Source organism: Triticum urartu, chromosome 3A, assembly GCF_056163025.1.
Source record: "Triticum urartu cultivar PI428250 chromosome 3A, HENAU_Tu73, whole genome shotgun sequence".
Classification (NCBI taxonomy): Eukaryota; Viridiplantae; Streptophyta; class Magnoliopsida; order Poales; family Poaceae; genus Triticum; species Triticum urartu.
The window spans coordinates 577626243-577698331 of NC_141875.1; the positions used below are offsets into that span (position 1 = coordinate 577626243).

Below are 72089 nucleotides of genomic sequence, written 5' to 3' on the forward strand. Positions count from 1 at the left end.
ATCAACATTGCAGGCAAGTTCACACTTTGATCATACCTTTTCTACAACCCATGTTTTATTGCATTAGATCAATCCTCACACATTGCATGATTAGGATCTAATTAAATTGAGGGATGGGAAGTAGATGAGGTAGTACCTATCACCTGTATTATTATGAAACCTTTGGGAGTTACTTCTACGTTTGCTTATTATGCCATGCTATGCTAGTAGACGTGGATTGGGTGAGTGATATCCATGACAGATGTGAGTTGATAATTTTAATGGTTTATCTAAGGTGGCAACTTAAACACACATCTGGGTGGATTGAGGCACCTGATGTCTATCAGGACTTGCCTGTTTTATTTTGGACCGCCACCCGGGCTCAAAGGGATCATAAGATCTTTCATGCTAGAAACTTCCGTGTGCAGCCACATGCTACTATGGGCTCTGGCGTAGTTGACTAAGTTGTGCGAACTCTTACGGGGTGGACTAGCAGATGTAGGGGTTGTAGGTGGTACGGTCTACCCCACAAGTAAGGTGCTAGCGCTTCTGAAAGACTATGTCTCGGTCATCCATTTCTCAAACACCATGTAGTGCGAGAAAACAAACGGAGGCGATCGAGTCATGTGGGGAAAAGTGCACAAACCTCTGCAGAGTGTACAAACTAATCATGATTAGCTGTGTCCCCGGTTATGGACAACTTGAGTATCTAGTTCTTGGATTATCCTGTTGATCTCATCACGTTACTTTAAATGAATATTGTTGGGTTTTAATTATTTTTAATTGGGATTGAGAATGCTGTCAACCATTCTCGATGTTTCACAACCACCATGATAGTTAAATAAATTTATTCCTTTGCAGTAGGGAAAAATTGGCTTTTCGCAAAACCTTATAACCATAGAGCTTTTCCACCAGCCAAATATGCATGTAGTGATAGCCATTGTTTATCATTCTCTATGGTGTGAATTTGCCAGTACATTCAATGTACTGACCCTCTGTGGCTGCAACGTCTCATGTTGCAGGAGTATCTTACGACGAGTAAGTGATACGTTAGGGTTACGATTTCTACACTCAACTTTGCCGTTGGTGTTGATGGGAATCCACAACCTTGTTGCTTCCGCTATATGGATTGAGGTAATAGTATTTACGTTACTTTATACATGTGATTTACCTCTGTTATAAATCCTTCGAGTACTGTGTGTGTCAGCATACTGATCCAGGGATGACACATAAGCACAGAGACTTGACCCATTCGGGTCGGGTCGCTACAAGATGGTATCAGAGCACATGTTGACTGTAGGACGTGACCCTAGAAAACTGGCAAGCCCATAGCAAAGATTTTTCTCTACAACTTTCCCTTTCAAAAAAGATCTTTTACCTCTCTTCTCTTCTGAGCTTATTCAAATATTCCCTTTAGTGAGACCATACCCCTTTCCCTTTTGACCACACGAAGATTCGACTGATGATACCACTCCAAGAAGTACAAGATATCGGACAACTAAGACCACTTCGGAATGAAGAGTATTTTCCATGCATCTGAATAGTGGAAACTACAGTGGTTGAAGACCGAAGACTAGGAGAATTTGAAGGCTCTGAAGATTTTCCAGATTTGTATGACCTAGGAATGCTACCCTTATGGAACTTGGCAGATTATGGAAGTTGTCAATACCCGAGATCAGGGTGTATCGGAGAAAGACTGAAACAAGGAGTATGAGAACTCGAAGTTTTGTTAAAGAAAACCCTAAGGAAGGGGATATCAATTATGGAAGATAGCTCATGGCAATGACAAGGGCAGAAACACGGTTATCCGTGATGTCATCACCCGATAATGCTATTGTCACCGTGATGAGTTAAGGATGCATTTCTTCAGAATGGATTGGATGGTAGAAGGCTGATGGAGCAACTCTCAGCAAGATGAAGTTTCAACCTTAACCGGTGTATCACCAGGATCTGGAGTAGTACATCAAGAAGTTAAGGTGGAGCTCCATGAAAGCATATTAGACAAGGAAGCATTTCGTGAAGAACTTAGGAACCAAAAGCTGAAAGTAGCCAAGATGGAGGAGCTACAACCTCGAGATACCGGAGAATTGTCAAAAACTAAAGGACAGTATGACCATGGTTCATGTGAAGGATGTTGAAACCCAGAAGTTTGGAATGCCACTCCAGAAATATTAAGGATGTCACGAGAGACTTCGCGTCAACAGAGATTGATCTGGCAAAAGAACTTGAGAAAGACAAGCATGATCGGAAGAAGCCATTGGAGGCATGAACAAGGCTTGAAGAGTTTGGAGACGTTGAAGATTTATTGACCTTTAGAAGACCAAACCCCTGTTATATACCTACGTTAGATGCGATGTTTGTGAGCTGTCATTTGTTTGTTGTTTTTCCGACAGCCACAATAAAATCTGTCTTTTCAAAACTGTTGTTTGCATTGTGTGTATCCCTCTCTATCTCTCTTATCTCACCCCAAACCCATGGACCCAATAGATGATGAAGGGAGATGAGCTTGTATTTTCTGGACCGATGAGTCAATTGGAGACAGACCGATGGATTCAGAACATGGAGGATCATATGGAGAACAACCCTATAGTCGGAAAGGATATGGCCCAGCATGCTCTTCAATGCTTTGAAAGAGGTGCTGCTACTTGGTGGAGGATGTACCAAACCATCAATGGATGGCAAGGAGTAACCACTTGGAAAGAATTTAAGTTGACCTTGCTAAAGTCTCAGTTTGTCTCCCAGAAGTTGAAGCCTTATGGAAAAGACATGAAGAAACCTTGTGCATGCAAGATTTGTGGAGAAATCGGACACAGCCGTAAAGAACACAAGGATGAATGCCCTAATTGTGAAGGAAGTCACCCAGTTGAAGAATGCCCCATTTTGCAGATTACTTGTTTCTTGTGTGAAGGGACTACCCACTATCCTGCTCAGTGTCACATTTACCCCATGGTACGAAGGACCGTACAACAGAATAAAGAAGTAATGAAAGGAGCCCTTATGGAAAGTTTAGAAGAACCTGTGATGAAGAAAGAGGTGGAGGACACACCCAAAGAAGAACCAATTAAACCCTACGCCAAGTCTTGCTATTCATGTGGAGAAGAAGGACACATCTCCCAGAATTGTATGAATGGGGATCTAGTAGAATTCCCGGCTGAGGAAGTAGAATATGACCCACAGGAAATAGAAGCCCTGATTGGAATGGAAAATTCCAGAAAGAAAAGTAGATTGGATTCCAGGAAGGATCTGAGTCATGTCACCTGTTATAGGTGCAAGGAGTCAGGGCACTACCTCAGAAATTGCCCAAAAAGGAAGCTAAGGACCCAAGTAGGCTATATAATTACAAGGAAACCTCGAATCTTCCCAGAAGTAATATGTTTCCGTTGTAATGAAGCAGGGCACTCTGCCAGAGATTGTCCGAAGGAGAAGGAGACTTGTGATAAGTAGTTGAGTTTGTAACAGAAGAAATATAGTCGTAGTAGTGAGGACATTTTTCCTTTATATTGAGGTGTTGAGTTGAGGCATGTAATGGAAAAATAGGAGATTGTAATAATTTGAGAATGAATAAAGTTAGCATCATTGGTACTGATATGGATTTTATAAGTTATTACTCTATGAAGAAGGATTTTGACCATTTTGAGGATAAGAGAAATATGGTCTATGGAAGATTTGTGCATTTTAAGGGTGGTAGTACCCTGTAATGGGTTTCGGACAAAAATGAATACGAGTTTTGTCTCGATATGTGTGATACCCCAAGAGTATGTGGGATGAAGTTGGAAACCGACAGTTGTTTGGACCAAAGGTGACCAAAGGAGTCAGAAGAGAATGTTAAGTTGATTCGAGATAGACTGAAGGTAGCTCAGTCCAGGCAGAAGAGTTATGTAGACTCAAAAACTCAAGGAGGTAGTCTATGAAATTGGAGACCGAGCATGTCTTCATGTGTTCCCTCTGCGAGGAGTTAAATGAATTGGAGTTAAAGTAAAAGTTAGCCCCGAGAATTGTAGGACCATACCGAGTTTTGGATCGTATGGGAGAAGTGGCCTACAAGTTGGAGTTACCCGAAGGACTGTCAGGAGTTCAAGATGTGTTTCATGTTTCTCAGTTGAAGAAGTGCCATGCAGAGATGGCCAATATTCCCCTGTAAGGACGCTTGACCCTGGAAAGGATAATGATGTGGAATATGGATTTCATAAGTATAAGTTTTTACCTCGGTATGTGGGAAATCCCACGAGGATGAAGAGATGAATTACTATTGGATATAAAGGAGGTATGATGTTGGTAATATGGAGCAATGGCAACCCCATGATGAGTCTGAGTAATCATGTCCTAGTTTGGTGCCAATAGACGGAAGGAAGACAGTACAATTGGATGGATTTAAGAATACTAGGAAGTTGGATGTTGGAATAACGATCAGTTGCCCGATGATAAGTTCAAGGACTACAAGTGATGAGATGGGCCATAACCCACAGGCCCAGGAGCTGCCAAGAAGCGAACACACTCTTGCTGAAGGAAAAACCCTGGAAGAGGATATGCCCTTATCGACAGACGATTTTATAGGAGTTTATGCAAAACCTGAGAGTTGTGAAGGAACGATAGATGTTTGTCTGGCTTGCAGAATCAATGGATTATTCCGAACTTGGTTCGTCGACGAGAGAAATTCTGCAATGCTTGTGAGGATGACCGAGTGTTAGAATGCGAGATTAGCTAAAACTGTATACAAGGTAATGATTTGGGTGCGGGATGGATTGATCACCATACCGACTTACTCTTATTATTCGCCTTGCTATATGGGATGGTAAATCTGAGTGACTTACCTATAGTAGAGAGACGACGATCAAAACCTTGTTAAACCTTAGAATGGTATAAGTATTTTTCCCTTGTACACGGCAGTTGTGCCAATCGTAGGATATACGGTGAGGATCAACCAAGACCCATTTCCTGCAGGAGAAACCATAAATTGTTGACCACCATGAGATATCGATAGTTGTTTAGTTTTGGCGCCAGACCCGTCAGCTAAGAAGACCCAGTCTCAGAATAACCTTACTAAGAGGAAATGACAGAAGAATTGAGTAAAAGGTTATGCCACTACCTGAAGAGCCTAGAGAAGGAATTATCCTTACGATCTGAGAAGACCGACACTGTCAAGAATAAGGATGGAGTATATGAGTTTCGATGGAGCTGTAACCATGCTTCTAAGGGTGGTAGCACCCCAGACACCGTGTGATGATCGATGGATTTTGAGAAGACCCCCAAACCCTAACCTTTTCTTGCTAGCCTCTCCGAATCTCGAGGACGAGATTCCTTTTAAGGGTGGTAGGTTTGTAACATCCCAAAATTCTAAATTTTGGAATGTTATAATAAATAGATAGATTTGATTGATTGTTTGATTGGTTGACTGAAAGTGAGTTAATTCGAAACTTTTGAAAGTTAAATGAGAGGGAATAAAAGGACTTTCCCAAACTTTCATATTTGCTTTCTGATCTCCATGAATTCAAATTCTTTTCAACACAAAACCCTAGAGAGAAGATGACATGACTTCTTCCAATTAAAAATGAAAAGGGTGTTTGAAAAATATTTGAATTCCATTGGGAAATATTTTCCGACTCTGAAACTTTATGCAACTCAATGATTTTCACGAGAGAAGATAAAATGACTTCTTCAAATTATATGAAATATGAGTTGGGAGTTTCAAAGAATTAAATTCAAAGTTCTTTTGAATTTATTTTTAAATTGGAATACATTATATCATCATGCATATCTTATTTTCTTGCTTTTTGGTCGATCCTAGAAATTTCACGCAACTCAAGGACCTTCGGAGAGAGTTGGAGATTTCATTATATCATCATCCAAGCCGCGCCTCACCCTGCGCCTCACCCCGCGCCTCTCACCCGCGCCGCGCCCTGCGTCACCCGCCGCCGCCGCGCCTTGCCTACACCGTCGCCGCCCCTCACCCACGCCACCGCCGCCGCCGCCCAACGCCGCCGCCGCCGGAGCCCCTCACCGGAGACCTCACCGGAGGTACCGCGCCGCGTCTCTTTTCTTTTCCTCGGATCGGTTTTCTTATAAATCGTTCCGATTCTTTTCTTCTCTTCTAATTCGTTTTCTTTCCGGTTCTTTTCTAAACCGTTCCGGTTTTCTAGATCGGTTTTTCGTTTCGGTTTTCTTCTCCGAAACCCTAGATCGGATTCGTTTCCTTTTCCGATTTAGTTGCCTTTGGACCGTTCGCCGGACCGTTCGTCCTAACGAACGTGATCACCGGATTCTTCTAGGTTAACGAACGTCCGTTCGTTTAACCGTTCTTCTTTTTCTTCTCGCCGAATTTATTCCGCGATCGCGATCTCAGATCCGATCTTCGTTCTAGTCTTTCTTCTCGCTCGTTTATCGGAATCAGGCGATTCAAGCGCCTGGAGTTTCGTTTCGAAACCGCCATTCCGTCTAATCAACTTAAACAAGTTTTTGCTACTGTAAAATTTTGACCTAGTTCAACTTGCTAGAACCGAGTTGTTCTTTCGCCGTTTGTTTTCGGTTTCTTTGTTCGGTTCCTTCTTTCTTTGCAACCGGAGTTCTTAAGTTGAACCTTCTGGTTCGTTCTCTCGTTCGAGTTTTACTTGTGCATTAGATGAGTACTTATTGTGTGGTTACTATTGTTTGCTTACGATAGATTGACCGGAGTGTGACGAGTAGATCTATCACGAGTTTTGAGTGCGAATCATCTTCATCAACATTGCAGGCAAGTTCACACTTTGATCATACCTTTTCTACAACCCATGCTTTATTGCATTAGATCAATCCTCACACATTGCATGATTAGGATCTAATTAAATTGAGGGATGGGAAGTAGATGAGGTAGGACCTATCACCTGTATTATTATGAAACCTTTGGGAGTTACTTCTACGTTTGCTTATTATGCCATGCTATGCTAGTAGACATGGATTGGGTGAGTGATATCCATGACAGATGTGAGTTGATAATTTTAATGGTTTATCTAAGGTGGCAACTTAAACACACATCTGGGTGGATTGAGGCACCTGATGTCTATCAGGACTTGCCTGTTTTATTTTGGACCGCCACCCAGGCTCAAAGGGATCATAAGATCTTTCATGCTAGAAACTTCCGTGTGCAGCCACATGCTACTATGGGCTCTGGCGTAGTTGACTAAGTTGTGCGAACTCTTACGGGGTGGACTAGCAGATGTAGGGGTTGTAGGTGGTACGGTCTACCCCACAAGTAAGGTGCTAGCGCTTCTGAAAGACTATGTCTCGGTCATCCGTTTCTCAAACACCATGTAGTGCGAGAAAACAAACGGAGGCGATCGAGTCATGTGGGGAAAAGTGCACAAACCTCTGCAGAGTGTACAAACTAATCATGATTAGCCGTGTCCCCGGTTATGGACAACTTGAGTATCTAGTTCTTGGATTATCCTGTTGATCTCATCACGTTACTTTAAATGAATATTGTTGGGTTTTAATTATTTTTAATTGGGATTGAGAATGCTGTCAACCATTCTCGATGTTTCACAACCACCATGATAGTTAAATAAATTTATTCCTTTGCAGTAGGGAAAAATTGGCTTTTCGCAAAACCTTATAACCATAGAGCTTTTCCACCAGCCAAATATGCATGTAGTGATAGCCATTGTTCATCATTCTCTATGGTGTGAATTTGCTAGTACATTCAATGTACTGACCCTCTGTGGCTGCAACGTCTCATGTTGCAGGAGTATCTTACGACGAGTAAGTGATACGTTAGGGTTACGATTTCTACACTCAACTTTGCCGTTGGTGTTGATGGGAATCCACAACCTTGTTGCTTCCGCTATATGGATTGAGGTAATAGTATTTACGTTACTTTATACATGTGATTTACCTCTGTTATAAATCCTTCGAGTACTGTGTGTGTCAGAATACTGATCCAGGGATGACACGTAAACACAGAGACTTGACCCATTCGGGTCGGGTCGCTACATACATCTCCAACGTATCTATAATTTTTTATTCTTCCATGCTATTATATTATCAACCTCGGATGTTTTATATGATTTTATATGCTATTTTATATGATTTTTGGGACTAACCTATTAACCTAGAGCCCTGTGCCAGTTTCTATTTTCCCTTGTTTTGAGTATCACAGAAAAGGAAAACCAAAAGGAGTCCAATTGACCTGAAATTTCACAGAGATCATTTTTGGACCAGAAGAAGCCCATGGAGTACCGGAGATGGGCCAGAAGAGTCCCGAGGCCACCACGAGGGTGGGGGGTGCGCCCTACCCCATGGGCGCGCCCCCCTACGTCGTGGCCGCCTCGAAGACCCCCCTGACATGTTTCCGATGCCAAAACCTCTTATATATACCCAAAATTCCAGAACAGAACCTAGATCGGGAGTTCCACCGCCGCAAGCCTCTGTAGCCACCGAAAACCAATCTAGACCCATTCTGGCACCCTGCTGGAGGGGGGAATCCCTCTCCGGTGGCAATCTTCATCATCCCGGCGCTCTCCATGGCGAGGAGGGAATAGTTCACCCTCGGGGCTGAGGGTATGTACCAATAGCTATGTGTTTGATCTCTCTCTCGTGTTCTTAATTCGGCACGATCTTGATGTATGGCGAGCTTTGCCATTATAGTTGGATCTTATGATGTTTCTCCCCCTCTACTCTCTTGTAATGGATTGAGTTTTCCCTTTGAAGTTATCTTATCGGATTGAGTCTTTAAGGATTTGAGAACACTTGATGTATGTCTTGCATGTGCTTATCTGTGGTGACAATGGGATATCACGTGATCCACTTGACGTATGTTTTAGTGATCAACTTGCGAGTTCCGTGACCTCATGAACTTATGCATAGGGGTTGGCACACTTTTTTGTCTTGACTCTCCGGTAGAAACTTTGGGGCACTCTTTGAAGTTCTTTGTGTTGGTTGAATAGATGAATCTGAGATTGTGTGATGAATATCATATAATAATACCCACGGATACTTGAGATGACATTGGAGTATCTAGGGTTATGGTTGATTTGTGTCTTAAGGTGCTATTCTAGTACGAACTCTAGGATAGATTGAACGGAAAGAATAGCTTCATGTCATTTTACTACGTATTTTTGAATAGATCGATCAGAGAGGATAACTTTGAGGTGGTTTCGTACCCTACAATAATCTCTTTGTTTGTTCTCCGCTATTAGTGACTTTGGAGTGACTCTTTGTTGCATGTTGAGTGATTGTTATATGATCCAATTATGTTATTATTGTTGAGAGAACTTGCACTAGTGAAAGTATGAACCCTAGGCCTTGTTTCCTAGCATTGCAATACCTTTTGTGCTCACTTTTATCATTAGTTACCTTGCTGTTTTTATATGTTCAGATTACAAAAATCTATATCTACCTTCCATATTGCACTTGTATCACCATCTCTTCGCCGAACTAGTGCACATATACAATTTACCATTGTATTGGGTGTGTTGGGGACACAAGAGACTCTTTGTTATTTGGTTGCAGGGTTGCTTGAGAGAGACCATCTTCATCCTACGCCTCCCATGGATTGATAAACCTTAGGTCATCCACTTGAGGGAAATTTGCTACTATCCTACAAACCTCTGCACTTGGAGGCCCAACAACGTCTACAAGAAGAAGGTTGTGTAGTAGACATCAAGCTCTTTTCTGACGCCGTTGCCGGGGAGGTTAGCGCTTGAAGGTATATCTTTAGATCTTGCAATCGAATCTTTTTGTTTCTTGTTTTATCACTAGTTTAGTCTATAAAAGAAAAACTACAAAAAAATGGAATTGAGGATACCTCAAATGCTTCATCTTTTTAATATATTTCATGAAAATAAGGATTCTGATAATTGTGCCAAAATGCTAGAAGAAGAATGCATTAAAATGTTTGGCACTAAATCTTTGAATGATGAGCATGATTGCAATGTTGTTAGTATGAATTCTTTGAATACCCATGATGCTAATGATATGCAAATCCACAAGCTTGGGGATGCTATGTTTATGAAGATGATATTTTTTGTCCCCCGAGTTTTGATGAGAAAATTTATCATGATGATAGTATGCCTCCTATTTATGATGATTATATGGATGAAAGTGGGTTTGGAAGAGTGTCAACTTTAGGAAGTAATGATCCCACTATTTTGGAGGATGTTGAATCTTATTGTGATAATTATAAAAGTGGATTTGGAGAGGTCATGACTTTATTTAGTAATGATTCCACTATTTCAGAAGAGGTTCCAATTGATTATGAGAACAAAGTTGCTATCTATAATGATTATTGTATTGACACGTATGCTATAGAGAATAATGATATTCCATGAAACTTTTCATCATGATTTTAACTTTCAATTGGATTATGCCTCACATGATAGTTATTTTGTTGAGTTTGCTCCCACTACTATTCATGAGAAGAAATTTGCTTATGTGGAAAGTAATAAAAATTCTATGCTTGTAGATCATGAAGAGAATGCTTTATGTGATGGTTATATTGTTGAATTCATTCATGATGCTACTGAAAATTATTATGAGAGAGGAACATATGCTTTTACATATTGCAATAATATCAAGTTTCCTCTCTATGTGTTGAAAATCTTGAAGCTATGCTTGTTTTACCTTCCTATGCAAGTTGATTCTTGTTCTCATAAGTTGTTTGCTCACAAAATCCCTATGCATAGTAAGTGGGTTAGACTTAAATGTGCTAGTCATACTCTTCATGATGCTCTCTTTATGTTTCAATTCTTATGTTTTATATGAGCATCATTGAAATCATCATGCCTAGCTAGGGGCGTTAAACGTTAGCGCTTGTTGCGAGGCAACCCAATTTTATTCTTGTTCTTTTACTTTTTGTTCATGTTTAGTAATAAATAAATAATCTAGCCTCTATTTATATGTGGTTTTATGTTTTAATTAGTGTTTGTGCCAAGTAGAACCTTTGGGAAGACTTGGGTGAAGTCTTTGCAATCTTGCTGTAAAAAACAGAAACTTTAGCGCTCACGAGATTAGCTGCCATGTCTTACAGGAGAGTGCGATTAGGTTGATTATTTTTTCAGATGATTAATAGACAAATTACTCACGTCCACAAGTTTCTTTTAGAATTTTTCGGCTTACATAAGTATTCCAAACCTCCAGATTTCTACAGACTGTTCTGTTTTTGACAGATTCTGTTTTCATTGTGTTGTTTGCTTATTTTGATGAATCTATGAGTAGCATCGGAGGGTACGAATCATAGAGAAGTTTGAATTCATTAGATATTACACAAATATGAATTTAGAATGAGTTAACAACAGTAACAAAAGTGGTGATTTATTTTCTTATACTAACGGAGCTTACGAGTTTTCTCTTAAGTTTTGTGTTGTGAAGTTTTCAAGTTTTGGGTAAAGATTCGATGGACTATGGAATAAGGAGTGGCAAGAGTCTAAGCTTGGGGATGTACAAGGCACCCCAAGGTAATATTCAAGGACAACCAAGAGCCTAAGCTTGGGGATGCCCCGGATGGCATCCTCTCTTTCGTCTTCGTTCATCGGTAACTTTACTTGGAGCTATATTTTTATTCACCGCATGATATGTGTTTTGCTTGGAGCGTCATTTTATTTTCTTTGCTTTGCTTGCTGTTTGAATAAAATACCAAGATCTGAAATTCTTAAATGTTAGAGAGTCTTCACATAGTTACATAATTATTCAACTACTCATTGATCTTCACTTATATCTTTTGAAGTAGTTTGTCGTTTGCTCTAGTGCTTCACTTATATCTTTTTAGAGCATGGCGCTAGTTTTATTTTTAAGAAATTGTTGAACTCTCATGCTTCACTTATATTATTTTGAGAGTCTTTTAGAACAGAATGGTAGTTTGCTTTGGTTATGAAACTAGTCCTAATATGATGGGCATCCAAGAGGGATATAATAAAAACTTTCATATAAAGTGCATTGAATACTATGAGAAGTTTGATGCTTGATAATTGTTTTGAGATATAAAGATGGTGATATTAGAGTCGTGCTAGTTAAGTAGTTGTGAATTTGAGAAATACTTGTGTTGAGGTTTGCAAGTCCCGTAGCATGCACGTATGGTAACCGTTGTGTGACAAATTTGAAGCATGAGATGTTTCTTTGATTGTCTTCCTTATGAGTGGCGGTCGGGGACGAGCGATGGTCTTTTCCTACCAATCTATCCCCCTAGGAGCATGCACATAATGCTTGGTTTTTGATGACTTGTAGATTTTTGTAATAAGTATATGAGTTCTTTATGAATAATGTTGAGTCCATGGATTATACGCACTCTCGCCCTTCCATCATTGCTAGCCTCTTCGGTACTGTGCATTGCCCTTTCTCACCTCGAGAGTTGGTGCAAACTTCACCGGTGCATCCAAACCCCGTGATATGATACGCTCTGTCACACATAAACCTCCTTATATCTTCCTCAAAACAGCCACTATACCTACCTATTATGGCATTTCCATAGCCATTCCGAGATATATTGCCATGCAACTTTCCACCATTCCGTTTATTATGACACGCTTCATCATTGTCATATTGCCATGCATGATCATGTAGTTGACATCCTATTTGTGGCAAAGCCACCATGCATAATTTCATACATTTCACTCTTCTTCCATCGTCCCGGTACACCGCCGGAGGCACTCATCTAGAGTCATACTTTATTCTAGTATCGAGTTGTAATCTTTGAGTTGTAAATAAATAGAGGTGTGATGATCATCATTAATAGAGCATTGTCCCATAAAAAAGAAAGGCCAAAAAAGGGAAAGGCCAAATAAAAAAGAAAAAATGAAAGGCCAAATAAAAAAGGGCCCAAATAAAAAAGGAAAAAAAGATAAAGGGGACAATGCTACTTTCCTTTTTCCACACTTGTGCTTCAAAGTAGCACCATGATCTTCATGACAGAGAGTCTCTTATTTTGTCACTTTCATATACTAGTGGGAATTTTCATTATAGAACTTGGCTTGTATATTCCAACAATGGGCTTCCTCAAATACCCTAGGTTTTCATGAGCAAGCAAGTTGGATGCACACCCACTTAGTTTCTTTTGTTGAGCTTTCATACATTTATAGCTCTAGTGCATCCGTTGCATGGCAATCCCTACTCCTCGCATTGACATCAATTGATGGGAATCTCCAAAGCCCGTTGATTAGCCGTGTCAATGTGAGACTTTCTCCTTTTTTGTCTTCTCCACACAACCCCCATCATTATATTCTAATCCACCCATAGTGCTATGTCCATGGCTCACGCTCATGTATTGCGTGAAAGTTGAAAAAAGTTTGAGATTACTAAAGTATGAAACAATTGCTTGGCTTGTCATCGGGGTTGTGCATGATGGGAGCATTTTGTGTGACAAAAATGAAGCATGACCAAACTATATGATTTTGTAGGGATGAGCTTTCTTTGGCTATGTTATTTTGAGAAGACATAATTGCTTGGTTAGTATGCTTGAAGTATTATTGTTTTTATGTCAATATTAAACTTTTGTCTTTAATCTTATGGATCTGAATATTCATGCCACAATAAAGAGAATTATATGGATAAATATGTTAGGTAGCATTCCACATCAATTTTTTTTTATCATTTACCTACTCGAGGACGAGCAGGAATTAAGCTTGGGGATGCTTGATATGTCTCCAACGTATCTATAATTTTTTATTCTTCCATGCTATTATATTAACAACCTTAGATGTTTTATATGATTTTATATGCTATTTTATATGATTTTTGGGACTAACCTATTAACCTAGAGCCCAGTGCTAGTTTCTATTTTCCCTTGTTTTGAGTATTACAGAAAAGGAAAACCAAACAGAGTCCAATTGACCTGAAATTTCACGGAGATCATTTTTGGACCAGAAGAAGCCCACGGAGTACCGGAGATGGGCCAGAAGAGTCCCAAGGCCACCACGTGGGTGGGGGGCGCGCCCTACCCCATGGGCGCGCCCCCCTACGTCGTGGCCGCCTCGGAGACCCCCCTGACTTGTTTCCGATGCCAAAACCTCTTATATATACCCAAAATTCCAGAACAAAACCTAAATCGGGAGTTCCACCGCCGCAAGCCTCTGTAGCCACCGAAAACAAATCTAGACCCATTCTGGCACCCTGCCGGAGGGGGGAATCCCTCTCCGGTGGCCATCTTCATCATCCCGACACTCTCCATGGCGAGGAGGGAGTAGTTCACCCTCGGGGCTGAGGGTATGTACCAGTAGCTATGTGTTTGATCTCTCTCTCTCGTGTTCTTAATTCGGCACGATCTTGATGTATGGCGAGCTTTGCCATTATAGTTGGATCTTATGATGTTTCTCCCCCTCTACTCTCTTGTAATGGATTGAGTTTTTCCTTTGAAGTTATCTTATTGCATTGAGTCTTTAAGGATTTGAGAACACTTGATGTATGTCTTGCATGTGCTTATCTGTGGTGACAATGGGATATCACATGATCTACTTGATGTATGTTTTAGTGATCAACTTGCGAGTTCCGTGACCTCATGAACTTATGCATAGGGGTTGGCACACTTTTTTGTCTTGACTCTCCGGTAGAAACTTTGGGGCACTCTTTGAAGTTCTTTGTGTTGGTTGAATAGATGAATCTGAGATTGTGTGATGCATATCGTATAATAATACCCACGGATACTTGAGGTGACATTGGAGTATCTAGGTGACATTAGGGTTATGGTTAATTTGTGTCTTAAGGTGTTATTCTAATACGAACTCTAGGATAGATTGAACGGAAAGAATAGCTTCATGTTATTTTACTACGTACTTTTGAATAGATCGATCAGAGAGGATAACTTTGAGGTGGTTTCGTACCCTACAATAATCTCTTTGTTTGTTCTCCGCTATTAGTGACTATGGAGTGACTCTTTGTTGCATGTTGAGTGATTGTTATATGATCCAATTATGTTATTATTGTTGAGAGAACTTGCACTAGTGAAAGTATGAACCCTGGGCCTTGTTTCCTAGCATTGCAATACCGTTTGTGCTCACTTTTATCATTAGTTACCTTGTTGTTTTTATATTTTCAGATTACAAAAATCTATATCTACCTTCCATATTGCACTTGTATCACCATCTCTTCGCCGAACTAGTGCACATATACAATTTACCATTTTATTGGGTCTGTTGGGGACACAAGAGACTCTTTGTTATTTGGTTGCAGGGTTGCTTGAGAGAGACCATCTTCATCCTACGCCTCCCACGGATTGATAAACCTTAGGTCATCCACTTGAGGGAAATTTGCTACTATCCCACAAACCTCTGCACTTGGAGGCCCAACAACGTCTACAAGAAGAAGGTTGTGTAGTAGACATCAAGCTCTTTTCTGACGCCATTGCCAAGGAGGTTAGCTCTTGAAGGTATATCTTTAGATCTTGCAATCGAATCTTTTTGTTTCTTGTTTTATCACTAGTTTAGTCTATAAAAGGAAACTACAAAAAAATGGAATTGAGGGTACCTCATATGCTTCATCTTTTTAATATCTTTCATGAAAATAAGGATTCCGATAATTGTGCCAAAATGCTAGAAGAAGAATGCATTAAAATGTTTGGCACTAAATCTTTGAATGATGAGCATGATTGCAATGTTGTTAGTATGAATTCTTTGAATACCCATGATGCTAATGATATGCAAAGCCACAAGCTTGGGGATGCTATGTTTGATGAAGATGATATTTTTTGTCCCCCGAGTTTTGATGAGCAAATTTATCATGATGATAGTATGCCTCCTATTTATGATGATTATATTGATGAAAGTGGGTTTGGAAGAGTGTCAACTTTAGGAAGTAATGATCCCACTATTTTGGAGGATGTTGAATCTTATTGTGATAATTATAAAAGTGGATTTGGAGAGGTCATGACTTTATTTAGTAATGATTCCACTATTTCAGAAGAGGTTCCAATTGATTATGAGAACAAAGTTGCTATCTATAATGATTATTGTGTTGACACGTATGCTATAGAGAATAATGATATCCATGAAACTTTTCATCATGATTTTAACTTTCAATTGGATTATGCCTCACATGATAGTTATTTTGTTGAGTTTGCTCCCACTACTATTCATGAGAAGAAATTTGCTTATGTGGAGAGTAATAAAAATTCTATGCTTGTAGATCATGAAGAGAATGCTTTATGTGATGGTTATATTGTTGAATTCATTCATGATGCTACTGAAAATTATTACGAGAGAGGAACATATGCTTTTACATATTGCAATAATATCAAGTTTCCTCTCTATGTGTTGAAAATCTTGAAGCTATGCTTGTTTTACCTTCCTATGCAAGTTGATTCTTGTTCTCATAAGTTGTTTGCTCACAAAATCCCTATGCATAGAAAGTGGGTTAGACTTAAATGTGCTAGTCATACTCTTCACGATGCTCTCTTTATGTTTCAATTCTTATCTTTTATGTGAGCATCATTGAAATCATCATGCCTAGCTAGGGGAGTTAAACGTTAGCGCTTGTTGTGAGGCAACCCAATTTTATTCTTGTTCTTTACTTTTTGTTCATGTTTAGTAATAAATAATTAATCCAGCCTCTATTTAGATGTGGTTTTATGTTTTAATTAGTGTTTGTGCCAAGTAGAACCTTTAGGAAGACTTGGGTGAAGTCTTTGCGATCTTGCTCTAAAAAACAGAAACTTTAGCGCTCACGAGTTTAGCTGCCATTTCTGATTGGAGAGTGAGATTAGGTTGATTCTTTTTGAAGATGATTAATAGACAAATTCCTTACGTCCACAAATTTATTTCAGAATTTTTGGGGTTACATAAGTATTCGAAACCTCCAGATTGCTACAGACTGTTCTATTTTTGAAAGATTCTGTTTTCATTGTGTTGTTTGCTTATTTTGATGAATCTATGAGTAGCATCAGAGGGTATGAATCATAGAGAAGTTTGAATATAGTAGATATTACACAAATATGAATTTAGAATGAGTTCACAACAGTAACAAAAGTGGTGATTTATTTTCTTATACTAACGGCGCTTACGAGTTTTCTGTTAAGTTTTCTGTTGTGAAGTTTTCAAGTTTTGGGTAAAGATTCGATGGACTATGGAATAAGGAGTGGCAAGAGTCTAAGCTTGGGGATGTCCAAGGCACCCCAAGGTAATATTCAAGGACAACCAAGAGCCTAAGCTTGGGGATGCCCCGGATGGCATCCTCTCTTTCGTCTTCGTTCATCGGTAACTTTACTTGGAGCTATATTTTTATTCACCGCATGATATGTGTTTTGCTTGGAGCGTCATTTTATTTTTTCTTTTGCTTTGCTTGATGTTTGAATAAAATACCAAGATCTGAAATTCTTAAATGTTAGAGATTCTTCACATAGTTACATAATTATTCAACTACTCATTGATCTTCACTTATATCTTTTGAAGTAGTTTGTCGTTTGCTCTAGTGCTTCACTTATATCTTTTTAGAGCATGGCGCTAGTTTTATTTTTAAGAAATTGTTGAACTCTCATGCTTCACTTATATTATTTTGAGAGTCTTTTAGAACAGAATGGTAGTTTGCTTTGGTTATGAAACTAGTCCTAATATGATGGGCATCCAAGAGGGATATAATAAAAACTTCCATGTAAAGTGCATTGAATACTATGAGAAGTTTGATGCTTGATAATTGTTTTGAGATATAAAGATGGTGATATTAGAGTCATGCTAGTTAAGTAGTTGTGAATTTGAGAAATACTTGTGTTGAGGTTTGCAAGTCCCGTAGCATGCACGTATGGTAACCGTTGTGTGACAAATTTGAAGCATGAGATGTTTCTTTGATTGCCTTCCTTATGAGTGGCGGTCGGGGACGAGCGATGGTCTTTTCCTACCAATATATCCCCCTAGGAGCATGCACGTAATGCTTGGTTTTTGATGACTTGCAGATTTTTGCAATAAGTATATGAGTTCTTTATGACTAATGTTGAGTCCATGGATTATACGCACTCTCACCCTTCCATCATTGCTAGCCTCTTCGGTACCGTGCATTTCCCTTTCTCACCTCAAGAGTTGGTGCAAACTTCGCCGGTGCATACAAACCCCGTATATGATACGCTCTGTCACACATAAACCTCCTTATATCTTCCTCAAAACAGCCACTATACCTACCTATTATGGCATTTCCATAGCCATTCCGAGATATATTGCCATGCAACTTTCCACTGTTCTGTTTATTATGACATGCTTCATCATTGTCATATTGCCATGCATGATCATGTAGTTGAAATCCTATTTGTGGCAAAGACATGCATAATTTCATACATTTCACTCTTCTTCCATCGTCCCGGTACACCGCCGGAGGCACTCATCTAGAGTCATACTTTGTTCTAGTATCGAGTTGTAATCTTTGAGTTGTAAATAAATAGAAGTGTGATAATCATCATTAATAGAGCATTGTCCCATAAAAAAAGAAAGGCCAAAAAAGGGAAAGGCCAAATAAAAAAGAAAAAATGAAAGGCCAAATAAAAAAGGGGCCAAATAAAAAAGAAAAAAGAAGATAAAGGGGACAATGCTACTTTCCTTTTTCCACACTTGTGCTTCAAAGTAGCACCATGATCTTCATGACAGAGAGTCTCTTATTTTGTCACTTTCATATACTAGTGGGAATTTTCATTATAGAACTTGGCTTGTATATTCCAACAATGGGCTTCCTCAAATGACCTAGGTTTTCGTGAGAAAGCAAGTTGGATGCACACCCACTTAGTTTCTTTTGTTGAGCTTTCATACATTTATAGCTCTAGTGCATCCGTTGCATGGCAATCCCTACTCCTCGCATTGACATCAATTGATGGGAATCTCTAAAGCCCGTTGATTAGCCGCGTCAATGTGAGACTTTCTCCTTTTTTGTCTTCTCCACACAACCCCCATCATTATATTCTGTTCCACCCATAGTGCTATGTCCATGGCTCACGCTCATGTATTGCGTGAAAGTTGAAAAAAGTTTGAGATTACTAAAGTATGAAACAATTGCTTGGCTTGTCATCGGGGTTGTGCATGATGGGAGCATTTTGTGTGACGAAAATGAAGCATGGCCAAACTATATGATTTTGTAGGGATGAGCTTTCTTTGGCTATGTTATTTTGAGAAGACATAATTGCTTGGTTAGTATGCTTGAAGTATTATTGTTTTTATATCAATATTAAACTTTTGTCTTGAATCTTATGGATCTGAATATTCATGCCACAATAAAGAGAATTATATGGATAAATATGTTAGGTAGCATTCCACATCAAAAATTCTGTTTTTATCATTTACCTACTCGAGGACGAGCAGGAATTAAGCTTGGGGATGCTTGATACGTCTCCAACGTATCTATAATTTTTTATTCTTCCATGCTATTATATTATCAACCTTGGATGTTTTATATGATTTTATATGCTATTTTATATGATTTTTGGGACTAACCTATTAACCTAGAGCCCAGTGCCAGTTTCTATTTTCCCTTGTTTTGAGTATCACAGAAAAGGAAAACCAAACGGAGTCCAATTGACCTGAAATTTCACGGAGATCATTTTTGGACCAGAAGAAGCACACGGAGTACCAGAGATGGGCCGAAAGAGTCCCGAGGCCACCACGAGGGTGGGGGGGCGCCCTACCCCCCTGGGCGCGCCCCTACCTCGTGGCCGCCTCGGACACCCCCCTGACTTGTTCCCGACGCCAAAACCTCTTATATATACCCAAACTTCTAGAACATAGCCTAGATCGGGAGTTCCACCGCCACAAGCCTCTGTAGCCACCGAAAACCAATCTAGACCCGTTCCGGCACCCTGCCGGAGGGGGGAATCCCTCTCCGGTGGCCATCTTCATCATCCCGGCGCTCTCCATGACGAGGAGGGAGTAGTTCACCCTCGGGGCTGAGGGTATGTACCAATAGCTATGTGTTTGATCTCTCTCTTGTTTTCTTGATTCGGCACGATCTTGATGTATCGCGAGCTTTGCTATTATAGTTGGATATTATGATGTTTCTCCCCCTCTACTCTCTTGTAATGGATTGAGTTTTCCCTTTGAAGTTATCTTATTCGATTGAGTCTTTAAGGATTTGATAACACTTGGTGTATGTCTTGCATGTGCTTATCTGTGGTGACAATGGGATATCACGTGATCCACTTGATGTATGTTTTGGTGATCAACTTGCGAGTTCCGTGACCTCGTGAACTTATGCATAGGGGTTGTCACACATTTTCGTCTTGACTCTCCGGTAAAAACTTTGGGGCACTCTTTGAAGTTCTTTGTGTTGGTTAAATAGATGAATCTGAGATTATGTGATGCATATCGTATAATAATACCCACGGATACTTGAGGTGACATTGGAGTATCTAGGTGACATTAGGGTTATGGTTGATTTGTGTCTTAAGGTGTTATTCTAGTACGAACTCTAGGATAGATTGAACGAAAAGAATAGCTTCATGTTATTTTAATACGGACTCTTGAATAGATCAATCAGAAAGGATAACTTTGAGGTGGTTTCATACCCTACAATAATCTCTTCGTTTGTTCTCCGCTATTAGTGACTTTGGAGTGACTCTTTGTTGCATGTTGAGGGATTTTTATATGATCCAATTATGTTATTATTGTTGAGAGAACTTGCACTAGTGAAAGTATGAACCCTAGGCCTTGTTTCCTAGCATTGCAATACCGTTTGTGCTCACTTTTATTATTAGTTACCTTGCTGTTTTTATATTTTTCAGATTACAAAAACCTATATCTACCTTCCATATTGCACTTGTATCACCATCTCTTCGCCGAACTAGTGCACCTATACAATTTACCATTGTATTGGGTGTGTTGGGGACACAAGAGACTCTTTGTTATTTGGTTGCAGGGTTGCTTGAGATATACCATCTTCATCCTACGCCTCCCACAGATTGATAAACCTTAGGTCATCCACTTGATGGAAATTTGCTAATGTCCTACAAACCTCTGCACTTGGAGGCCCAACAACGTCTACAAGAAGAAGGTTGTGTAGTAGACATCATTGAGAAATAGAATACCCCTTTTCTTAGGAGTTGGCTTAGGAGTTGGTTCGGGATGTGTCAAATCATTATCATTACTCAATATATTATTCAATAGCAATTCAGCTTGCTCAACAGTTCTTTCCCTAAAAACACAACCAACACAATTATCCAAGTGGTCTCTGAAAGCATCGGTTAGTCCATTATAAAAGATATCAAGTATTTCATTTTTCTTAAGAGGATGATCATGCAAAGCATTAAGTAATCGGAGAAGCCTCCCCAAGCTTGTGGGAGACTCTCTTTTTCAATTTGCACAAAATTATATATTTCCCTTAAGGCGGCTTGTTTCTTATGAGTGGGGAAATATTTAGCAGAGAATTAATAAATCATATCCTGGGGACTACACACACAACCAGGAGCAAGATAATTAAATCATGTTTTAGCATCACCCTTTAATGAGAACGGAAATAACTTAAGGATATAGTAGTAACGAAATTTTTCCTCATGAGTGAATAGGGTGGCTACATCATTCAATTTAGTATGATGTGCCATAATAGTTTTAGATTCATAGCCATAAAAAGGATCAGATTCAACCAAAGTAATTAACTCAGGATCGACAGAGAAATCATAATCCTTATCAGAAATACAGATAGGTGAAGTAGCAAAAGCAGGGTCATATTTCATTCTAGCATTCAAAGACTTCTCTTTCAGCTTAGCTAACAGTTTCTTAAGACCATATCTATCTTTGCAAGCCAAAATGTCTTCAGCAGTTTCTTCATCCATAACATAACCCTCAGGCACATCAGGCAATTCATATCTAGGGGGATAATCTTCATCATCACTTTCATCAATATTATCTGTTTTAATAATTTCATTCTCTCTAACCCTAGCAAGTTGTTCATCAAGAAATTCACCCAATGGCACAGTATTATCAAGTATAGAAATAGTTTCATCATAAGCATCATGCATAGCAGAAGTGGCATCATCAATAACATGCGACAAATCAGAATCAATAATAGGTGTAGGTGTCGCAAATTTACTCATAACAGAAGGTGAATCAAGTGCAGAGCTAGATGGCAGTTCCTTACCTGCCCTCATAGTTGAGGGAAAAATCTTGGTTCTTTCATCTTTCAAGTTCCTCATAGTAATCAACAGATATAAATCCCAAGTGACTCAAAGAATAGAGCTATGCTCCCTGGCAACGGCACCAAAAAATAGTCTTGATAACCCACAAGTATAGGGGATCGCAACAGTTTTCGAGGGTAGAGTATTCAACCCAAATTTATTGATTCGACACAAGGGGAGCCAAAGAATATTCTCAAGTATTAGTAGTTGAGCTGTCAATTCAACCACACCTGAAAGACTTAATATCTGCAGCAAAATATTAAGTAGCAAAGTAGTATGGAAGTAACGGTAATAGTGGCAAAAGTAACAGTAGCAGTTTTTGTAGCAATCGTAACAGTGGCAACGGAAAAGTAACTAAGCAAAGATCAATATGCGAAAAGCTCGTAGGCAGTGGATCAATGATGGATAATTATGTCGGATGCGATTCCTCATGCAACAGTTATAACATAGGGTGACACAGAACTAGCTCCAGTTCATCAATGTAATGTAGGCATGTATTCCGAATATAGTCATACGTGCTTATGAAAAAGAATTTACATGACATCTTTTGTCCTACCCTCCCATGGCAACGGGGTCCTATTAGAAACTAAAGGATATTAAGGCCTCCTTTTAATAGAGTACCGGACCAAAGCATTAACACTTAGTGAATACATGAACTCCTCAAACTACGGTCATTACCTGGAGTGGTCCCGATTATTGTCACTTCGGGGTTGACGAATCATAACACATAGTAGGTGACTATTGACTTGCAAGATAGGATCAAGAACTCACATATATTCATGAAAACATAATAGGTTTAGATCTGAAATCATGGCACTCGGGCCCTAGTGACAAGCATTAAGCATAGCAAAGTCATAGCAACATCAATCTTAGAACATAATGGATACTAGGGATCAAACCCTAACAAAACTACCTCGATTACATGGTAAATCTCATCCAACCCATCACAGTCCAGCAAGCCTACAAAGGGATTACTCACGCACGGCGGTGAGTATCATGAAATTGGTGATGGAGGATGGTTGTTGATGATGATGGCGACAGTTTCCCCTCTTCGGAGCCCCGAACGGACTACAGATCAGCCCTCCCGAGAAAGATTAGGGCTTGGCGGCGGCTCCGTATCGTAAAACGCAATGAATCCTTCTCTCTGATTTTTCCTCCCCGAAAGTGAATATATTGAGTTGGGGTTGAGGTCGGTGGAGTCCCAGGGGGCCACGAGGCAGGGGGCGCACCCCAGGGGGGGCGCCCTGCACCCTCGTGGACCGGGTGTGGCCCCCTGATGCTGATTCTTTCGCCAATAATTTTCATTAATTTCAAAACGTGTCTCCGTAGATGTTTAGGTCATTCTTTAAACTTTTATCTCTGCACAAAAATAACATCATGGCAATTTTGCTGAAAACAACGTCAGTCCGGGTTAGTTTCATTCAAATCATGCAAGTTAGAGTCCAAAACAAGGGAAAAGTGTTTGAAAAAGTAGATATGGTATCACACACCAACATGAAACAACTAGGCAATTTAACGTAACAAGCAACGTGGTAGGTTAGGATTAGTGAGAGGAGAAGGAAGTGCCCCACCCCCATTAAATTCAGGGGGGAGAGGATTTAGTTTAGGCAGGTTTAAGCTTTTGTAGGTTTTAGGTAGATGTAGCATTATCGAGATTGGCGTCCAATATGGCCAACGACATTTGTCGCCCTCATCTGGCTTATGCGAAATCACTAATTACGGATACCTTTGTAAAGATCACTCCCACTTTTTCTTGTCCTAACAAGTGGTGCATCATGAGTTTTTCCTTTTTTGTAGATTCATTTTTTTTCGAAAAGTTTTATCTCTTAAACAGTACGTCCAAATCACGTACCATTTCACTGTTGGATTTCTTACGTTGAGATCTTCAAAACTAGATCCCATGCTAGTTGATTTTGATGAACTTTTTTCACAAAAATGCCAAAAAACCAAAAAAAACCGGAAACAAAAAACAAAAAAAAACAAGAAAAAAAGAAAGAACGAAAAGACAAAAAAGGGACCCGAAAGCACGATTGTGTTTCTTTTGCATTTTTGGAAGTACAACTATGTTTCTTTTCTTTTCAAGAAGTATAATTATACTGCTCACGAAAACACAGACCGTGCTTTGCCCTTTACGTCTCGTGGAAGCACATGTCGTGCTTCTTTTTTTGTCGGAGAAGGAGAATCATGTTTTTCCCTTTTAGGGAAGCATGGATGCACTTCTCGTGGACGCACAAGCTGTATTTCTCCTTTTCTCTTGGAAGAATAACTGTGCTTTTCATTTTTCGAAAAGGAATAAATACAATTGTGCTTCTCATGGAAGCACATACTATACCTTTGTTTTCTTGGGAAGTATAATTATGCTTTTCCTTTTAATAAATCACACTTTGCTCCTCGTGAAAGCACACGCTATCCTTTTCTTTTCTGGGGAGGCAAAATCATGTTTTTTCCTGTTTGAAAAGCACATGTTATGCTTCTGGCAGAAAAGCATGGCTTTCCAATTTTTTCCAATCAAAACCTTGGGAAAACCAAGAACAAGCTCGAAAAGAATTAAAACATATGAATAATAAGAAGAAATCTGAAGGTGAGCAAGTGCGTGACACGTGATGACAACTGGGCGCACTACTTGACGCGCTTCGATAAAATCTTAGACTTGAAACTATCGATCGCATTTTCTTGAATTTGTTTTAGGCCTTCCTGTGATGTGCGTTCAGTAAGGAAAGACGTTCCTATCAACTCACGAAGTTGTCAAGTTGTGACGACTTCGTCAATCTAAGATGTTGTGTTGGCTCAATATTTCATAGTGTGCGTACGTATATTCAGAGAGTACGCCATGATGGTTTCGGAAGTGAAGCGTCTTATGAGTGAAAGGGAGTGTCGTTTTGTTCATATTTCTCGAGAGCAGAATAATGTAAGTCATGTGTTGGCTAACTTTAGAAGAACGGAAGACCGTACTGTGGTCTGGCTCTGCTCCGGCCCAGAAAATATCCCTAGCTTGTGTAAGGAGGTCCTTCTTAGCTCTTGAGTAATACAAATCCCTTTTATCCCCGCAAAAAAAAGTGTGCGTGCGTGTATGTGAATATGTGATCATCTGCGTTTTTTCCGTATTTAAAAGTAACTGGTTTTATTTAGGGCTTCTGTCCCGGCGTGCCCGTGGGTACGTTGCCAGCGGGCCTGCATTCGATTTGGGCTATGCGCCAGTCGAAAGCACAACCTGGGCTTTTCCTCCCTACGCAGCAACCCGAGCCCAAGTTAAGCAGCCAAATTCGTCTCAAAATAAAAGTTAAGCAGCCAACCACCTCCACTTTCCCGTTGATCACGCCATCCCTGCCGCACTTTGTCGCTAAAACCTTTCCGTGTCGACGCGACCAAATGTCCAAAACCCTAACACACCTACGCATCGTCGGCTGTGTCCCCACCTGTCAGCGAGAATTAAAACCCCTCACCGTCTCCCCGAGCGGTGTCGCTGCCTGCATTTATTCATGCTTTGCGGCCCGATCTCCCATCCTTTCCCCTCTCCCGAGGTCACCAAATTTTTACTCGACCGTTCACCCGGCGAAACAACACCCCAGTCCGCCGCCCACAACGAATTTACCCTCCTCTCCCCACGGTAATTTTTCATCCACACGTCGCAATTTACAGCCGTGCTCTGCTAGCAGGTGAGCGCCCAGTTCACGAGCTGTCGCTGTCCGGCACAGAACACCACCGCTCTCCCCCACCGCAGCCACTCCAACGAGTTCCCTCCGCCGACGGCGTGACCAAACCCTAGCTCGAGCCTCGCCGGGAGTGCCGTCCGGCGTCGGGTCCCTGTCGCGGCCGATGGCTGAGGACGGCGAGGAGAAGCTGCTGGCCACGGTGCAGCACATCGCCAAGACGCTGGGCCGCACCGGCACCATGACGGAGGACATACTCAAGGTCTTCTCCAACTACGACGGCCGCCTCTCGCTCGACAAGCTCTACGCCGCGGCGGCCGCGGCCGGAGGAGGAGGAGGAGGAGGGGCCGGGGAGCACTCGATGTCGATGCCGGCCTCCTCGCCGCCGCCCGTGCTGCCCTCGGCCGCGGCGGCGGCGATGCCGGCGCCGGTCACGTCGCTGGAGCGGACCGTGCGCACGCTGGACCGGCAGATCTCGCAGTTCGTGACCATGGAGAGGCTCGTCTGGGCCGACTCCGCCGACGCCGACGCCTTCCTGGAGGCGGTGGACGACCTCATCGGCACCGTGCAGGAGCTGGACGCAGCGGGGACCAACCGCGGGCTGCTCGACCGCGCCGACGAGCTGCTCAGCCGGTGCATGGCCCGGCTGGAGGACGAGTTCCGGGCGCTCATCGAACGCCCCGACGACGCGGCCCCGGCGGCGCCCGGCGGGTTCGACTCCGAGCAGAGCGACGACGAGGACTACGACGCGGACGACGGCTACGGCGACGAGCCCATCCCCATCGCCAAGCCGGTCACGGATTTCGACGTGGTCATCGACGCCCTGCCCCCGGGGTCCGTCTCCGACGTGCACCAGATCGCGCGGAGGATGGTGGACGCGGGCTTCGGCCGCGAGTGCGCCGAGGCCTACGCGGCCGCGCGCCGCGGGTTCATCGACGAGAGCGTCGCGCGCCTCGGCATCCGCTCGCGCACCTCCGACGAGGTCCACTCCCTGCCCTGGGAGGAGCTCGAGTTCGACATTGCGCGGTGGATCCCGGCCTTCAAGATGGTGTTCCGCATCCTCATCCCCAGCGAGCGCCGCCTCTCCGACCGTGTCTTCGAGGGCCTCGCCCCCTACGGCGACCTCGCCTTCGTCGCCGCGGTACGCACCCAGGCGCTGCAGCTCATCTCGTTCGGCGACGCGGTTGCCGCTGCCAGCCGCGCGCCGGAGCGCCTCTTTCGTGTCATCGACATGTACGAGGCGGTGCGCGATCTCCTCCCCGACCTCGACCCTGTTTTCGCCGACCCCTACTCCGCAGCGCTCCGCGCCGAGGTCTCTGCTGTGTGCAACACCCTCGGCTCCTCCATCAAAGGTATATTCATGGAGCTGGAGAATCTTATCCGCCGTGACCCGGCTCGCGTTGCGGTGCCCGGCGGCGGCATACACCCAATCACTCGCTATGTCATGAACTATCTCCGTGCCGCATGTGGTTCAAGACAGACACTGGAAGAGGTGATGGAAGGTGACCTGGGTGCTCTCGGCGTGACCGCCATTGCCGTCGATCCTGACCGCCCCACTTCGTCGCTCGCGGTGCACATTGCGTGGATCATGGACGTGCTTCACAAGAATCTGGAGAGCAAATCCAAGATATACAGGGACCCGCCGCTGGCCTCCATCTTCTTGATGAATAATGGCAAGTACGTCATCCACAAGGTGAATGACAGTGAGCTTGGGGTTTTACTCGGCGATGACTGGATGAAGCAGATGTTGAGCAGAGTGCGCCGGTGGAGTATGGAGTACCAGCGCGGGGCGTGGGCGAAGGTGATGTCGGTGCTGCAGACCGGAGGCTCTGGGTTTTCTGGTCTCCCACCGAAGGCCATGCTTCAGAAACTTCAGATGTTCAATGGCTACCTGGAGGAGATTCGGGCGGCCCAGTCCGAGTGGGTGATCACGGATGATCAGCTGCGCGCCGATGTTAAGGCAGCAATAGCAGATTCGGTGCTGCCTGCATACAAGGGCTTGATTGCGAGGCTGAGATCGTCTCCAGATCCTCCGCAGGATCTGTTCATCAAGCATACCCCAGAGGATGTTGAGGCATGCATCCAACATTTGTTTGAAGGAATTGGGAAATGATTGGTTATCTTGTACTGTAGCATCTTATTGGTCGTGCCTGTGATTTTCGTATCATCACTAAAGTACTGTTGTGGCCGATATCTGAAGTTCTGAACATGGATAATGGGGAAATAATGGTACCACTTTGGGTTTGATGGTGTTTTGCCATGAGGTTAGGCTTTATATTAGACGCGCAAATCATTGTCTTCTCCAACTGTGTAAATTATTGTAGGCATTTCTCTGTCAGTTGTTAATGGTAGTCTTATTCAAAACATTACCTGTCTTCTTATTTATCGTGTTTCAGTGCCTGGTTGTTCAGGTGATGAAGGAGAAACGCTTATCTTAAGTCAGATCTGCCAAGCTTGGCTGTTGTCTGTTGTGATTGCGTGTGTGTGACCCAACTTTTATGATGGTTAGCCTAGTAGTATGGTTATTATAGAAAGCATGCAAGTTAATCTGGTCCCTCTCTCCTATGGGTGTGATATGCCCTGAGCAGATGGGTCTGTATTTCTCTTGTATTTTTTTTCTTTTTTAACAATTTGCAATGATATTTTCCCTTCAATTTCTGAAAAAACTCTGTCATAAAGTTATTCAAATGAAAGGTTGTGGCTAAGGCCACAACTCTTGAAAATTCAGTTGTCAACACAAGTGTATATTCTTTTTGTAAAGCCCATATGGGATAACGGGTCTTCTCTTTATCATTTACTCCCTACTAACTTTGTACTAAATCAACGACACTTATTTCTGAACGGAGTACAATTTTGCGCTGTTTGTGGAAGCATGCCCTTTGACTCTTGAATGACTGGTGTTCCTTCTCTAAATTAATCACTTGATGCTTTCAAATTACTCTTCATTAAACTGTTGAATGCTGCTATCCTGAAGTAAGTTCGTTTTGACCCTTCGACAAATAGAGTTTGTTATTTACTGAATACCTCGTCTGTGTGTACATATGCTGATATCATGCACGACTGATGCTCCTTTTGCTAAAATGGTGTTCTGAGCTTGTGCACTATTTTGGAATATCAAATAACTGCACATGTAGTTATATATCTTAGTGCCACAGTAGGTGAAGAATGTTCTGTTCCTCAGTCTCTGAATTTGCCTTCACTGTGGTTTGTTTTGAACTCATTCTTTCAGAATGTGAGACATCTTAACTAGTCAACTTTGTCAGCTGCAGATTATTGATTGGACTGGATACCACATTCCTCTTTTATATGCTTGCACGGAGGAGTTGGGACTTGGGAGCTCCATTCATTCACAAGTTACAGATCTATTTGAGGTGAGAATGGTTACTCCCAATCAGTTCCCTTCTCTAGCTTCTCGAGTTTACATAACCTGATCACGGTGTTATGCCTTTGACTTTTTAGTTTCCTTTCTTAAATTAATTGCTGAGAATGCTGAGCTTGCCATATTGTGTATAACATAACAAATGAAACACATGTTATGCCTTTGATTTCTTGATCTTCTTTCTTAATTAATTGCTGAGAATGCTGAGCTTACCATATTGTGTATAACATAACAAACGAAACACATGTTATGCCTTTGATTTCTTGATTTCCTTTCTTAAATTAATTTCTGAGAATGCTGAGCTTATCATATTGTGTATAACATAACAAAGGAAACACATGCCAGTGACTCTTTCTTACAAGGCAGACTTCAAGTAAAAGCCAAAAGATCGAACCAAACGCATTAGGTTAATTCGTTAATGCAATGAGAAAAAATATATCTTATTTGAGCATTTGATTCTTTAAAACTGTGGAATTACATTTTTCACTATGTAATCGGTTGCTATCCTATAAACCCTCTCTGTTGGGTGCACCGCATCATAAAATACATAGGATGACGCATTCCTGCAGATAGGGGTAAATCTGTTGCAAAGTATTCCGACCTCTGTGAGCCCAGTCCCACAACATCCCAGTGTTGTCTCTGTAAATCCTGTTATCATGGCAAAGTCGATGAGAACTGGTATAATTACAAGAAAGCATGTAGGGTGACAAGAATAACTCAAACTGATAACTCTGCTTTCTGCCATTAAACTGTTAGCTTTTTGGCTTTCTTCTAAAAGCTTCTAGTTGTACATGGCCAAGTATATCACCATGCTTTAATAATTCTTCTTTGGCTAGGATTATGATGCAATCTTGGTGTTTTCCAGCTGAACTAACTATTTGTAGCTTGCTAATTCTGATTTAGCTACTATTACTCAGTGTAGTTAGTTCTGAATAAAAACACCAAGAAAGCAGTAGTTAGTTCTTGGTGTTTTTATTCAGAACTGATTGCTGCTTTCTTGGTGTTTTTATTCAGAAATAACTAATCAGTGTAGTTAGTTCTGAATAAAAACACCAAGAAAGCATATTAATCATAGCTAAAGCAGAATTAGCAAGCTACCGTGGAGTATTAGTGATCTTAGAGCTGTCCACTGTTACTAGATATAAGTTGGGAATCATGACATTTACTTGAAAACGTACCATATTTATTGGTGCCCTGAAGGATCACCGTCAAAGCTTTGTAGGCGTTCAAGTACACAATTTTGCTTCCTCTGAGTGAGCCTTGTAATGTTGGAATCAACTTCTGAAGTTTGGAGTTGTAGACCTGGGCCTCACTGTTCTGCTCATCGACACAGCCCCTCTCAAGGTCTCCACTCAATGTGATCTGCAAGGGTATGCAGCCAAATGGAGGAAGACCTGCCAAGATGAACTGCCGCCCCCCGAGGTTATACAGCTCCTGCATTCCAGTTCAGGTTTTATTATTTTGAGAAAATAAACATAGTTGTGGTTTATATGTTACAGAATACTTATAACAGAAGCAGCTTGGTAGACAAAGACCCAGAATTGCCTAATTTTACCTTGACATGAGCACGCACCAACTGGAGCACAGTATCTTGGTATTCACCAATGCCCAGCCTCCTCCTCGATGAACGGTAGTAATGAGTGAAATCATTGGTTCCCGCGTTGATGAACATCAGAGAGCTGGCAATGATCCTGGCAGCCTCCTTGTCCCCGGCGATGCTCCTGAGGCGAGGAAGGTACTCGTCCCTGAAGAGGTCCACCTGCGCCGACAATGGCATGGTGTTGGCCAGGTGCGACGTCCGGTCGTCGAACCCGGACCCGGCCGACGCGAAGTTCACCCCCGTCATGATGTCCTTGTCGGACAGGCTTCTGTCCAGGAACGGCGGCGCGAACTCCTTGAGCTGCAGCCTCTCGTTGAGGAGGTCCGGTACGAGCCGGCCATTGGAGAACCTCCCCGTCGGCCTGCTCCCCGGGAAGTCCCTCCCGTATGGTGGGTGGTTCGCCAGGCCCAGAGTCGGGATGTGGTTGTTGTTGCCGGTGTCGAAGATGGAGTCGCCGAAGTAGAAGATGGCCGGGAACTTTGGCTGCTGGGTTCTCTTGGTGGATGAAATGGCGGGGGAAGCAAGGAGGAGGAGGAGCGCCAGGAGAAGGAGGATGGCAGGGTGCGCCATGGGAGAGGTTCTTGCCTGGGCTGAGGTTCTAGGCCTCTGCAACTGGTCCTTACGTATATTTCGAGAGCGTCGTGAATGACTGGTAATAACTCTGCAAAAGATCCTGCTGATTCGTTGTGACTCGCTCACATCTTCCTGGAGTAATATAGTAGCATTTCTTGCACGAAATGAATATTGGATACTCTTGTTTTTTTGCATGAAACTAATACTCCTGCACTAATAAGGTGCTCGATCGGAAGTTTTTCGCAAAGAAAAAGAGGCGCTCCTAATGGAAATCCTTATCTTTCTGGGTACTACTCCTTATTATTGGCCCATGATGTTGTTGTTTTCGGCAGGATTGGAGACTTTGTAACCTACTCCTCGTGGGGTGTATGCGACGCAGGTCGTTGTTGGTTACTGTACAAAGTGGGGAATTTGGCACAGAGCTACTCCCTCCGTTCCGAATTACTTGTCTTAGATTTGTTTAGATACGGAGGTATCTAGCATTAAAATAAGTCTAGATACATCGGTATTTAGACAAATTCAAGACAAGTAATTCAGAACAGAGGGAGTAACATACAGCATTGCTCCTGAGGAGCAACTTAGCCGAAGTAGGAGCGTACACGAAATGTGGTTGTGCGTGCCAATCTTTTAATCGGGCTGCAAATGTTCTGCTGATCCACGAAACATTCTTGTTCTGGAAAAGGGATTGTGCGCTGCACAAAGAAACAATGTAGTACGTGCGGACCAGTGTTTTGCTGCGCGACAAACTGTTATCTGTGTGCCGACTTCTGATGGGAGGATGGTGGGTTTGGCGGCATACGAGTGCCGTGTCGATGGATTGGGCAGGGAAGACGGGGTTGGTCATGCATGGGAACAAGACGCAAGTTCACGGGCCGGTGGAACTTGTAGCGTACAATCCTTCCAGAAATTTTTGATACGTGATGGCGACACGGCAACAACGAGTGATCCGGCAGAAGTCAGAAGCGGGCGAAATCGAGTTGCGCGGGAGTTTTGGTACCTACTTTTTTTTTTTGAGGGGAGTGTTGGTTTTTTTTTTTTGAGACAAGGGGAGTGTTGGTACCTGCTTGGGACTCGCCTGAAGCGCTTCCGTCAATGGGCCGGCCCAACTATCGGATTGCAAATGTTCCGCTCGTTGCAATTATATTTCTATCTTCTCTCAAAGCAATATATTTTTCTATCTATACTGGCTTGATTGGTTCAGTTTTCATACGGTTTTTGTCGGTTTTCTATGTTAGTTTATTTCTTCCCTTTTTCAAGTTTTCTTTACGGTTTCCATTGGACTTAGAACCTTTGGTTGTTTTTTTTTTCTACGAGTCATGCGTACCGGTTTTCTGTGTTTTTCTTGCATTTCTTTCAATGATTCTTTTTGTGTTCCTTCATCTTTTTTCTACGAGTCATGTGTACCGATTTTCTCCCTTTTTAATCAAGATTGTATAATCATTTTAATAAAAATGTCACACACATTATTTTAGTTGTATGAAACACTTGTTTTGAATTACGTCAAGTTTTTTCCCATCACATAATTTATTTCAAATACACAATGAACATTTTTTTCCTGTATGCAAAACTAACATTCTTTATACACATTTAACATTTTTCACATATGTAATTGACATTTTTTTCAAATATATTTTTTGACATATACTTTTTATCATACAATTTTTACATTTTTCATGCACATTACGAATATTTTTTATAAAATTTAATATTTTTCAAATCCATGATTGGGATTATTTTTGAACATATCTTTTCATGTCTGCTTTTTCATACAGGTTTACATATTTTGTATGTATTGGGAACATTTCTTATATAGGTTTAATATTCTTTAAATACATGATTAACATTTTTTTCAAATATATTTTTTATGTCTACTTTTTTCGTACACCATGTGCATTTTTATACAACTTTACCCCTGTTTAAAATACATATTTGTTCATATATATTTTTTCATCCACGATCAATCGCGGAGCTAGAAATTTTGTGAAGCCTGTGCAAACTTGAGCCTAAATATCTGGTCTAGAACACAATTGGGTGTTACAGTACACAACGTATAAAATAGCTCCAAACATCTGAGTTTGGTCCAAGGAAGGAGAGAGGGGCATAGGCCCCCTCAACCTCAACATAGCTCCGCCAGTGAATATGAAGTCAAAATATAAACATAGTAGTCGTGCAAATGTTGTTATGACTACTATGTTTATATTTTGCATGACTACTATATCATAGGACCACGGCCTAGCACTTCCTCTGCACCAAGGCCTGCCTCCGCTTGTCGCCAATCTGTCTCAAGATACGTACAAACGGACAACTAAAGTGCGGACAAGGGTTGTGACTGCTCGTGTTCCTCTCAAGTAATTATTCTGGAAAGAGCAAACTTAGCACCCTATGACTGTTGAACATTATGCTTGATATAGGCCAAGTTTTTTAAAAAGCATAAGTGTGAAAAAATAACTTACATAATATTCTGCTTCATTATTATAAAAACATCATTAAGTTTATGCTAACTTAAATTTGCCACTATGATTGCCAATAAAATAAAATAGTAATAATTTCACCAGAAGAGATCTTAACTGCAAATTCTCTTTTGATGTATATTATCATGATTTTTGAAGCAAGTCGCCTCACATTTAACTTCAAGAAATCAAATTATCATGTTTAACAAATAAATAAAATTTGTGGTGTTTGGCGACTTTTTCTCTTATGCATCAGATTTTTTTTTCTTTTTTCGAAAAGGGGGACTCCCCGGTCTCTGCATCAGAACGATGCATACGGCCACATTTATTAGCAAGCAAAAATGTTCAACAAGGTCTTTAAGTCTGTGAACAAAAAGGATCGGCTAGCTCACACAGAGCGTCAACGCCAAAACAGAAAACCTGACAAGCCACAACCGGCTGGCAAAATAACAGATAGGTAAACTAATCGCCTATCCTATTACATGACCGCCATCCAAACCGGTTGAAGATATCCCGCGCTACCATCTCCCACCGGACACATCCAGTAACCAAACGCTCCCTGGCCTCCGTCGGAGTGAGTAAGGACCACATACGGATCAGCGCAGTAGCCCGGAATAAAACCTGCAAAAAATGAATAGTTGGTGTTCTGTTAAATGCCAAATCATTTCTGCAATTCCAAATTGCCCATAACAACGCACACACTCCTACACGAATGTGTCTAGCTATTTCTGGCTCTATCCCAGCAAGCCACGTCCCGAATAACGTGTTGACCGAAGTCGGAGGAGTAATGTTAAAGGCAATTTGCACAGAGCGCCACAACCCTCGTGCCAACGGGCAGTCAAAGAAGAGGTGCTTGATAGTCTCTTCCCGATCACAGAAGCTACACCTAGTAGAGCCTGTCCAGTTTCGCTTAACTAGATTGTCCTTTGTTAAAATTACTTGTTTATGAACAAACCACATAAACACTTTGATCTTCAAAGGGACCTTGACTTTCCAAACCTCTTTGGAACTAGGAATCACACTAGAGTTAATAATATCGATATACATCGATTTAACTGTGAACTCCCCAGATCTAGTAAGCTTCCACCGCAACTGATCGGGCTGAGGAGTTAACTGAACCTCCATCAGTCGACGAACCAAGTGAAGCCATGCTTCCCACCGATCACCCACAAGCACCCTCCTAAACTGAATGTGAAGTGGAATGGACTGCATGACCGTAGCAACAAGAGCCTCGCGACGCTGAACAATACGATAAATGGACGGATACTGGGTCGCCAAAGGCGCGTCACCAAGCCACGTATCTTCCCAGAATCGAGTGTTGTTGCCATTACCGACAATAAACCTAGTTCTGTTAAAGAAGGTAGCTTTGACTCTCATGAGCCCCTTCCAGAATGGCGAATCAGTTGATCTGACAGTGACCTGGGATAGGGTCTTGGACTGCAGATATTTACTACGTAAAGTCTGCGCCCATGTTGCCTCCGTCTCAAGTGACAACTTATACAGCCATTTACTAAGCAGGCATCTGTTCTTGACCTCTAAATTTTCAATACCAAGGCCCCCCTAGTCCTTTGGTCGACAGATAATATCCCATTTGGCTAGTCGGTATTTTCTCTTAATTTCATCACTCTGCCAAAAAAATCTGGATCGATAGAAGTCCAGTCTTTTCCTAACCCCAACTTGGACCTCAAAGAAAGATAATATGAACATAGGTAAACTCGTGAGCACCGAGTTAATAAGAATCAACCAGCCTCCATAAGACATGAGTTTTCCTTTCCAGCAACTCAGTTTCTTCTCAAACCGATCCTCTATGCACTTCCACTCGCTGTTTGTTAGCTTATGATGGTGAATGGGAATACCTAGATACGTAAAAGGTAAAGCTCCCACTTCACAACCAAACAATTGTCTATATGTCTCTTGTTCGTCTTTGGATCTACCAAAGCAGAACAGCTCGCTTTTATGGAAATTAATCTTAAGCCCCGTCAATTGTTCAAATAAGCATAACAATAACTTCATGTTTCTCGCTTTAGCCAAATCGTGTTCCATGAAGATGATTGTATCATCAGCATACTGCAGGATGGACACACCACCATCGACCAGATGAGGCACCAAGCCACCCACCTGACCGGCTTCTTTTGCCCTCCCTATCAGGATCGCCAACATGTCAACCACAATATTGAATAATATTGGGGACATAGGATCGCCTTGTCTCAACCCCTTATGCGTTTGGAAATAATGGCCTATATCGTCATTCACTTTAATACCAACACTCCCTTTTTGCGTGAATGCTTCCACCTGGCGTCGCCAAGCTTCATCAAAGCCCTTCATGCGTAAGGCCTGTTGAAGGAACGGCCATTTGACTTTATCATATGCCTTCTCGAAATCCACTTTGAAAATAACTCCATCAAGTTTTTTCGTGTGGATCTCATGGAGCGTTTCATGAAGGACCACAACCCCTTCCAGGATGTTCCTGTCCGGCATGAAGGCTGTTTGAGTAGGCTGCACCACGGCGTGCGCAATCTGTGTTAGCCTAATCGTCCCAACCTTGGTAAAAATCTTGGAACTGACATTCAGAAGACAGATAGGCCGAAATTGCTCGATTCTCACGGCCTCTGTTTTCTTAGGGAGCAGGGTTATTGTTCCAAAATTTAGCTGGAAAAGCTACAAATGTCCCGAGAACAAATCATGGAACATCGGCAACAGGTCCCCTTTAATAATGTGCCAGCACTTCTTATAAAACTCAGCCGGGAAACCATCCGGACCGGGTGCCTTATTATTTTTCATCTGGGATACGGCCTCGAACACCTCCTTTTCCGAAAAAGGGGCGATTAATATATCATTCTCCACAGCCGTAAGTTGAGGTACATCGTCGACTCTAGACTCATCCAGAGACACACAGTTCTCCTCTGGTGGTCCAAACAATCGTTTGTAATACTCAGTAATGTAAAGCTTCAATTTTTCCTGACCTATAATCGTACCCTCATCTTTTTCTAGCTGGAAGATTCTCTTCTTCCTATGTTTGCCATTGGCAATCATGTGGAAGAATTGAGTGTTCGCGTCCCCCTGGACCACTCTTCGTACCTTGGCCCGCAGAGCCCACTTTAATTCTTCTTCACGAAGAAGTACTTTCAGCCTCATCTCAGCGTCAAGCTTGGTATGAAGCTCGGTGGCAGGCAACACCGTGGTTTCGGCTTTAACATCTAAGGACTGAATAAGGGCAAGGAGCCGTTCCTTTTCAACCTTATAGATCCCACTGAGATGTTTACCCCATCCACGTAGGAAACTTCGCAGATGCCTAATCTTATTCTGCCAATACTCAAGCGCATTCCTACTGCCTGCATCCTTAGCCCACTCTCTGGCTACGAGATCCAGGAAGCCTTCTCTTTCAAACCACGCAAGCTCGAACGAGAACAAATTCTTGTTGCCCGAGTAGGTAGGCCCACCAGAGTCAAGAAAAAGAGGCGTGTGATCAGAAATCCCGCGAGAGAGAGCCTGGACTGTTACACAGGGAAACTTCTGTTCCCATTCGACACTAGCGAGTATCCGATCCAACTTTTCAGACGTTGGATTTGGCATGGCGTTAGCACAAGTGAACTTCCTACTTGAAAGCTCAATCTCTCTCAGATCCAAGCTTTCAATGATAGTGTTGAACATGAACGACCATCTCCCATCAAAATTATCATTGTTCTTCTCATCACGTCTCCTAATAATGTTAAAGTCTCCCCCAACGAGAATGGGGAGCTGCTCAGAACCGCAAACTCTAACTAGGTCGGCCAAGAAATCTGGTTTTAGTTCTGCCTGCGCGGCCCCATACACCGCCACCAGAGCCCAGTCAAAACCGTCAACCTTGGACCGCACCCTGAACTTTACAGCAAAATCTCCCATGACCACACTTCGAACTTCGAGAGAATCGCATCGAACACCAAGTAAGATTCCTCCCGATCTCCCTCTCGGTGGCAGACAATGCCAGTCAAACTCAATACCCCCCAAAAGAGTGTTGAGAAATTGTGGCGAGAAATTCGCTCTACCAGTTTCCGACAGCGCAATAAAATCCAGACGCTGTTCGATGGATGTATCTGCAAGAAACCTTCTTTTAGCCAAGTCCTTAAGACCTCTACTATTCCAAAAGATTCCTCTCATATCTCGTCGTGGAATTTTTTAGCCGTGCGGATCCTATCACTCCTACGCACTGCGGACATTGGGTAAATCTTGCGCTTCCATTTGCGCTTAGGGCTGGTCCTCGCGTCCGCCCGGTCCACTCTCCCCGTTTCAGGGGGTCTAACACCATCCATCTCGACACTCTCATCCTCCTCCTCCGGCTCCGGGAGGGGAGGCGCGAGATCGGCACAAAAATCATCAAGCACCCGGATTCCCAAAGCATCAATCTCGGAATCATTCATGGGTTTGATGGCAGCTAAGTTTCGAATCACATCTAAAGCCCTCTCAGCTTCTAGATCTAGCAAATCATTGATGGAATTAGAAATTTCACCATCGTTACTACCTAGTGAAATTCCTAGTTGGTTTGCATTATCAATAATCTCATCGTTCGAAAAATGCAAGATGGAATTAGAAGTGTTCACTGACATACCAGTAGTGACCTGGACGTCATGAAGCTTGGCCGCCCTCACAGCGCACCGCTGCTGCATGTCGTCCACCTCCGGACGACCCTGAAGACGACAGCTCAACCGTCAGCCCTCAGACGCCTGGTTCGGAATCCCGCCGAACTGAATAACCTCCTCCCGAGTGAAGTTGCCCGGGGACTGACCTCCTTTCACCCCACAACACTCAACCGGTCTCCATGACCAGGAGAGGGCGCCGAGACAGCTGATGGGGAACCAAGGGCCTCCTACCCCCACTCCCCGCCCACCCCGGACTGTAGGCCAGGAGTGGTCACCGGCGCCAACGGTGGGGCGGTCCCCCTAGGCGCGGAAGGTGGAGAGGACCCCAAGGCCAACCGCCCCAAGCCCCCTCCAAAGATTGGGCCTGCCTCCTGCAGCGTCGGACTAGCGATAGGAGAAGGGGGCGCCGAGGCCACCTGCCCCGGCCCCCCTCCCGAAGGTGACCCCTCCCTCATGGTAGCACCGACCGGAGCGAGAGGAGAAGGGGGCGCCGAGGCCACCTGCCTCGACCCCCGTGTTGGAAATATGCCCTAGAGGCAATAATAAAAGCATTATTATTATATTTCCTTGTTCATGATAATTGTCTTTATTCATGCTATAATTGTGTTACCCGGAAATCGTAATACATGTGTGAATAACAGACATCAACATGTCCCTAGTGAGCCTCTAGTTGACTAGCTCGTTGATCAACAGATAGTCATGGTTTCCTGACTATGGACATTGGATGTCATTGATAACGAGATCACATCATTAGGAGAATGATGTGATGGACAAGACCCAAACCTAAACATAGCACAAGATCGTATAGTTCGTTTGCTAGAGTTTTCCAATGTCAAAGTATCTTTTCCTTAGACCATGAGATCGTGTAACTCCCGGATACCGTAGGAGTGCTTTGGGTATACCAAACGTCACAACGTAACTGGGTGACTATAAAGGTAGACTACGGGTATCTCTGAAAGTGTCTGTTGGGTTGACATGGATCAAGACTGGGATTTGTCACTCCGTATGACGGAGAGGTATCGCTGGGCCCACTCGATAATGCATCATCATAATGAGCTCAAAGTGACCAAGTGTCTGGTCACGGGATCATGCATTATGGTACGAGTAAAGTGACTTGTCGGTAACGAGATTGAACGAGGTATTGGGATACCGACGATCGAATCTCGGGCAAGTAACATATCGATTGACAAAGGGAATTGCGTACGGGGTTGATTGAATCCTCGACATCGTGGTTCATCCGATGAGATCATCGTGGAGCATGTGGGAGCCAACATGGGTATCCAGATCCCGCTGTTGGTTATTGACTGGAGAGTCGTCTCGGTCATGTCTGCTTGTCTCCCGAACCCGTAGGGTCTACACACTTAAGGTTCGGTGACGCTAGGGTTGTGAAGATATGTATATGCAGTAAACCCGAATGTTGTTCGGGGTCCCGGATGAGATCCCGGACGTCACGAGGAGTTCCGGAATGGTCCGGAGGTAAAGAATTATATATAGGAAGTGCTGTTTCGGGCATCGGGACAAGTTTCGGGGTTATCGATATTGTACCGGGACCACCGGAAGGGTCCCGGGGGTCCACCGGGTGGGGCCACCTATCCCGGAGGGCCCCATGGGCTGAAATAGGAGGGAACCCAGCCCATAGTGGGCTGGGGCACCAGCCCCTATAGGCCCATGCGCCTAGGGTTCCACCATGGAAGAGTCCATGTGGTGGAAGGCACCCCTAGGTGCCTTGGGGGGGAGGGAATCCTCCCCTTGGCCGCCGCCCCCCCTAGTAGATCTCATCTACTAGGGCCGGCGCCCCCCCATGGCACCCCTATATATAGTGGGGGGGAGAGGAGGGATTTTACACCAGCCCCTGGCGCCTCCCTCTCTCCCCGTTACGTCTCTCCCTCATAGTCTTGGCGAAGCCCTGCTACTGTGACGCCCTGCATCCACCACCACGCCGTCGTGCTGCTGGATCTTCATCAACCTCTCCTCCCCCCTTGCTGGATCAAGAAGGAGGAGACGTCTCCCGTCCCGTACGTGTGTTGAACGCGGAGGTGCCGTCCGTTCGGCGCTGGTCATCGGTGATTTGGATCACGTCGAGTACGACTACATCATCACCGTTCTTTTGAACGCTTCCGTGCGCAATCTACAAAGGTATGTAGATGCATTAGATGACTCGTTGCTAGATGAACTCCTAGATGATCTTGGTGAAACGAGTAGGAAAATTTTTGTTTCCTGCAACGTTCCCCAACACCCCGTGCACAGCTCAGAGCCACCACATGCAGTTCTGCTGTCTCCACAAAAACCGAGGGGGGCGAGATCACTATCTCCAAACCCTCCTCCGCGCAAGGGCCCTCCACACCCAAACCCTCAAAGTCCAACGCGGGTAAAGAGTGCTCAAAATCCTCCACAGACTCCACCCGCTCGCTCCAAAGTCTCGAAGGTGCAGAAGCGGCCTCAATAGATCCAAATCTCAGAGTGGTCGACGACAGTGAGGAGGGAGGCGCCGTCCTATCTCCGGTCGTCTGAGCAACAGACCCCGGTCCCTCGGACATCTCTCGTCCAGGGTCAGCGGTCGGAGTCTCCTTAACCCCCGCACCCTCATCATCCTTGTGCATATCAACATCAGTGGCGGCAGGTGCCTCAGCAAACAGGCTGTCATCCTCAAACTCAATCTGAAGGTTGTAAACCTGGCCTCGATAAGCCCACTTGACCACATCAGGCACAAACTCGATGTCCAAAATACTGACAAGTAAGCGAGCAACCCCATGGGCTCTAGTAAATGCCATATCCACTCTCTCAGGCTTTCCCACCATGATGCCCAAACTAGCAACAACCCTAGCATCCTGCATAGGTTTGGAAGGAGCTCCCGAAAAACGTAACCAAGCCTGGGTAAGAGGTTTCTTATGCATCAGATATCTTATGGCCAATAAATTTTGTTTCAATCCGTGCATGCACTAGTGCCCAGGTAAACCAGGACCAGCAGTAAAATCCGCCCATTGTTTATCAAGCATGTGCAAGTGCCCGGGGTGGCTGGGCGCTGGCTCCACCCCTGTTCACGATGTACATTCTTCTTATCCATTAGAAACATTTTTCTATGCAGGTTTAACATTTTTCAAATGCATGATTTTTTTATGTAAAGTGGTTTTTGTAATAGAAAAAGGTAAAAAAATAAAGAAACAATAAATTGTGAAAAAGGATGAAAAAATGACCGCTTAAGGCCTGTGGTCCTCCCGCGCGCTGGTCCAACCAGTGTCGTAGGCACTTTAGGGGAGACCTTTTTTAGTGTCGCAATAGGGGACACATAGTCGTATCCTGGAAAATACACCATTTTTTTGCTAGTACACAAATTATGTACCATATTTTTATAGAAGGCAAAAAATATGTCACAAGAGATGCTAGAAGCAAAACAAGCTAAGCTACCGACAGACATCCACACACCCACAAGAATATTACAAGCTACTCTCTCACAAAGATTTGAAAACACCACTCCTGCAGTTCTCCAAGTCTGAACCTCATCTAGAATAAGGTTTACAAACTGAGGGATGTTGCATTGCTGAGCAACATTCCCAAACACCCTGGCATTGCTTTATTTCCATAGGCTCCATGCAATAAGAACAACAATTGAATCAAAGCTCTTATTGAATGGTTTTAACAAAGTTTGGCGTGAATAACAATAAGATACACCATTCAGAATGGGCTCGCTATAAAGGAAGAAAGACCCAAGTTGGTTGAGCGGCAGGGCAAATCCTATATGAACTTATTGCATCAGATTATCATTCGAATGCACAGAAGAAACAGAGCTAACTATTGATTTGGGACGACCCACAAGTGACTACTATAACCGGTTTTGGGAACCTTCTAGAGGTTTCCTGATTTTTTTTTCCTCTTGTTTTCTTTACTCATTTTTTGACATCTCTTTTGGTTTCTTTTTTTATATTTCTTTTTTCTCTTCTTTTCTTTGAAGTTTTGGAAATTCAAAGACTATTCATAAATTTTAATTTTTTAAAAAAAATTACAAAATTTTCACATTTCTAAAAAGATTTTGGAAATTTAAAATTTGTTCCTCATTTTTAAATGCTTAGCATAACAAAATTTGTTTGCATCTTTCAGAAAAAGTTAAAGTTTTTTACAAGTCATTGAGTTTATTTTTTCCCCAATTTTTAAAAAGTTCTTGTTTTATTTTTTCACAAAATTTTAGAAAATATTTACCTTTTCAAAATATATTGATGTTTCAAAAGAATGTTTGCAAATTTGAAAAATGTTTGTATTTTCTACAAAATTCTCAATTTTTCATAAAAAACAAACTTTTTAAAATATACCTTTTCCATGATTTCTTCGAAAATAGAATGAAAAAAAGAGTGCTCCAATCAATAATTTGCCTAAATAGTCAAACTCTCTACTGTTCCTACCCGTCGTCGCTACCGTATCCGATCGCCATAGTGTGCGGAAGTGGGCCGACCCACTCGGGGATTGTCCTTTGCGGAAAGGTGGCAATTTGGCGCTATAAGCGTCCGGGGATCCCATTTGGCGCGCGGGTCGTTGGTTAGCGACCGGCCGACCGCGCGCTTCCATTCTGTGTACGTTTGGACCGGCCGAACTTAGCTCTAGAACTTTCCCCAACTGGTTTTTATTCGTTTTTCTTATTTTTCCATTTTTTCTCCTTTTTCATTTTCAATTTTCCTTTCCTTTTTATTTTTCGTCTTTAATTTTATTACATCTTTGATTTTACTTGTAATTTCTTAATTTTGTGAACAATTTTAAAATTTGTGAACTTTTTTTAAAATAGTGAAATATTTTCAAAATCATGAAGATGTTTCAACTTCGTGATTTTTTGAAATCGTGAACATATTTTCAAATTCATGGAGATTTCGTTACAAATTCGTGAACATTTTTTACAAACCCATGAACATTTTTTATTCAATGAACTTGTTTTAAAATTTGTGAACAATTTTTGAAATTTACGATTTTTTTTGAATTTTGCGAACATGTTTAAAAAATCATAAACATTTTTTGAATTCATGAACATTTGTTATCAAGTTCATGAACATTTTGGGAACATGTGAACATTTTTTGCTTTGACGAGCATTGTGTTATAAAATTGTTAACATTTATCTAATCCACAATCATTTTTTTGAAACTTGTGAACAGTTTTTAAATATATGAACATTTTTTGAAATCACGAACATTCCTGAAAATGTCTGTACTAGCTTGGGCTGGAAAGTCTTGTCATGTGTTTACCCTGGCCATAAATCCATGCACGTGTTGAGCCTGGCCCGGGTGTTGGAAGTTTGACACCTGTCTTATACAAAATTTGTCTAGGGCCCACTAATCAAGTCTTAGCATATGTATATAGCTTGTTTCGTAGCCATTGGGCTAGAACATGAACCAAACGTCTAGATCATAGGCTAGCCTGATCAGGCAATAAAATGACATATTTTCAGGTGCAGTCCAGGCAACTATTTATTGCAGGTATGAAGTTATGTTCATCAACTAAACTAGCCCATAGACTTTTTTGCTTTGCCTGGACTAGGCGCCAATTTGCCATCTAACAAGAGCCTATGCAAGACCAGGATGTCAAAGAAAAAAAACCGCAAGGCCAACTACCCCTCCAAACTCCAGGGACACATTTGGTAGCCTGTAATTTTTTTGCCTCCTTGCATATGTGACCGAGTTAGGCCTGACTGACTGAATACATGATAAAATTATGTTTTGCACATAGTTTTTGGTTTGCATCCTCCTTAGCCTGGCCGAGAAGAAACACACGCATGGTATTTGGTTGCAGACCTGTTCCAGGGAGATGCAGAGTATGTGGTGTGTGGTTACATGCAACACATATAGTGGTAACCTCTTGTTGGAGTGGCGAAGTTACACGCAGGGATGAAAACGGAGCGGAAACAGACGTAATTGAGTGCTACCACATTTGTTTTCATATCATTTTGCTGAAGCGAAAACGAATACAGAAACCACGGAAATGAATACGGCAATAGATACTATCGGAAGCGGACACAAACCAAATACAGAATGGACACAAAAACAAAAGTGGGTGCTGACCGAAACTTAAAAACCCTTGAATCATAGAGAAATACAAACCTAAACAAACAAATTTAATGAATTGTTAACGTGGTTACAAATTAATATGATTATGTTAGCAACTTAGCGTAGTATTTTAGTACTGAACAATTGCGTATGGGGTCTAGTTGAGTACGTGTGTGATAGTAGAAGTTGAGAATAAAAAATGATCCTTTCTATTCATAGTGTCATTGTGTGTTGTTTGGTGGTTGGGCTACAAAGCAGCCATAGGCCTATAATAAAAACGGAAATTGCATATTTACGAAAACGCAAAGTTCCATTTTCGTGTCTTTTCCCTCGAAAAACACCATTCCGATTTTGTTTATGTTTCCGCATAAAAAATCTATTTTCATTTCTGTTTTGCAAATTTCCGTTTTCATTTTCATATTTTCTCACTGTTTCCATTTTCCCTCCAGAAACGCAGAAAGTTTTCGGTCCATTTTCATCCCTAGTTACATGCACACTCACATACACAACCCATAAACCCATAAATAGACATAGCATAAACCCATAAACCGGAACCTTAACGCAACCATATTTTTTAAGGAATCTTGGAGGATTCTAATTTTTTGTTTTTTTCCTTCTATTTTGGTTATTTGATTCCTAGGATTACAATCCATATCTTTTTTGTAGGACTCGCTAGTACTAGCTTTCATAAAACTTTTTTCATCCATTCCAACCTAGAATATTACGTATTCACGTGTCAAATCAAATGTCCTATACAAGTCTAGTATTAAAGATGGCATGCCACTTCATTCTTGTGTTTGTCCTATTCCTACATTTAAGATATCTTGTAATCAAAGAGGTTCTAAATAACCAATTTGAAACACCACGTTAGCACCTTCAAGAAGGAGGCAACACATACGACAACATTATCAAAATTAACCAGTGAATGCTAGAACCTAGGTTTTCACCATAACGTTGAAGTTCCAAAACAACACTTCTAGGAAGAAAATGCCGTGCGGGTGATGTCGTTGCCATATCTAACTAATGAAAACCACATCAAGGAATTCATCTCAGTGTTCAAAAACCCAACATCAATTCTCCGTGGTCTCTTCAAAGTTCACCCAAAATATATGACTACTAAAATGACCGCAGGGACCATCTATTGCCCGTATTAGTGAGAAACCTCGTGGAAGTGTGCGTCGTGACATCATGATACATGTGCGAACCAACAAAATGCTCCCAAGAAGCACCCGTGCCACCCTCAGGACCACACAGCCAACTGAATTAGAACACCGTTCTAGGAACCGAACCGGCATGTGTGATGTCCTAGAAACCTTGCTGACCGGCGGCAACGAGGAGAGAGAAGCGCTCTGCTACCATAGGAGCAACAAGGGCTACCACACACTCACGGCCTGTAGCCAATTAAGCAACCGACAATTATATGAAACAAGTGGACCTAACAAGTTTATAATTTAGATACTTTATTATACAGGACACCAGGCTAACAAAGTTCAATGTACATCCATCCATGCCATCTTCCACGCAAATTCAGAAGTCACTCTGGATAAAATAGTTGCAATAATACAAACACCAAGCACCAATACAAAAACGTTTCACATATTCCTTTCTATTACCAAGTGGCTAAGGATTCCCGTATCCATGAGCTACATGCTAAACAAACCTTTCATTAATCAGTTTTGCCGTCGTACTCCGTACTAAATATTTTGCCATCAATTATCGATGCTTCAAGTGGCAGTTGCTATATATATCAAAAGGTCAATCCCGAACAACATGCCAACATGGATCATACTTTAGTATTTTGTCTACGACCAAGTGGCACATCAGTTTAGCTCATTACACTAAATACTACATCCGTATCAAAATATAAGACGTTTTTACAGGGTAAAATAGCCTACAAAAACATCTTATATTTTGGTACGGAGTTTCATATTTTCAGACGAAAACCTTAAGATAGCATTAGGAAAACTGACAACTATTTACGGCGATGTTTACACGGTTGGGGTAGGCGGCCAATATATTTTTACCTAACATGGATGACGACATAGCCTACAGATAAACACACCTCCCACATCGCCTTAGGCTAGCATAGTGGGATTAACTTAGCTACGCACCCAAGACAAATATGCTTACGTGGCAAGAAGTTGATGAGGAGAGAAGTGTTTGTGGTAACATAATATGTTACAGTAACATAACACCCCAATGTAAAATGAGTCTACAACCTAAAGAAGGCTTGCACGACACTACACTCATGTTATTACCCACTATGAAGGTATTATCATATACTAGTAACATATGCATGTTAGTACTCCAAGTTACTCCTCACTATGACTAGTCTTAGACATTGTCTTAGTCTTGTACAACTTTACTCTTTGCCAATGTGACCTTTTATCTGTGTGCGCACGCGCGCGCAATGCTGTTTAGTTTGTGCATCTTAATCAAGCACATTCAAGGTATGTACTCGTTGCGTTTTTATCCCCTTGATATAACATTACGAATCAATAAAAATCGCCTTTTATTGGAAAAATGAGCAATAGGAGATCACCAACACCAGTTAGGTCAGCTTTCTCTTGCATCATCGGTGTCAATATACATGTCAATACAAATGCATAATTCGTTTCACATTTTTTTTATCTCAAACGGTTAATACTTTTGTTAATAGTATTAAATGATGCGGTTAGAATAGATAGGAATACACATGACCACATACAATGGATAGAGGCATAGAGCAATAATCTCTAGGTGATCTTTTTAAGAGAAGACAACCTTACACATCTCTTTCCTCCTAGTGGCCGAACTAGCCCATTTTGTAAGACTGAGGCTACGATAGACAATGGTTGCCCTGCAAACCTTCACAGCCAACCCTCATGTACTTATTAATTGCTAGCCGCGGATTTGTAGATGAGATCGGGCAGAATGACATATCTCGAGGTTCACTCCGCCATGCTCCCCCCTCAATAAATATAGGCCCCAAATTCTAAGTTTAACTTTGATCAACAAAATAATATAAATCATGTGGTATAAAAGTACCATTGGATACCTAATTGAAAGTGATTTCTAATGGTATATTTTTTACGACATATAACTCGCTAATCAAATTATTCTCAAAATTCTAAAGGGGAGGAGGGGAGTATTTGACAAAAAACTACCACATTTCACGTCAGTGTCCCACAGAACTACCACATTTTAAAAAGTGGCCAAAAACTCCAGATTAGTACTAATTTTATGACAAAAAACTAGCAGGTTGAGTTGATGACCGTTTTAATGATTTTAAACTTGTTTATAACATGCGAGACCCGTGTGCCAGAGCTGACGTGGCGGGAAAGTCAACTCCGTTTATTTTGGCAGTCACGTTGGCCGTTATTACAGGTGGGTCCCACACATTATTCTTCTTCCTCCTCCTCCTCTGGCATTTTAACAAATACCTCATGTGCATCATCCGGCGAGAGGAGCTCGTCGTCGCCACCTCCATCGTGGAGCTCGAGCGCGGTCCATGGCCAGGCGCGTGACGCCCAACTCGCCGCGCAGCAGCTCCCGCCCTATGATGGTACTTGACTTTCCCGCCACGCCATCCAGCGAAGTACGTACATGCAGCTGGCACCACACCATGGCTCCAATGGCGAGCTCGAGCAAATCGCCACTGGGGATGGAGCAAGCAAGGCAGGGCTTCCCAGCGGTGGGTGTCCTGCCTCAGCCGGTCCGCGCACTGATGGAGTACTCGGCTCGCTGCTGCGCTCGGCCTCGGGAGCACCCGCCCCTCCATCCCCCAGCGAAGAAGCCGGCGGCGCCGCGGGACCCGCCCCTCCATCTCCCGGCGAAGAAGCCGCTGGCCACCGGCGCCGCGGGATCCGACGAGCACTCATCCCGCCATCTCCCGACGAAGAAGCCACTGGCCGCCGGCGATGTGTGATCCAGAGACCCGGCTACTACTGGTTCCCCGCCAACGCTGCCGCCGCGCTCCTGTTCCAGCCAACACCGGGCTGGTGGTTCCCCGCCAACGAGGATGCAGAGCTCGACAGCGTGCCCGTGCTCTGTTTCATCATGTGGGCACGAACACTAGGTGTTCGTTGAAATGCCTAAGAGAGAAAGAGGATGAGGAAGAAGGTAGATGCTGACATGTGGGACCCACCTGTAATAACGGTCAATGTAACTATCAAAATAAACGGAGTTGACTTTTTCGCCACGTCAGCTCTGACACACGAGCCCCGCATGTCATAAACAGGTTTAAAATCATAAAAATGGTCATCAATTCAATTTGGTAGTTTTTTGTCACAAAATTAGTACTAATCTGAAGTTTTCGGTTTTCGGTCACTTTTTAAAATGTGGTAGTTCTGTGGGACGGTGACATGAAATGTGATAGTTTTTTGTAAAATACTCGGAGGAGGAGGGGGGGGGGGGGGGCGTTTACTACCCTTCTAGAGTTTCTCAAACTAACCACCCCTGTTTAGGCTTCACTGTCCATACTACCCATTCATTAGAAACAATCCCTAAACTATCGCATCAACTTGCTTCTCCCACCACAAAGTAACGAAAGCAAGTGCAACCTCCTAAAGAAAATTAACTAGGAGTACTAGTATTTAACTTGCAACCATCCACCTCTTGGTTTCCCATTTGACATATATAGCACATCCAAGACTAGAGAACTTCCTCCGTTAATCCTAAGTTCCTAATCCACCCACTCTTCTTCACAGCGATAAAACTCAGAATCTCGATCCGCTCGCGGCTTGTCTGCAATGCCGTACTCAGCTGCACGGCCGTCGCCTCAGCAGCACAGCCGGATCAGCTCCGGCTGTAAGGCGTTGGTGGCCCACGGCGCAGCGGTGCCGGGCGAGGTGGCGCGGTACCACGAGCACGCGGCCGGCGCGGGGCAGTGCTGCTCGGCCGTGGTGCAGGCGATCGCGGCGCCCGTGGAGGCGGTGTGGTCGGTCGTCCGGCGCTTCGACCGGCCGCAGGCGTACAAGCGCTTCATCAAGAGCTGCCGCCTGGTGGACGGCGACGGCGGCGCGGTGGGGTCGGTGCGGGAGGTGCGCGTGGTCTCCGGCCTGCCCGGCACCAGCAGCCGCGAGCGGCTCGAGATCCTGGACGACGAGCGGCGCGTGCTCAGCTTCCGGATCGTCGGCGGCGAGCACCGCCTCGCCAACTACCGGTCCGTGACCACCGTGAGCGAGGTGGCGTCGACGGTGGCCGGGGCGCCGCGGGTGACCCTGGTGGTCGAGTCGTACGTGGTGGACGTGCCGCCGGGGAACACCAGCGACGAGACGCGCCTGTTCGTGGACACCATCGTGCGGTGCAACCTCCAGTCGCTGGCGCGCACGGCGGAGCAACTCGCGCTGGCCGTGCCGCACGTCAATTGATGCCCGTCATGCACTCCGGCAGACCAGAAAGGTACCGCCGGCCGTAGACCGTGCCATGCGCGCAAGGTTGGGGCTCTGGAATCTGGAGTGACATGATTTACACCCTAAACTAGCCCTAGTGTCATGTGATTTTTTTTGGCTTTGTGCACCTGGTTGTTTTGTGTAAATCATCTCATCTTGTTAACTTAACTAGTGGTTGAATTAATGTGCAGTACTGATTCGGCTACATATTACTCGAGCTTTGCATATGATATCAGTGAGATCTTACATATACGTGTAAATCTAACTATACAACAAACTAAATGATGAAGTACGTATATGTGGCCGTGTGCCTTCCTCGTGTGCTTAATCCTAATCAAATGAACCGCGTGCACCTCCTAACATTATCCGTGTTGCTGTCTAAGTCGATCTCGCCGACGCGAAGTTTTGCCCAACGGCGACTCACGCGTAGAAACGCTCTCGGGGACGAACTGTACCTCGACGGTGACCGATGGATCCAAAACTATTAAACAGATCACAACTAGTAGCCTGCATGCGCCTCACTTGGACACTACACTGCACCTTCCAAGTCTCCCATTATCACGATCGTGAAATTCTCGCGAACCCACACCCACTTGCACCGCGCGCATACATTTCAAATAACAAATAAACAACTTGTTCCAAGCTCAATTCAACAAAGTTGGAAGAAAAACCAGAGCGGGCCGCCCCCCTTGTACGGGGAATATCTTTCCCTGGCCTGCAATCGAGTAATTAGTAGTACCACCTTGCAGCGTATGGGACTAGTCTTAGGGCAAGTTGCCTAAAGAAACTCCATGATGCGAGAGGCTCGCTTTTGATTGTGCAAGTTGCTCATTTTTCTTCTACAAGTCGATGTACGTGCGTAGAATCTGGTCGACGGATCTATAGATAGCTGAATAGCTGATGCATGTCGATGCCCCCCAGTTTCTCTGGTTGGTAGCTAATCAGTGGCGTCATGCATGAGCAGTTTACATGGAGCCGATTAGCTAATCTGCTCTTATGGAATTAGTAACCCCGGCAAATTTTGCCGGCCTAGACGTCTGTACGGCTGTTTTGGCTACGTGCTGGGTCAGGCAATGTGGAGTATTGTATTGTTCATTGTAAATTAGCCCCGGTTTGTACAGTCTGTAATAAATATTTAGGGCCTCTTTGATTCACATGATTTTTTTAGGACACTGATAACACCCATATGTGAGGCGTTAAGGGGTCTACCCACATATTTTGTGGGTGTCTAAGAGGATCAGCCCACATGCCTATGTGTGGACAAAACAAGTAATGCCCACACGTCTTTTTTCTTCTTCCGGCCCCTCTCACGCGTCTATGTGTGGGCAAAATAGATAACGCCCACACGCTCGTACGTCAGGTCTCCTACCTCATGGTCCCGCACGCCCCGCGTGACAGTCACCACACGCCCCGCAGTTGTCATGGTCCAGACCCTCTTCCATGTTTGTTTAATTGCAGTTGCCATGTCACTGAACTACAGTTACCATGTCGGACAACTACAGTTGCCATGGTTGTTCAACTGCAGGTGCCATCTCAGGTCAAGTGCCAGATGCCATTTTTGGACAACTACAGCTGTTGCCATGTATGGTCTGTTTTACTATAGTTGCCATGATTTAAAAACTTTAGGGTTGCCACCTACTAACACTACGCAGTTGTCATGTATGGTCTGGTTTACTACAGTTGCCATGATTTGAAAACTTTAAGAGTTGCCACCTACTAACACTAGGCAGTTGCCGTGTAGCTCTACAAAGAGACATGGCAAAATAACATGTTCGGGTAAAGAGAGAGTTGCCATTTGCTTACAAGCACACTAGGGCAGTTGCCATGTACCCTACAAAACACATGGCAACTGACATGCTCGGGTAAAAGAAATAGTTGCAATCTGCTTACAAGCACACTAGGGCAGTTGCCATGTACCCTGCAAAACACATGGCAACTGGCAGCTTTGGGTGTGGGAGAGGAGACGGATGTGTGGACGAACTGATAAATGCCCACACACCAGTCCTTGTGCGTGAGTGAAAACTGACGTGTAGGCGAACTGCTAAACGCCCATACACCGGTCCTTCCGTGTGGTGAAAACGGACGTGTGGGCGACCGGATAAATGCCCACACACCAGTCTAGTCCTATGTGTCACCATAAACATGCCAAGATTCGTGCAACCACAATCGGACATGGATCCACACGTGTGGGCGAGATGCAAACGCCCACACGTTTATTTACAGGATAAAAAAAAGCAAAGAATAGAAAACCCATAGAATTTGAATGGCGTGCTCATCTCAATCCCACGGGATTTTGGGTTGTTTGATTGCATTATATGGAAAACAAGGGATTTTTTTTTGAAAAGATTTGAGTGGATACTAGAAATCTTATGAAAAGTAGTAAAAGAAAATCCTTAGAAAAGATTCCTATATGATTCAACCCTGTGAATCAAACTATCAACATATGATTTTTTTTCAAGGATTATAATCCTTCAAAATCCCTATGAATCAATGGAACCCTTAATTTGTCGGCAGCAAACGTTCCTTGGTCGACATAACGTTACAGAAGTCGCATCGGTGAAGCGCGGAAGGGAAAAAAGAATGGGAAAAGAACGCGCGAGGAGCGTGGAAACCAAGGGAAGGATCGCCGTTTTGACGTGATGCTCTGTCGGCCATTTTTATAGCGTCCCGTTAATGCATGGATGCAAAATTTCCAAACGCCTTTGTTAATTAGAAACAGAAAAAGGAAGGATAAAGATGATGTGTTGCCGACTGCCGTGGGGCCTGGTGATTGCGCGATGGAGATGTATATGCCCGCCAACCAATTGATCATTGACATGCAAAAGTAGTGGGATGAAATGCAAATACACAAAGAGCACCAAAAATAGCAAAAAATACATTCAAATTCGTAAACCACCTATCGACGAATACAAGCACTAGAGCGAGTTAAAGATGTGCTCCCCTCATTGCCCCTCCCTCACCGGAGCTGAGCAAAATTTATTATACTAGACAGTCGAAAATTCGTCGTGGCCCTACAAAATCAGCGCATTAGGACAACAACCGTCGCTATTGGAAAGAACTATAGATCTAAAGGATCCAACCAGCATACTAGATCTAAAGGATAGGATCATCTATGATACTAATATACGAAGGTAGTCATACACCATAATTCAACCCGTAGCCCTGGCTCAGTTGAGCCCGGTGAACCTTGATTTAAAATAGGAAAAAGATTCCAGAAAATTTCAAAAATTTTTGTGGTGCAAGATGCTCCTGTCGTGAACTCCATGCAAAATTTTGTGAAGTTTGGACATTCGAGGAGCTCGTGGCAAAAAAGAAAAATCAGGCATGAACAGTGCAATTTTCAAAAGTTTATCAGACATCCAATTTTTTTTCTTTTTTGTCACAAGCTCCTCGAATGTCCAAACTTCACAAAATTTTGCACGGAGTTCACGCACAGGAGCATCTTGCACCACAATTTTTTTGGAATATTTTCAACTTTTTTCAATTTTAAATCGCGGTATCGTTCATGCTTGGGCTCATCTGAGCCCGGGCACCAAATCACCGCTCTCATATCATGCACTAGTATCATATGCATGATACTAAGTTATGATACTACCCAGTACGAGCAACCTGAGTAGCCTTATAGGGCTCAAATCTGAAATCTTATCAACCAATGCGGATGGTGAGTGAAGGAATGTATCTCGTATTTTACAAAACTAACCAAATTAAAGTGATGCATTAATGTGGATCAATTACAGTGCATGCATGCTTGGCCACTAGATGAGTAGGAACATTACATGTATTGGTGAGTTTCTCTTTAATTCTTGCATACAAAGATTTAATACACATCGAAATCTCAATAGGAGATGGAGATGAGCCCTTTTAAATCGGAAGAACCAAAAAGTTGAGATAAGCCCTCTAAATCAGAAAGGAGGGAGTACATTTTAGCAATTATTACTAACAGTATGCTAGATTTCAAGAGGGAAAAACATTCTAAAAAAACTTTGGCCCTGCACAATAGACAAAAAATCTCAAAAGTTTTGTTTTTCCATGTGGACCTCACAAGTAAAACCAGATTTCCATGATCTTTTGCTCACCTTATTCTCGCATAATCACATCTAGACATGGATTTTTCTTGGAATTTACCGAAACTTGCAGGGCCATTTCCTTTTCAAGATAGAGGCTCTTTGAAGTCGACATCTCTATATTGGTTGTTCATATCTTGATATTCCACAATCTCTGCCAATGAAACTGAAAAATACCTGCCATGCACTAGCTATAATAACATTATATGTTTTGGAAAGTCGAGTGAGTCGTCCAACCCAAAGGTGGGAGCCTGAAGTTTTTGAATGCACTATGCATAGCTGGGGACACACCTGATGTGTTTTATCAAGTAATGGATTTGGTAAGTTGTCATCGTTGTAGTGAAGCCGATATAAGGGAGGGGACGTGCACTGGTCGTGCTACGGGTCGTCATACTTTAATAGAGAAGACACTCAAACTTTTATACATGTTCAATTCCAGAAAATGCGGTGCCTTGTTGTGCTCTTGAGAAGATCAAGGAAAATCGTTGAGTGGCGAGAACAAGAATCCCATTAAGAGGATAATTTAGGCATCCTTTTCAAAACATCTCACCTGCCCTAGAAGAGATGGTAGAGGCTTGCACCATGAAGAAGAGCTCTCAACACCACTATTTACGTGAAATATACTTTCATAAGAGTGATATCATTCACAAATGACCAATCAGTGCATTTTATAGGCTCTTGGCCTTGTACAGATGACCACCAATACCCTTGATGGTAAAGGAAATATAAAGTTAAAACAGTCTATTCTAGATAACTCACAAATGCCATTGGAAATGGTGAAACTTCAATGATATCTTAGTAAAATTTGGTCACGTGCATTGGTTCATGTAAGAGGGGTTGCCATGGTCTATGGGAATGGACATGAATGGGCATAATTTTATACCTCCTCCATTGGGTTTCTATTGGAAAATATGCCCTGGAGGCAATACTATTGTATTATTATATTTCCATGTTCATAATTATGACTTTATATTTCATGTTATAACTTTTATGATCTTGGAATATGCGATTCAGTGCAAAACTAATATGCACGTGTAGAATGATAAATGGTAAAGAATAGGTTCCTAGTCTTGCCTCTAAGACTGGCACAAGTGTTGTTGATGATCATGTTTTCCGGATCTTAGGATATCGTTAAGCGTAACGATAGTCCTAAAACAACATTGAGAGTATGACGTTAGAAGAACAATCATATTGAATCGACCCAAACTTGTTTGTTATACTTTGAGATAATATCGCCTGAAATCAATTGTTATAACATGGAGTGTTAACCTGTGTTTTTAGTTCCTCAGACCATGAGATTATTGTAGTCACTTCTGTTGGGGAACGTAGTAATTTTAAAAATTTCCTATGCACACGCAAGATCATGGTGATGCATAGCAACGAGAGGGGAGAGTGTTGTCCACGTACCCTCATAGACCGAAAGAGGAAGCGCTAGCACAACGCAGTTGATGTAGTCGTACGTCTTTACGATCCGACCGATCAAGTACCGAACATACAGCACCTGCGACTTCAGCACACGTTCAGCCCGATGACGTCCTCGAACTCCGATCCAGCCGAGTGTTGAGGGAGAGTTTCGTCAGGACGACGGCGTGGTGACGGTGATGATGTTCTACCGATGCAGAGCTTCGCCTAAGCACCGCTACAGTATTATTGAGGTGGACTATGGTGGAGGGGGGCACCGCACACGGCTAAAAGATCAAATGATCAATTGTTGTGTCTCTGGGGTGCCTCCTACCCCCGTATATAAAGGAGCAAGGGAGGGGGGGTGTGGCCGGCCTAGAGAGGGGCGCGCCAGGAGGAGTCCTACTCCTACCGGGAGTAGGACTCCCCCCTTTTCCTTGTTGGACTAGGAGAGAGAGGGGAAAGAGGTGGAGGAGAAGAAGGAAGGGGGGCGCCGCCCCCCTCTCCTTATCCTATTCAAACTAGGGGGGAGGGCGCGCGGCCCATGCCCTGGCCGCCTCTCCTCTCTTTCCACCAAGGCTCACTAAGTCCCATTAAGTCTGCGGGGAGGGGGGGGGTTCCGGTAACCTCCCGGTACTCCGGTAAAATCCTGATTTCACCCGGAACACTTCCGATATCCAAACACAGGCTTCCAATATATCAATCTTTATGTCTCGACCATTTAGAGACTCCTCGTCATGTCCGTGATCACATCCGAGACTCCGAACAACCTTCGGTACATCAAAACATATAAACTCATAATATAATTGTCATCGAAACGTTAAGCGTGCGGACCCTACGGGTTCGATAACTATGTAGACATGACCGAGACACGTCTCCGGTCAATAACCAATAGCGGAACCTGGATGTTCATATTGGCTCCCACATATTCTACGAAGATCTTTATCGGTCAGACCGCATAACAACATACGTTGTTCCCTTTGTCATCGGTATGTTACTTGCCCGAGATTCGATCGTAGGTATCTCAATACCTAGTTCAATCTCGTTACCGGCAAGTCTCTTTACTCGTTCCGTAATACATCATCCCGCAACTAACTCATTAGTTGCAATGCTTGCAAGGCTTAACTGATGTGCATTACCGAGAGGGCCCACAGATACCTCTCCGACAATCGGAGTGACAAATCCTAATCTCGAAATACGCCAACCCAACAAGTACCTTCGGAGACACCTGTAGAGCACCTTTATAATCACCCAGTTACGTTGTGACGTTTGGTAGCACACAAAGTGTTCCTCCGGTAAACGGGAGTTGCATAATCTCATAGTCATAGGAACATGTATAAGTCATGAAGAAAGCAATAGCAACATACTAAACGATCGGGTGCTAAGCTAACGGAATGGGTCAAGTCAATCACATCATTCTCCTAATGGTGTGATCCCGTTAATCAAATGACAACCCATGCCAATGGTTAGGAAACTTAACCATCTTTGATCAACAAGCTAGTCAAGTAGAGGCATACTAGTGACACTCTGTTTGTCTATGTATTCACACATGTATTATGTTTCCGGTTAATACAATTCTAGCATGAATAATAAACATTTATCATGATATAAGGAAATAAATAATAACTTTATTATTGCCTCTAGGGCATATTTCCTTCAATCTCCCACTTGCACTAGAGTCAATAATCTAGTTCACATCGCCATGTGATTTAATACCAATAGTTCACATCACCATGTGATTAACACCCATAGTTCACATCGACATGTGACCAACACCCAAAGGGTTTACTAGAGTCAATAATCTAGTTCACATCGCTATGTGATTAACACCCAAAGAGTACTAAGGTGTGTTCATGTTTTGCTTGTGAGAGAAGTTTAGTCAACAGGTCTGCCACATTCAGATCCGTAAGTATTTTGCAAATTTCTATGTCAACAATGCTCTGCGCGGAGCTACTTGAGCTAATTGCTCCCACTTTCAATATGTATCCAGATTGAGATTTAAAGTCATCTGGATTAGTGTCAAAATTTGCATGGACGTAACCCTTTACGACAAACCTTTTTGTCACCTCCATAATCGAGAACCATATCCTTATTCCACTAAGGATAATTTTGACCGCTGTCTAGTGATCTACTCCTAGATCACTATTGTACCCCTTGCCAAAAAACAGTGTAGGGTATACAATAGATCTGGTACACAACATGGCATATTTTATAGAACCTATGGCCAAGGCATAGGGAATGACTTTCATTCTCTTTCTATCTTCTGCCGTGGTCGGGCTTTGAGTCTTACTCAGTTTCACACCTTGTAACACAGGCAAGAACTCTTTCTTTTACTGTTCCATTTTGAACTACTTCAAAATCTTGTCAAGGTATGTACTCATTGAAAAACTTATCAAGCGTCTTGATCTATCTCTATAGATCTTGATGCTCAATATGTAAGAAGCTTCACCGAGGTCTTTCTTTGAAAAACTCCTTTCAAACACTCTTTTATGCTTTGCAGAATAATTCTACATTATCTCCGATCAACAATATGTCATTCACATATACTTATCAGAAATGCTGTAGTGCTCCCACTCACTTTCTTGTAAATACAGGCTTCACCGCAAGTCTGTATTAAACTATATGCTTTGATCAACTTATCAAAGCATATATTCCAACTCCGAGATCCTTGCACCAGTCCATAGATGGATCGCTGGAGCTTGCATGTTTTTGTTAGCACCTTTAGGATTGACAAAACTTTCTTGTTGCATCATATACAACTCTTTTTTAATAAATCCATTAAGGAATGTAGTTTTGTTTATCCATTTGCCAGATTTCATAAAATGTGGCAATTCCTAACATGATTCGGACAGACTTAAGCATAGATACGAGTGAGAAACTCTCATCGTAGTCAACACCTTGAACTTGTCGAAAACCTTTTGCGACAATTCTAGCTTTGTAGATAGTAACACTACTATCAGCGTCCGTCTTCCTCTTGAAGATCCATTTAATCTCAATGGCTCGCCGATCTTTGGGCAAGTTAATCAAAGTCCATACTTTGTTCTTATACATGGATCTCATCTCAGATTTCATGGCCTCAAGCCATTTCGCAAAATCTGGGCTCATCATCGCTTCCTCATAGTTCATAGGTTCGTCATGGTCAAGTAACATGACCTCCAGAATAGGATTACCGTACCACTCTGGTGCGAATCTCACTCTGGTTTACATATGAGGTTCAGTAGTAACTTGATCTGAAGTTACATGATCATCATCATTAGCTTCCTCACTAATTGGTGTAGTAGTCACAGGAACAGATTTCTGTGATAAACTACTTTCCAATAAGGGAGCAGGTACAGTTACCTCATCAAGTTCTACTTTCCCCCACTTACTTCTTTCAAGAGAAACTCCTTCTCTAGAAAGGATCCATTCTCAGCAATGAATATCTTGCCTTCGGATCTGCGATAGAAGGTGTACCCAACATTTTCTTTTGGGTATCCTATGAAGACGCACTTCTCCGATTTGGGTTTGAGCTTATCAGGTTGAAACTTTTTCACATAAGCATTGCAACCTCAAACTTTAAGAAACGACAGCTTAGGTTTCTTGCCAAACCATAGTTCATACGGTGTCCTCTCAACGAATTTAGATGGTGCCCTATTTAACGTGAATGTAGCTGTCTCTAATGCATAACCCCAAAACGACAGTGGTAAATTGGTAAGAGACATCATAGATCGCACCATATCTAATAAAGTACGGTTACGACGTTCGTACACACCATTACACTGTGGTGTTCCAGGTAGCGTGAGTAGTGAAACTATTTCACATTGTTTTAACTGAAGGCCAAAGTCGTAACTTAAATATTTTACTTCTGCGATCATATCTTAGAAACTTTTATTTTTGTTACGATGATTCTCCACTTCACTCTGAAATTCTTTGAACTTTTCAAATGTTTCATACTTGTGTTTCATCAAGTAGATATACTCATATCTGCTCAAATCATCTGTGAAGATCAGAAAATAATGATACCTGTCGCGAGCCTCAATATTCATCGGACCACATACATCAGTATGTATGATTTCCCACAAATCTGTTGCTCGCTCCATTGTTTCGGAGAAAGGAGTCTTAGTCATCTTGCCCATGAGGCATGGTTCGCAAGCATCAACTAATTCATAATCAAGTGATTCCAAAAGCCCATCAGCATGGATTTTCTTCATGCGCTTTACACCAATATAACCTAAACGGCAGTGCCACAAATAAGTTGCACTATCATTATTACCTTTGCATCTTTTGGCAATATTATGAAAATGTGTATCACCACGATCGAGATCCAAGAAACCATTTTCATTGGGTGTATGACCATAGAAGGTTTTATTCATGTAAACAGAACAACAATTATTCTCTAACTTACATGAATAACCGTATTGCAATAAACATGATCCAATCATATTAATGCTCAACGCAAACACTAAATAACATTATTTTAGGTTTAACACTAATCTCGAAAGTATAGGGAGTGTGCGATGATGATCATATCAATCTTGGAACCATTTCCAATACACATCGTCACTTCACCCTTAACTAGTCTCTGTTAATTCTGCAACTCCTATTTACTATTCTTAGCAACTGAACTAGTATCAAATACTGAGGGGTTGCTATAAACACTAGTAAAGTACACATCAATAACATGTATATCAAATATACCTATGTTCACTTTGCCATCCTTCTTATCCGCCAATTACTTGGGGTAGTTCCGCTTCCAGTGACCAGTCCCTTTGCAATAGAAGCACTCAGTTTTAGGCTTAGGTCCAGACTTTGGTTTTTTCACTTGAGCAGTAACTTGCTTGCCGTTCTTCTTGAAGTTCCCCTTTCTTCCCTTTGTCCCTTTACTTGAAACTAGTGGTTTTGTTTACCATCAACACTTGATGCTTTTCTTGATTTCTACCTTCGTCGATTTCAGCATCACGAAGAGCTTGGGAATCATTTCCGTTATCCCTTGCATATTATAGTTCATCACGAAGTTCTACTAACTTGGTGATGGTGACTAGAGAATTCTGTCAATCACTATTTTATCTGGAAGATTAACTCCGACTTGATTCAAGCAATTGTAGTACCCAGACAATCTGAGCACATGCTCACTGCTTGAGCTATTCTCCTCCATCTTTTAGCTATAGAACTTGTTGGAGACTTCATATCTCTCAACTCGGGTATTTGCTTGAAATATTAACTTCAACTCCTGGAACATCTCATATGGTCCATGGCGTTCAAAATGTCTTTGAAGTCCCGATTCTAAGCCGTTTAAGAATGGTGCACTAAACTATCAAGTAGTCATCATATTGAGCTAGCCAAACGTTCATAACATCTGCATCTACTCCTGCAATAGGTTTGTCACCTAGCGGTGCATGAAGGACATAATTCTTCTATGCAGCAATGAGGATAAACCTCAGATCACGGATCCAATCCGCATCATTGCTACTAACATCTTTCAACTTTGTTTTCGCTAGGAACATATCAAAAATAAAACAGGGGAGCTAAACGCGAGCTATTGATCTACAACATAGATATGCTAATACTACCAGGACTAAGTTCATGATAAATTTAAGTTCAATTAATCATATTACTTAAGAACTCCCACTTAGATAGACATCCCTCTAATCCTATAAGTGATCACGTGATCCATATCAACTAAACCATGTCCGATCATCACATGAGATGGAGTAGTTTCAATGATGAACATCACTATGTTGATCATATCTACTATATGATTCACGCTCGACCTTTCGGTCTCAGTGTTCCGAGGCCATATCTGTTATATGCTAGGCTCGTCAAGTTTAACCTGAGTATTCCGCGTGTGCAACTGTTTTGCACCCGTTGTATTTGAACGTAGAGCCTATCACACCCGATCATCATGTGGTGTATCAGCACGAAGAACTTTCGCAACGGTTCATACTCAGGGAGAACACTTATACTTTGATAATTTAGTGAGGGATCATCTTATAATGCTACCGTTAATCAAAGCAAGATAAGATGCATAAAAGATAAACATCACATGCAATCAATATAAGTGATATGATATGGCCATCATCATCTTGTGCTTGTGATCTCCATCTCTGAAGCACCGTCATGATCACCATCGTCACCGGCGCGACACCTTGATCTCCATCGTAGCATCGTTGTCGTCTCACCAATCTTATGCTTCCACGACTATCGCTACCGCTTAGTGATAAAGTAAAGCATTACAGGGCGATTGCATTGCATACAATAAAGCGACAACCATATGGCTCCTGCCAGTTGCCGATAACTCGGTTACAAAACATGATCATCTCATACAATAAAATTTAGCATCATGTCTTGACCATATCACATCACAACATGCCCTGCAAAAACAAGTTAGACGTCCTCTACTTTGTTGTTGCAAATTTTACGTGGCTGCTACGGGCTAAGCAAGAACCGTTCTTACCTACGCATCAAAACCACAACAATAGTTTGTCAAGTTGGTGCTGTTTTAACCTTCGCAAGGACCGGGCGTAGCCACACTCGGTTCAACTAAAGTTGGAGAAACTGACACCCGCCAGCCACCTGTGTGCAAAGCACGTTGCTAGAACCAGTCTCGCATAAGCGTACGCGTAATGTCGGTCCGGGCCGCTTCATCCAACAATACCGCCGAACCAAAGCATGACATGCTGGTAAGCAGTATGACTTATATCGCCCACAACTCACTTGTGTTCTACTCGTGCATATGACATCTACGCATAAAACCTGGCTCTGATACCACTGTTGGGGAACGTAGTAATTTCAAAAATTTCCTACGCACACGCAAGATCATGGTGATGCATAGCAACGAGAGGGGAGAGTGTTGTCCACGTACCCTCGTAGACCGAAAGTGGAAGCGTTAGCACAACGCGGTTGATGTAGTCGTACGTCTTCACGATCCGACCAATCAAGTACCGAACGTACGGCACCTCCGAGTTCAGCACACGTTCAACCCGATGACGTCCCTCGAACTCCGATCCAGCCGTGTGTTCAGGGAGAGTTTTGTCAGCACGACGGTGTGGTGACGATGATGATGTTCTACCGATGCAGGGCTTCGCCTAAGCACCGCTACGATATTATTGAGGTGGACTATGGTGGAGAGGGGCACCGCACACGGCTAAAAGATCAAACGATCAATTGTTGTGTCTCTGGGGTGCCCCCTGCCCCCATATATAAAGGAGCAAGGGGGGTGCGGCTGTCCTAGAGAGGGGCACGCCAGGAGGAGTCCTACTCCTACCGGGAGTAGGACTCCCCCCTTTTCCTTGTTGGACTAGGAGAGAGAGGGGAAAAGGTGGAGGAGAAGAAGGAAGGGGGGCGCCGCCCCCCTCTCCTTGTCCTATTCGGACTATGGGGGAGGGGGCGCGGCCCATGCCCTGGCCGCCTCTCCTCTCTTTCCACCAAGGCCCACTAAGGCCCATTAAGTCCCCGGGGGGGTTCCGATAAACTCTCGGTACTCCGGTAAAATCCCGATTTCACCCGAAACACTTCCGATATCTAAACATAGGCTTGCAATATATCAATATTCATGCCTCGACCATTTAGAGACTCCTCGTCATGTCCGTGATCACATCCGGGACTCCGAACAACCTTCGGTACATCAAAACATATAAACTCATAATATAATTATCATCGAAACGTTAAGCGTGCGGACCCTACGGGTTCGAGAACTATGTAGACATGACCGAGACACGTCTCCGGTCAATAACCAATAGTGGAACCTGGATGTTCATATTGGCTCCCACATATTCTACGAAGATCTTTATCGGTCAGACCGCATAACAACATACGTTGTTTCCTTTGTCATCGGTATGTTACTTGCCCGAGATTCGATCGTCGGTATCTCAATACCTAGTTCAATCTCGTTACCGGCAAGTCTCTTTACTCATTCCATAATACATCATCCCGCAACTAACTCATTAGTTGCAATGCTTGCAAGGCTTAAGTGATGTGCATTACCAAGAGGGCCCTACCTCTCCGACAATCGGAGTGACAAATCCTAATCTCGAAATACGCCAACCCAACAAGTACCTTCAGAGACACCTGTAGAGCACCTTTATAATCACCCAGTTACGTTGTGACGTTTGGTAGCACACAAAGTGTTCCTTCGGTAAATGGGATTTGCATAATCTCATAGTCATATGAACATGTATAAGTCATGAAGAAAGCAATAGCAACAAACTAAACGATCAAGTGCTATGCTAACGGAATGGGTCAAGTCAATCACATCATTCTCCTAATGATGTGATCCCATTAATCAAATGACAACTCATGTCTATGGTTAGGAAACATAACCATCTTTGATCAACGAGCTAGTCAAGTAGAGGCATACTAGTGACACTCTGTTTGTCTATGTATTCACACATGTATTATGTTTCCGGTTAATACAATTCTAGCATGTATAATAAACATTTATCATGATATAAGGAAATAAATAATAACTTTATTATTGCCTCTAGGGCATATTTCCTTCAGTCTCCCACTTGCACTAGAGTCAATAACAAGGTTGTCAGAATCACGATTCTGTTATACGATTCTACGACTTTACGATCCAAACTAACCCCTATGATTCTACGATTTTAGTTCATAGAATCTATGTTTCTACGATCCTGATAGTGAAGATTTTACGATTTGCGATCTTACCATCGGAGCTCCGATCCGATTCAAAATCGCGATTCTGACAACCTTGGTCAATAATCTAGCTCACATCGCCATGTGATTTAATACCAATAGTTCACATCACCAGGTGATTTAACACCCATAGTTCACATCGACATGTGACCAACACCCAAAGGGTTTATTAGAGTCAATAATCTAGTTCACATCGCTATGTGATTAACACCCAAAAGGTACTAAGGTGTGATCATGTTTTGCTTGTGGGAGAAGTTTAGTCAACGGGTCTGCCATATTCAAATCCGTAAGTATTTTGCAAATTTCTATGTCAACAATGCTCTGCACGGAGCTACTCTAGCTAATTGCTCCCACTTTCAATATGTATCCAGATTGAGATTTAGAATCATCTGGATCAGTGTCAAAATTTGCATCGACGTAACCATTTACGACGAACCTTTTTGTCACCTCCATAATCGAGAAACATATCCTTATTCCACCAAGTATAATTTTGACCGCTGTCCAGTGATCTACTCCTAGATCACTATTGTACTCCCTTGCCAAAAACAGTGTAGGGTATACAATAGATCTGGTACACAGCATGGCATATTTTGTAGAACCTATGGCCAAGGCATAGGGAATGAGTTTCATTCTCTTTCTATCTTCTGCTGTGGTCGGGCTTTGAGTGTTACTCAGTTTCACACCTTGTAACACAGGCAAGAACTCTTTCTTTGACTATTCCATTTTGAACTACTTTAAAATCTTGTCAAGGTATGTACTCATTGAAAAACTTATCAAGCGTCTTGATCTATCTCTATAGATCTTGATGCTCAATTGTGACGCGCGGATAATTAATCTACAGAAATCTCTGCTAACAATGCCACGTCCGGTTGTTAATCTCGCGATGATTCAATCCCGTTCGGATTCAAAATTCAAATTCAAGTTCAACAATAAAAGTTTTCAAATATTAAAACTAAAATGTTCTGGATGTGACAAATAAATCATAAGTAATTATGGTGGTGAAATCAACATTTAATAAAATATTTAAATGCCCTAAATTAAAGAGGGGTCAAAACAATGTTTTAACCACTTAAAAAAACTACAAAAAATCCAAAGCTTTTCAAATGCCTTCCGCAGTGCTATATACTTCAATGTTATTTACGGGACTAGTTACATATTTTCTAAAATCCAATTAGTGGCTAAAGAAATTACAATATAAAAAAACAAAAAAGCAAAATAAAAGAGAAAAGAGTAAAACCTAAAGTGCACTAGGCCTAAGTGCACAGTGCACATCTGGCCCAGCCCAGCCGCACCTCTGCTTCCACCTCCTGCTATAGGAGGCAGGGAGTGCGTGGTGGCCATCCAACCGCCCCGCCATGGCCGATGGCTAGGCGACGTGCCGGCCATCCCACGGCCCTTGCTAGGGTTAAAGACATCGTTCGCGACCTACGCTGAACCCTAGCCACTTTTCCCCCTCCCCATCGTCTCCCACCTTCGCTCTCGAGCTTGCCTGCGCGCATCCATGGCCACGCCATCAACATGCGCGTGGCCATCGGCCACCGATTGCCATCTCGCGCTATCCGCGAGATACATCACGTCGCGCTCGTCCTCGCCCGCTACTCCATTTGCATCGGGAGGCCCCAAGACGACGTCACGGTCATCTTCTTCACCGCCACAGCGCCGCGGCACCGCCGTCGATTCGCTTGATTCCGACTGCCCTGAGCACCTCCCCGAACTCGCGGTGAGCCAATCCACCGGTCTCCCCTCTTTTCCCCCTCGATCCGTCGCCGTAACTGCCGAAGACGAACAACGGCATCTCGCTGCACGTGGCCGCGCTCCCTCACCCCTAATAACCAACCCGCGTCCGGCCGGGCATGGCTCCTTCCGCAACCGCCCGCGCGCCCTGCCTGTTGCTGCTGCTTACGGATCCGCCTGCTACCGCGCTTGCGCTCATGCTACTCTCGCCTGCCGTGTTGCGCTGCTGCCGCGCCGGCTGAACTCGCCGCTGCACTGCCTTGCGCCGCCGCGACCCGCTGCTTCTCTGCCTAGCCCCCCTGCCACCTAGCGCCACCACTCCCCGCAGCCCCCGTGCCGCCGATGCCCTTTGCTGCCGCTTCCGCCTCCTGCCGCGCACTAGTTGCGCCTCGCCTCTGCCGGCGCCGTGCCGCCCGCTTGTCGGCCGCCGGAGCTCCCCCTGCTGCCTGACTGCGTGCGTGCCCATCCACTGGAGCCGGCCCTGTTAGATTAAGATTAGTGATTAATTAGTTTAGGTGTATATGACAGGTGGGTCCCACCTTATTTTAAATTAAATAAAAACAGTTTAGAAATTAGTAGGACACTCACATGTGGGACCCCCACACACTATTCACTCTGTTGACCAGTCCTTGTTGACTGGGTCAACTGGGCCATTTGACCCCACCAGTCAGCCCCTGGTGCACCTCTGGGTGCACTGCACAGGGTGCACCCAGCCCGTTTCTGATTATTTTTCGAATTAGTTAATTGTAGCAATTTCACAAAATGTTTAAAACTTTAAAAATTAATATAAAATAATCTGTAACTCGGATGGAAAAACTTTGTACATGAAAGTTGCTCAGAACGAAGAGACGAATCCGGATACGCAGTCCATTCGTCCTTCACACATCCCTAGCATAGCGAACACACAACTTTCCCTCTCCGGTTCATGTGCCCGAAAACGCGAAACACCGGGAATACTTTCTCGGATGTTTCCCCCCTTCGCCGGTATCGCCTATGCCTACGTTAGGTCACCCCTAGCACAACGTATTGCCGCGTCTTGCTTTGTGTTACATTTGATTGCTCTGTTATTTATTGTGCTTCCCCTCCGTTACTCCTTTCCGGTAGACTCCGAGACCGCTGTCGATGTCCGTGTGTTCGACTACATCGAAGATGACCCCTCCTTCTTGCCAGGGCAACCAGGCAAGCCCCCCCTTGATCACCAGATATCGCCTACTCTCCTCTATACTGCTTGCATTAGAGTAGTGTAGCCTGTTACTGCTTTCCGTTAATCCTATTCTGATGCATAGCCTGTCATTGTTGCTACAACTATTGATACCTTACCTGCAATCCTAATGCTTAGTATAGGATGCTAGTTTATCATCAATGGCCATACATTCTTGTCTGTCTGCCATGCTATACTATTGGGCCGTGATCACTCGGGAGTTGATCACGGGTATATACCTATACATAATATATGATACTTGTGGTGACTAAAGACGGGTCGGCTCGTAGGAGTACCCGCGAGTGATTCACGGATTGGGTCCGAAAGGACGTTTGTCCCGACGGTCCTCTGAGTGGATCTTTGTGGCGAAGCGACAGGGTAGGTTGAGACCACCTAGGAGAGAGGTGGGCCTGGCCCTGGTCGGCGTTCACGGTTATTTCAAGATAACACGTTTAACGAGATCTTGGTATTTGATCCGAGTCTAGCTACTGGCTTATACGCACTAACCATCTACGCGGGGACAGTTATGGGCACTCGACGTCGTGGTATCAGCCGAAGCCTTCGTGACGTTAGCGACTGAGCGGCGCGCGCCGGGTTGGACCGCGTAACGCAACTTCCTTTGTAATGGAGGTTGCTAGGTATGCTCACCGGCCGCGTACGCAATGTGCAGGTGTGCAATGGGCGATGGGCCCAGACCCCTGCGCCATAGGATTTAGACCGGCATGCTGACCTCTCTGTTGTGCCTAGGTAGGGCTGCGGCGTGTTGATCTTTCGAGGCCGGGCATGACCCAGGAAAGTGTGTCCGGACAAAGGGGATCGAGCGTGTTGGGAAATGTGGTGCACCCCTGCAGGGAAGTTAATCTATTCGAATAGCCGTGATCTTCGGTAACAGGATGACTTGGAGTTGTACCTTGACCTTATGACAACTAGAACTGGATACTTAATAAAACACACCCTTCCAAGTGCCAGATACAACCGGTGGTCGCTCTCTCACAGGGCGACAAGGGGAGGATCATCGGTTAGGATTATGCTATACGATGCTACTTGGTGAACTTACCATCTACTCTCTTCTACATGCTGCAAGACGGAGGCTGCCAGAAGCGTAGTCTTCGATAGGACTAGCTTTCCCCCTCTTATTCTGGCATTATGCAGTTCAGTCCACCGATATGGCCCTTTACACATATATCCATGCATATGTAGTGTAGCTCCTTGCTTGCGAGTACTTTGGATGAGTACTCACGGTTGCTTTTCTCCCCCCTTTCCCCTTTCCTATACCCGGTTGCTGCGACTAGACATTGGAGTCCAAGAGCCAGATGCCACCGTCGACGACGACTACTACTACTCAGGAGGTGCTTACTACTACGTGCAGCCCGCTGACGGCGACCAAGAGTAGTTTAGGAGGATCCCAGGCAGGAGGCCTGCGCCTCTTTCGATCTGTATCCCAGTTTGTGCTAGCCTTCTTAAGGCAAACTTGTTTACCTTATGTCTGTACTCAGATATTGTTGCTTCTGCTGACTTGTCTATGATCGAGCTCTTGTATTCGAGCCTTCGAGGCCCCTGGCTTGTAATATGATGCTTGTATGACTTATTTATTTGTAGAGTTGTGTTGTGATATCTTCCCGTGAGTCCCTGATCTTGATCGTACACATTTGCGTGTATGATTAGTGTACGATTGAATCGGGGGCGTCACAAGTTGGTATCAGAGCCGACTGCCTGTAGGAATCCCCCTTCCACACTCCTTGCCCAAAGTTGGGTCTAGTCATTACAAAAACTTTTACTAACATGGTTGTGTGCCTTACGGGCCCACGTCGCCATCTGGGTGGTATTAGAATCTTTTACTCCTCGATCCTTACTCTGGGACTCTGACTCTCTCCTACTCGGGTTAATGAATTTACTAAAATCTAACTTTAGGTTCTTGAAAATACTTTCTCCCGGAGAGCGCCTTCAGTCCAGATGATCGCCGACTGCACCAGAAGATTTCGAAGATACCCTCCGATATTCTCTCGAGACCTTGTGCCTGTTGCTTTTGCAATTCCCTACCACCGAAATATCCCTATGGATAAATACTTATACCTGTCGTGCTTACTTTTATTCCCATTCGATCTTGTTATTACAAGATACCCCGAGAATACTTTGTGCCTACTGCCTTGTAGTTCTTTGCCACCTGAATACCCCTATAAATAATTTCTCGCACTTACCGAGTATCCACTCATCCCCAGTTGATTCATGTATGTCACAATCTTTGAAATACAATTCGATCTTTCGAAAATCCTCAGCAGCCTATGGTTGTGAAATTCTTGCTTGATTACATTATGGTTAATCCCATAAGTCTAGCAATCTTATTAGCATCCTTTGTCACTATCATTTTGAGTCCGTCGATTCAATATGCTGCGGATGCTTGCAATCCTCAGGATTTATCCTTCCGGCTCAGACATCATTTTAAACATGAGCTGGTTCTCGACCAATCGGATTGCCATCGATTGTACCCTTAAGTCTATGCAACTTATCCATCCTTAATCAGAGCGTTTGCTTTTGATCCCTTGATCAGAAATCATAATTCTTTTGCATTTGAGCCTTGAGTTAGTCAGTTGTTTCTATAATCTGATCCCCTTGCATCCTTCTTCCTCTAGTTGAGTACCGATGCTCATGTCAGATCCCGTGTGGACCACCAGATCCTTTTGTTGGATTTTATCTGACATCGTCCTTCTTATTCAATAAGCCTGAGAGCCTTTCCTCGGATACATAATGCCTTTGGTAAATTGTATCCTCTGCTTGGTCAACCATGCTCTACTTTCAAGCTTGTATTATTTACTCCGAAGTTTGTGGTATATGTTCCTAAGATGCCCTGATGGATTGAACCTATGCCTTCCCTAATCCGAGTGAACCCGAAAGATTTCACGGGTCATACTTATCTGGTATTGCACCAGGTAAAAGTGTCAACAACTATTGTCATTTTCGAAATATGAGAGGTGAATGAAAGGTTATGCATTGAACAAGTGGGAGTCGACCTTGAACCCTGTGTTCATGCCCATGGACCCGATGTATACCTTATCATGGAAGCTTCTCTTAAAATAATTATCCCCTTGTTATAAGTTCATCTTGTATCTGTGGACGTGGTTCTGACCATGTTTCTCCTTGATTCCATTTCTCGTGCAAGTTTGAGCACTTGTCTTCTGCAGAGCATTACTCTAGTCCAACCTCTACTTTGATCTGTCGTCGAGTATTACCCCGTGGTATCTCGATAAAATCACAGAATCATATTACTTATGAGTTCTTCATCAAGTATTATTTCTCACAGATTCCAATTTTTCCTCGGGTTCTGAGTTGTTAGGCACTCAGGGACACCGATAGTGAATCGAGTCCGTAATCCGATTCATTAACTCTAAGTAATTTTCGTTGCTTATGAGTTTGAACTCGATCACGTCATTCCTAGCCTGCTCGGCTATATCATTCTCGTGCCGATTTTAACTATGCTACCTGGTCCTTAATCTCGGAGCACAACTTTTGACGATAAGCTAAGCTTACGTCGATCTTGCCCGTCATATCATTACGTCTTGAATAGCAAGCTTGATTTCGAGTTTGTGTCGTACCCATGGTTCCAATAGCCTTTCGCTTCATCATTCCTTTGACTTGATGTCATCACTGATTGATTACATCTTCATGAGATCTCTCGACAAATGTGTCGTGATCATCATCAACATTCTGAGCTCTTCCAGGATATCAATTGAATTCATGATGAGAAATGCCATCCTTATCCCCTCGATGATTTTATTAACATCGACAACATTCTTGCATTCACTCTGACCCAAAACTTGTTCATGTTTTGTGTTGCACCTAGAGTTCCTTCCTATCCATCTTATATTAGGATTCTATCTTGGAGTATGACCATCTTTTATGTCAAGGATGTTGAGAGAATTGCTACGGCTATTGATTCTTGCTATAGTGATACTTCTCTCCATCACCATTCTTCCTTGCTCCCCATGTTATTTCTAACCGGATAACCGACAATTGAACGATGACGTGCGACTTCAAAACTTCTAGCAACCCTATTGCCTTGAAGATAATAGTCGATATTTCAGTCTTAGACTATTGATTATTGAATCCCCATTCTAACCTTGATCATGCTCCCTAAGCCCATATTTTGGGTGCACCTTTCAACCGATGTTTAACTGTGTATGCTTTATTCAAGCATACCTTACTATATCATTCGATCTGACAAATGTTATCTCCTTGTTCACATAAGTGTGGAAATCCATCTTTGAAAATGTCAATGAATTGTTGTTGAGTTCATCAGCCACCTCCTCGTCCTCTCCTTGGTTAAATGATGAACTCTTGTTTTGGAACTCGCTTCCATGGTTCATTTCCCGAGAATCTTAAAATGACATCTCGTAAATTTGTGTTGCACATTTTCTTCTCAGTCATCCTGAGTCTGAGGTATCTTGACACCAATCGGATCTGAACCTCGGTCAGATATGATGGTTGGAACATATTTCCAAGAGTTATAACATTGGTCTTAGTATAACCCGGTAAGGTGATGTCGTGCCCAGCACAACTAGCCGGAGGACCTATCGTTATAGTTTCCATTTTAGCAAGGTTAACCATTCTTCCATGAGGAAATTGTAAGACTTATTCTATAAGTTGTTCCTGATGAATCCTCTGTATATCCAAGTCCAACCTTTGCTTGAAGACCATATCAATGCTATCTCGAAGTATGTCTGTGGTACTCTGATTTTCAATAAGAACATTTGAAGCGCAATACTAAATTTTATTCATCAATTATCCAAACACCGTTGTATGTGTAATTTCATGAAATTTCTTTCCCCCTTACCTAAAGAGTTATCTACATTATATCCTGTCATGGATATCATGCTCTGCTTGTCCTTGGGAAGGATATACCCTTGAAATATGTATTTAAACACATTTTCCTTTCCATTGTTCTGTTTAAACCTGATAATCATATTTTCCTTTCCATTGTCTTATTTAAAGCTTTCTTGTAATCTGACTTAACTGAGCAGTGATAATTCCCTGCTTAGTAAGCACCTCGTTGTACAACTCTGTCAGTAAGACCCTGTTACCATTGTTGATAGCATCCCGGTAACCACCGATGGACGAGAACTTTGCCTATTGAGCCGCCTCGTTCAATGAGCAGGAAAATGGTTCTCTTCGTCCCTCGCCCTTGGTATCGATGTTGTTGCCGACATAACTGACAGGCTAGCCTCTGACATGCCTTGCTATCGTGACCATGCAAGATGTCACCACTCCTACTATTATCCCACATGGTGGGCCCATAACCCATAGTTCCACAGCATCGAAACCTGACTCTCATGTACACCACCTGTTCCCAAGGTTGTTCCTCACGCTTGACTTCGTATGTAATTCACGGACCAC

General features: G+C 43.1%; 3 protein-coding genes across 3 annotated transcripts; 2 read left to right on the forward strand and 1 right to left on the reverse strand.

The window, feature by feature from the left end:
• Positions 1 to 25514: 25514 nt before the first annotated feature.
• Positions 25515 to 28022, forward strand: LOC125527483 (exocyst complex component EXO70B1-like). Its single transcript, XM_087513409.1, has one exon. It carries the CDS (start codon positions 25823 to 25825, stop codon positions 27767 to 27769), a length of 1947 nt encoding a protein of 648 aa, XP_087369535.1. The 5' UTR covers positions 25515 to 25822; the 3' UTR covers positions 27770 to 28022.
• A 1432-nt stretch (positions 28023 to 29454) lies between these two features.
• On the reverse strand, positions 29455 to 31484 carry LOC125529568 (GDSL esterase/lipase At2g31540). The gene is made up of 3 exons (XM_048693972.2): positions 30591 to 31484; positions 30214 to 30469; positions 29455 to 29683 (listed from the first exon to the last, which is right to left on the reverse strand). The coding sequence occupies exons 1-3, from the start codon at positions 31401 to 31403 to the stop codon at positions 29496 to 29498; spliced, it is 1257 nt and encodes a 418-aa protein (XP_048549929.2). The 5' UTR covers positions 31404 to 31484; the 3' UTR covers positions 29455 to 29495.
• Positions 31485 to 48808: 17324 nt separating this feature from the next.
• LOC125548776 (abscisic acid receptor PYL4) lies at positions 48809 to 49872 on the forward strand. Its single transcript, XM_048712317.2, has one exon. The coding sequence runs from the start codon at positions 49026 to 49028 to the stop codon at positions 49644 to 49646; it is 621 nt and encodes a 206-aa protein (XP_048568274.2). The 5' UTR covers positions 48809 to 49025; the 3' UTR covers positions 49647 to 49872.
• The last annotated feature ends 22217 nt before the right edge of the window (positions 49873 to 72089 follow it).

Bases quoted from the DNA above. Each gene is read 5' to 3' on its own strand.
- LOC125527483 (XM_087513409.1), top strand. From the start codon at position 25,823: ATGGCTGAGGACGGCGAGGAGAAGCTGCTGGCCACGGTGCAGCACATC.
- LOC125529568 (XM_048693972.2), bottom strand. From the start codon at position 31,403: ATGCAAAAAAACAAGAGTATCCAATATTCATTTCGTGCAAGAAATGCT. The intron at 30,470-30,590 runs GTAAAATTAGGC...ACTGGAATGCAG, and splicing joins TGGTGCGTGCTCATGTCAAG to GAGCTGTATAACCTCGGGGG. The intron at 29,684-30,213 runs GTACGTTTTCAA...CCATGATAACAG, and splicing joins TCAGGGCACCAATAAATATG to GATTTACAGAGACAACACTG.
- LOC125548776 (XM_048712317.2), top strand. From the start codon at position 49,026: ATGCCGTACTCAGCTGCACGGCCGTCGCCTCAGCAGCACAGCCGGATC.